Genomic DNA, 60,948 nt, shown 5'->3' with positions numbered 1-60,948 from the left:
TCACCACCTAGCAAGAGACCGGAAATGGGCCTCTACCTAATCTCTTTAAGCTTCATTAGTTTCTAATTCACTTTCTATTTTAATTAAACTTTGGCTCATTAATGAAAATTAAAGTGTTGTTGATTGTTAATTTCCTAATCAACTACAGTAACATAATTGTAGGGAAAAGGTTCCCTTATTCTCTCTCCACCTTCTTTCTCTGAGTGCCATCTTTGTTCCTTGTGAAAACGAAGTGATAAAGCTCCCATGCATTAGGTTAAGAACAAGGTACCAGTTAACATGAGGTCATTACCTGCAAGGTCCTAAGTACAACTACTTCCTTAGCTGAGAAAATAGTTAGTAGAGCAACAGATAGGCCCTAGAGAAAAAGGAGGAGATTAGGAGCAGGAAAACAAACAGACTATGGAAGATAAGGTTTAGCATTTAATCCCTGGTCAATTCAAGAGCCCTGGATTCAATGCCATAAGTATGAAATTCATTACACCCAGTTAAAGTGTTGTAGCAGCAGTAGAAAAAGCACTGGACAGTGGAGTCAGAAGACCTGAGTTTGTCTTTAAATTAGCTCTGTTTTGACTCTGGGAAAGTCAATTTACCTTTCTGAGCCTCAGTTTCTCCATCTGTAAAATGTGCATACTTGGACTCCCTACTTTACAGAGTTGTTGTGGGGAAAGTGCTTTGTAAGCCTTAAAACACTATATAAGTAAGGGCAATTATTAGTTTAACTCTCTTGAAATCTGCACTGCATTCAACTTCTGGTTGAATATAATGAATGCTGGGGTCTTTTCCTCTTTTTTTTTTTTTTGAGTCATCAATCCTCCTGGCAATCTGAAGCCTATAGATCCCTTAGAAATAAGGTTTTTAAATACACAAAATAAAATTCCTACGTGTTTATAAATGTGATTACAAAGCAAAGCAGTTATACTGAAATTTAGTTATCAGATTTTTTTTTTTAAAAGTGCTTGGGCCCTCTCAAAGTTATCTGTAGATCCCAGGTTAACATGTGTCAGCAGACTGCAAGCGCTATCAAACGCTGGGTCATATCTGTTTTGTTACAACATAGTGGCTTTGTTTAAGTATCTGTGCTTCATAAAGGAAAGAACTCCCCTGAAAATCAGTCCAGTGGTCTGTCTCCTTAATCTGTTCTCCTAGCCACTTCTGTGTATTTTTGGTAGACTTTTTAATCGAACATGAGCATGAAGCAATATGAAGGCAAACTGCCAATGAATACAGTTCCTCCTTTTTTGCTCATTAGTGAGAAAAGATATGGAAAGAACAGATAGTGCCCTGATAAAGCCCTTGGTTAGGGGAATATTGATGCAGTGGGCACAGTCCTGGTAGAGGTCTTGACAAGCCAGGTAAAAGAATAACTTGGTTCAGTTCTGCGGTCTTACTGCAAGAACAGTAGCTGAAATGGAAGAAATTGGTTCCCTGGATTTGTATTACTGGTTCCCTGGATTTGTATTACTGGTTCCCTGGAATCTCCTTTTTCCATTGAGCTTGCTCATTTTCAAGGCAGCTAATGCGTGGTAGAAAGGGCATTCACTGGTCTGGTAGTCTGTTTCATTTCACTGTCAAAGCGTCTTTGAGCCTGTTCTCCCGAATATTCTTATCAAAGACTTGGATGAAGGCATATATGTGAGGGTTATCAAATTTACAGACAAACCTATAAAGGTGTAAGGGACAGTTAAAACACCGATGGAAAAAATCTGGAGTAAAAAAAAAAGATTTTAATGGGCTAAAATGTTAGCACAAATCAAGTAAGATAAAATGCAGTATGGATAAATGCAAAGTCCCATACTTGGGATAGAAATAGTAAACTGTGTATGTTTAGAATGGGGGAGACAAGGCTACACAGTTGCTTTTGGGGGAAAAAAAGATCTGAAGGATTTTATTGGATTGTAATCTCATGAGGAAGCTAAAGAATGACAAGGCAGATGAGCAAGCAACCTTGCTCTGACTCTTCATTAAATAGAAGGACTCTAGGTGGATGGCTTCCAAATCTCTTCCTAGACTTCTCTTAATTCACAGATCCACATTTCCAATGGAGAGCTCCACCACTAAAAAACAGCTTCCTGCCTCTTACCTCCCACCCCCAAGAAACAAACATCCACACTGGTCTTTGCTCCTTCTGACTTCACTATTCCTGTCTGCAGCACATGTGGCCCTCTAGGTCCTCAAGTGTGGCCCTTTGATGAAATCCAAACTTCACAGAACAAATCCCCTTCTTAAAAGGATTTGTTCTGTAAAACTTGGACTCAGTCAAAAGGCTGCCTCAACGACCTAGAAGGCCACAGGTGGCCTTGAGGTCACAGGTTCTCCACCTCTGAATACACCATTCATCTAGGCTCCCATATCCAAAACCTTGGGGCTATCTTTGTCTCTCCCTCTCCCCTCACATCCAATTGGTTGGCAAATCTTGTTGAGTCCACCTTTGCCACCCTTCACCCTATTGCAACCCCAACACCACCATCCTAACAGAAGCCCTTATTTCAATGGCATCCTCATTAAAATCTTAATCCTTATTGAGAGCTCAGAGCTGCCCTGAGACAGCTAGGAGGTATCACTGCTGGGTGCTGGGCCTAGAGTTGGGAAGACTTGAGTTGAAATCTGGACTCAGACATTTATTAGTTTGTGACTCTGGGCAAGTCCCTTCACCTTGGTCTGCCTCAGTTTCCTCAACTCTAAAATGGGGATGATAATAATACTTCCCAGGCATGGTGGAAGAATCAAAACAAAAAAAATTGTAAATTGCCCGGCACATAGTAGGTGCTTAATAAATGCCTATTTCCTTCCTTATCTCTTTTTCTCCTGCAATCCAACTCTCATAATACTTCCAGAATTATCTTTTCTACCTATAGATCTGTTTGTGTCATTACTCTATTTAGAAATTTTCAGTCTCATTATTTATCAACTTCAAGTATTTGTTTGTCATTCAAGGCTCTCAACAATTTGGTGCCTTCCAATATTTACAGCTCTATCTCATCATTGTCTTCTCACAATGCCATATGTACTCTTCTGGTCAGAAGAGGCTCTAGAACATACTCTGTACTTTCCCATCTCTACATCTTTGCTCAATGTTCCTTTTGCCTGGAATATCCATCCTTTCCCTCCCTTTGCATGTTGAGTTCTTACTCAGACTTTAAAACCCCAAATGAAATGCCTGTTTCTTCACAAAACCTTCCCTGATCATCACAACCTTCCTGTCTCCACTCCCAAGACCTCACATCGCATTATCCTGGAATGTCCTAATGCTATATATTATGGCTGCTGGTATCTTATGCCTTTACTAAACCATGATGTGATTCCTGATCCTATTGGTAAAGACAGTGTGGCTGGCTGGAGACACCTGGGGTCAGATCCACCTTTGATATACTATACCATCAGTGCTGCTATGGGCAGGTCAGCTGCTTTCCTCCCCTGTAACATTGGGTTAATGACATCCCTAGTACTGTTAAGAGGATTAAATGAGAATATATGTCAAGCACTTTGTATACATGAGGCCACTATATAAAGGTCATCTATTATCTCGTTTGTACCTCCCCAGTGCTCTGCACTGATTAAGTGCTTAATGTTTACTGTATGTATATGTCTTCTATGGACATACATCATCCACCCACTGCCATATGCCCCCATCGGCCACCTTTTTGTTCCTCATTCTCCCGCCTCCTTCCTGATGTGCTCTATCTTACGTCTAATTTTCCTCTGTATCAGAATCAGAGCTAATTTTTAACTTTATCTATTTTGATTAGCTTGGCAGCCAAATTCCAGACCCATTCTTTTCCCTTCAGGCAGTTTTCTAATCAACTTACACGATTTTGTCACTTGCAGATTTTATGGTCCAGCTTCTCCTTTGAAGGCCCTTGATGGTAGCATCATTGTAGATAGGCTTTAGAATACTCTGACACCACATTGTGGCATACATCTGGTGACTGTTGTGGACTCACAAACGGGGATTTCGAGAAGGTGGAGAACATGCTGAGAAGGGTAGACAGGATATAAAGGGAACTTGAATCTGTGCTGTGTGAAGATGGGTTGGAGGATCTGGACACACTTAGCCTGGACAAGAAAAGACTTGGGAGAGAATATCTTGGTCCTCTAATGCTTGAAACACTATCATGTGGAAGAGAGACTTATCCCACCTGGCCCAAACAGTAGAACTAAGACCAGTGGGTGCAAATTACTGGGAGACAGATTTTGCTCAATAGAAGGAAGCTCTAACCATAGGAACTGACCCCAAATGGAATGGACTGAGCTCCCCATAAGTGGAGCTCTTCAAGGGAAGACCAATCAATAGGGATATCGTAGAATGGATCTTATCTAGACGACCTCAGAGGGTCCCTTCCAGCTCTGGGATTCTATAATTCAAATATGTGGTAGAGAATATTGATGGGGTTAGCTATCCTAGAGACCTAATTCAGCTAAAATAGAGTGAATCAAGCATTTTTATAATTTCATTTCAAAAGTCAGGTTGAGAATGCTGTGAAACAAAAGCAGTTCATAATCAATACTGATCACGTGGACTCTGTTGATAAAGTTCTCTCGAGTGCAAAGAAAGCTCCGTTATTTGGCCTTCTTCCACACATAAGCTTTATGATACTCCTTTATAGGCTCAGGTCATCTCTATTCATGACCCTTCCTGAAGTTATTGGAATTCGGATCTATGTGTTACTCAAAACAGTGGGCGGGCAGGCAGGTCTCAAGTCTCTTCATAACTTGAGAGAGATGTAGAATTGTTTTCACTTCCTTTTAACTTGAAGCAAAAGTCTGTGTGCTGTCAGATAATGACTTCCACGGTATTCTCTGAAAATCCTGAGATGAGACCTCTCTCGACTAGGATCTTTTAAATTTGCTTCTTTGCCATGAGAATGATGTATTCTTGCTATGCTGGTACAACAATTATTGATGGCAGCAATGAAGAAAAGAGAAACAGAAGTCAGAGTTTCTGTTGAAAATACTGTGGTTATTTTGTAGTACAAACTGTAGGTTTCTGTTTCTGATTGTGACCAAGAGATGCTCTTACAGTCTATTAATGACAAGAGTCAACGTGGTATAGTGGAAAGAACATTGCCTTTGCAGTCGGAAGGAATCTGGGTTGGAAGCCTGTCTCTGACACTTGGATTAATCAATCAAGGGCTTACTATGTGCCGGGCACTGTGCTACGTGCTGGGAATACAAAAAGAGGCAAATGCTCATTCCTGCCCTCAAGGAGCTTACAATCTAATGGAGGATCATGAACAAGTTCTTCAATATTTCTGAACCTCAGTTTCCTCATCTGTAAAATGGAGAGAGTAACTGTAGTACTGGAAAAGGTTGCTGTGAGGCTCAAGTAAGATTATGTATATCAAGTGCTTTTTAAATTAAAGCAACATATTCATGTTTTACTTGCCTTCTGCATCTCTAGCATCTATCACTCTTTCTTTTTTATTTCATGGCTTACCAAGCCCTACTTAAGAGTCCTACTATATTGTGAGCTTGAGCTCTGCACACAGCAGGCACTCAACGTGTGTGTGTGTGTGTGCGTGTGCGTGTGTAAAAGCTTAAATACAGCAAGCTGAGTCATTGATACAGAGAGGGAAGATGATGGCCAAGGATTTCTCTTCCCCTACACAGGTTTTCTAACAAGTTTAAGATGATGGATGGGAATGGAAGGGATCTAGAGAACTAGACGATGAAGGTCGAGGGGAGAGCTTCCAGAGAAAGACAAAGCCACCCACATCTTTTGTATCTTTCCATTTAATTCATTACAGTGATAAGATGGATCACAGTAGTTAATGCTGTACATAATAGTTATTATTATTATTTTTAAAAGGTCTGGCTTCAAAATCATGAATAATCTGACAGTTTAAATACTTAAATTTTTTTCTAATGATTTCTTTATATAAAATTTCTAGTAATGAGTTCTAGACTTGTGGATGGATATAAACTGATCTAGCTGCATTTTTCTGTATGTGCAATATGAAAAGAACTTGTAGAAAAAACATTCCCACGTTTTAGCTGGATGGTTAGAAAAATGGCAACTGCAAATGACTCTCTTAGTGAAGATACTCTGACCTCTCTGCAGAGGTACCATTATCTATGTTTTCTATATTAAAAGCACAGCATTTTAACAAACTCTTTTGAGGATGAAAACCTATAGGAATAAACGTACTGATGCTCAATGCAGACAGAGGGAATGCAATGTTGAGGACCTGCAGGACACCGTTAGAGTTCATTGTGTTGAAGACCTCTTGAGATCCTAGTAGACAAGTCTTGCAAGTGCTTCTTTACCTAAAGATGGAAAATGTTTTTTACTAGTTGGGCAGGCAATTATGAAGTCAATGGAGTAAGATCAGTGCTAGATATCCTGATAAAAACCAAAATGAAAACATATAAACGTTAGCACTGATCTTGATTTTCAGTCACCCATTTGTCCTGAATTTGCTGTCAATATCACAAAAGCAACTCCACAGGAACTAGAAAACATCGACTGAGTAATAAAAAAAAAAATCAGGAAACAAGTGAGACTGAAAAGGTAAAGCAGAGACTGATGATGTGGTAGGGGAGTAGTCCTAGAGTTAGAAACCTGGAATTCAAGTCCTTGAACTTAGTAGCTGTATGACTGGGGCAGGGAGGGATGGCAAGTGACTTTTCTGAGCCCTACTTTTCTCCTCCATAAAATGGGAAGTAATACCCTCCTTCCTCCTAAGGTCATTATGAGGATGAGCCTTTGCAAATTCCTACATGTTATGGAAATGTGAGGTACAACATTGGATCAGGCCATTTTGCTATTTAAAAAGCCAGAGAATGGAATGAAAATGACAGTGCTTTCCTTACAACTGTGCTGTGTGAGTGAAGTATTCTTACTTTCATTTTACAAAAGGAACAAAGCCTCCAGCCTTGGGACGGGATGTGACCTGCCCTGGGCTTTGGACTCGAGGCCCCTGCTCTTTCCCCAGGCTCTAAGAAGGATTGGAAATAGTTCAGAGACAGTGTCTCTCCTTGTAAATGTAGGGTTTCTTCCATTTAAAAAAAATTCTTATTAAAATATGTAGATTGCTTGTAATGTAGAGATACTATGATGAATATTATTGGAATTTTCAGTTTCCATGCAGACACGTGGAAAAAAGGTTACTTGACTAAGCTGAAGTGTTTGGTTACCTTACTCCTCCCTTTGTATTCCTCTACTAACATTTGTGAAGTTTCATCTTCACAACAGAATTGCTAAACTCAAGGGATAAATAACAGTAACCTTCAGTCTTGTTATTAATAGCACTAAATCTCTTCACAGAATAATACTTTGTAGTAACTACTATTAAATTACAGGCATGTCCTACTATAATCCTTCAAGGGCCTATGATTTAATCAATGTGTACTACTTCTATTAAAGCAACTTGCATTTCCTCTAAACTGTCTTGGTGAATTTCTGTGGCCAAAAACGTCATCACCTGGTGGTCGATGGTGCAAGTCTCCCCTCTTGGCTAAAGTGGTCCTTCAATGACAGACCTATCATCCACTAATGATCATCTGTACTCACAGCCTTTATATCTCAGTGGGAAGGTCCGAGGTTACTTCCATGCCACCATGAGGCACTAGAGGGCTGTGGGGGTGGGGGACACAGACATGCTCTATGCAGGAAAGAGCCACTGCCTGATGCAAGAATGATGTGGGGATACTCTTCTGGTGGCCGCCTGAATCTGAACTTTCCAAGCTGTACTTAGGGAAAGCTGTACTTCCCTAAGTCCTGCCTATTACTATTATACCCATCTCTTTTAAGATCTAGCTCAAAATGTCAAAGACTTCAGTGTCACCTTGTCCATGAAGCCTTCTTTGATCCCCTCAGTTAGAAGTGATCTGTCCTTTATCCACTCTACTAGCATTTCGTATGCCTCTAATTCATTTTTAACCTTTTCAATTAAAAATCAGTTTTTCTCTCCTTCCCACCTCCACCAATGGGAGGTGGGAGGTGGGAAGGAGAGGCCCTTGCAACAAATACACAGTCAAGTAAAATAAATCCCTACACTGGTTGTGTCCAAAAACTCTATCTGATTGTGCCCTGAGTCCACTGCCTCTCTGTTGGCTGGCTTCATCATCAGTCCTCTGGAATCATGACTGGTCATTGCCCTGATCAGAATTCTGAAGGTTTTCAACAAAGTCATTTGTTTTACAGTGCCGTCACTATTGTGGAAATTTTTCTCCTTGTTTTGCTCGCTTCACTCTGTCAATTCATACAAGTTTTCCTAGGTTTCACTGAAACTGTCTCTTGTCATTTTTATGGCAAAACAACCTTCTGTCACATGCAGATACTGTATCTCTTCAGTCACTCCCCAGCCGATGGGTACTGTCTTAGTTACCAGTTCTTTGCTGCTACAAAAAATCAGCCACTCTAAATATTTTTGTACATATGGTTTACTATCTTCTTTCTCTGATCTCTCTCAGAGGTAGCTGGTGGCACAGTGGATAGAGCATTGGACTCTCAATCAGAGTTCAAATCTACTAACAGGGTATCACTGTGCCTACTTCTCCATAGCCCCTTCAATGTTTGTCCATCTGATGGGTATGAGGTAGAACCTCAGAATTTCTTTAAAGTGCATTTCTTTAATTACCAGTGATTTGGAACATTTCTTCATTTGCCTATTGATTGCTTAGTTTTCTCAAAGCGTGATCCAGGGACCCCCTCCTAAGACTCTGAATGCTAATATTCTCACATCGAGCTTTAGATGGACTCCCCACGTAGCCACACAGGAGAGTGATCCAGTTTTCTGTCTTTAGTGGATCAGGCCACCTCTCAGGTATAGGACTACCAAAGTGGGTGGCCAGATCTGCAAATCTCATTTTGGTCTTGTTTTGCCTTGGATTAGTCTACCAAGGGTGGGTTCCCCACCCCTGGCGACTCTAAACACTAGCTGTGTGACCTGGGTAAGTCAGTTAACCTTTTTTGCCTTGGCTTCCTCACCTGTAAAATGGGGATTATAACAGCACCAACCTTGAAGGGTTATTAAGAGGACTGGATATTTGTAACAAGTGCTTAATGCTGTGTCTGGTACATAGTAGGCACCATATAAATGCTTATTCCCGACCTTCCTCTAGTTTGGGATATAGGGCTACTAGTGCTATCCATGGATTAAAGGGTATATGCATAGTATAGTAACTTTGGGGCCATAGTTCCAAATTGCTTTAAAGAACAGTCATGTAAAATCATAGCTCCACTAACAGGGTATCACTGTGCCTACTTCTCCATAGCCCCTTCAGTGTTGTCCATCTGATGGGTATGAGGTAGAGCCTCAGAATTTCTTTAAAGTGCATTTCTTTAATTACCAATGATTTGGAACATTTCTTCATTTGCCTATTGATTGCTTAGTTTTCTCAAAGCGTGATCCAGGGACCCCCCCAAGACTCTTTCAGGGGGTGCACAAAGACAAAATTACTTTCATAATAATACTAGGATGTTTTAATTTCTAATACAGAAAACATTGGGGGGGGGGTGTCCTCATAATTCTTAAAAGCGTAAGGGCTCCTGAGACCAGGAAGTTTGAGAACTACTGGCTTAGATCATTCCTATAACAATAATAATGTGGGAAATGCTGGACTAATTATTTCTAAAGTTCCTTTGAGCTTTAATGTTCTGATTCTGTAATCATCAAATTAATCCACTTTAACCCCAAATAACCTACATTACATGCTACTGTTCCCATAGGTAGAATTTGCCTCCTGAATGCTAATATTCTCACATCGAGCTTTAGATGGACTCCCCATGTAGCCACACAGGAGAGTGATCCAGTTTTCTGTCTTTAGTGGATCTGGCCACCCCTCAGGTATAAGACTACCAAAGTGGGTGGCCAGATCTGCAAATCTCATTTTGGTCTTGTTTTGCCTTGGATTAGTCTACCAAGGGTGGGTTCCCCACCCCTGGCGACTCTAAACATTTTCAGTAACAACAAAAGCTTTTCAGTGTAGGCTCCCATATATGACTGCAGCAATTACCTGAGCACGATGGTGTCCCACAGTTCTTGTGTTAAGCATTAGTTACTCCCCATGGAGAATACTGGGGAGAAGGCCCATGTGCCTGGATGTCTAGGTCTTCTCTTGAAAATGCGGCCTTGGCTTCTTTTAAAGGTGAAGTTTCGGTTTCCATTTAAACCAGATCTACCTATAGTAATTAAATTCTAGGGAAATGGGAACTTACTAGATTCACTCAGTTAACTCCAATACTGGAAACAAACGAGGGGTCGGGGAAGAAATTAAAATGTTCAAGTAGCTCTAAAGTCAGATATGATCAGAATCTTTGTGTGAAGGTTCAAGCCCCAATGATCAATTTATGGCCGCCACCGAAATGTAAGTGCTCATACTGACTCATTTATTCTCATTCAGCAAACATTAGGTGCCTACTATGCGAACCTCACTGTACTGGGAAAGATCAAGTTCAGCTACTGCCCTCAGGTAACCTTCTAGTCTAGCAGAGGGATAAAACACAAACATACATGATTATACTTAGCTTAGCGGTTTCTATTTATTCCTCTGGCTAGATTTTTTTAACAGAATGAAAAAATAAAAAAGCACCACTGCACAATATACCACTTTGATATGTTAACAGCCTTACTGAATGCTAAGATATTAGGAGATGGACAAATGATTGTATTAGCAACAGGAGTGTCAGGTCAGGCACAATCCTAGGAATCCAAATAAAAAGCTTTCACGCTTCATTTATAAGTAACAAAGTGCCAGCCCTGCCTAGTGTCTCCATTTGTGACTCATGCCAAATGCTGATGGTAGGGAGGAGACCTCGACCAGACGCATGGCTTCTGTACTTGGAAGCTGTATGACTGGGGCTAAGTCACTTACTTCCCTTTTTTAAAACTCCTGTTTCTTCTTCAATAGGAGAAACAACATGACTGCGCTTGGGGATCATTCTTACACAATCTAACACATGACCTGTTGTGCTAAAGGGCCTAGTACATGGACTCGGAGTCCGACATGTGCTGCACGTACACTGGCAGCAAGGTGCTAAATTTTCAACCACAGAAAATCACCAACACCATTTACTAAGGCATGGGCTATGATCTGCACTGGGGGAGGGCATACCCACAGGGATAAAATCAGGAATCCCTGAAGTGTTAAGGAACAAACACTAGGTGATCTCCGATGTCCCTTCCAATTCCAGCTGTAATGATCTCATTAAGTGATTAAAAACCTACAGCAAGCAGACACATGAGCAACACAAACCTTGTAGCCCAATTCTTTAGTCTTCTCTTCTAACATGGCATATTTCTCTTTATTCCTGCTCAGGTGCTCTTTATCGCCAGTTCCCTCAATGTGCTTTAGTTTTTGATGAGAAATTTCCAATTGTTTCTGATAATGATGATGCTTTTCAATCTTGGCTTCAAAGTGTTTAAGCTCCTCCTACAACACACAGTTGATAAGAATAAATAACTTCACTCTCTCTATCATGTTCTTGTTGCTAACTTGAGTCCCTGAAAAATGTTCACAATAAACTTTAAAAAATTTTCCTAAGTAACTACATGCAATGGCTTTGGATGTAAGACTTGGATTCTTCAGGGTGAAACCAAACTACTGTTTATGCCTACTGTAGCAGAGGGAAGGTCTTATGTCTTTGAATACTCAAGACCTTGTATCCCACAAAACTGTTACTCTTTATAGAAAAGATGACAGTGGCAGCTTCTCAAATGGCCAAAGAACCTGCCATACTATTTGTGTGACCTGAACAAGCCATTAATCTCTCTGGGCCTCAGTGTCCTCATCTGTAAAATGAGAGAGAATTACACTAGATGAACTTTCAGCTCTAAATTCACATTTTAAAAATAAAGTGATTAAAACTAATCCATTCGCTGTTTTAAACGCAGAGAAGTTCTCACCTGACTTTGCTTGGAGCCCATGAGCACCAAATGCCTAGGCACAGGGAAGGTACTCATTTACACATGTTCAATACCTGTGATTTCACTTTTGTGGGAATTCCCTCTGCCAATGAAGACTACAAGTCTAATCTTTTTCTGATATGGTAAACCCTTGGTTAACCATCACCAGGCAAACAGAGTAAACTCAAAGAAGCAGCACTGGGGAAAATCGGGGAAAGTGAAGGTGGAAATCAGAGTGAGCCACGCTGTAGAGAGGAACCTCAAAGACAAAGTTATAAGAGGTGCCGCTGAGTCACTGACCACAAGTTTTAAAAGACTCAGAGGATGCTGAGAACAGAATGGCTTTCTTGTCCCAGAGACAAGAAGGGTAGAAGAGATAAGGCAGCCTGAGAAAGAGAGAGGTGGCTTTGTTTTCTGATCGTGCTGGTCAACTAAGGTATTATTGTTAGGAATTTAAATCCATTGAGTTTTTTTATCTTAGTAAATTTATCTTCTTAAATCATCAGGTTACCTAATGTTCTTAATTGATATTTTTATTCGGTAGGGACCATGTGTTGGCATGAAAGAATTTATCATGGTAAAGAGGAAAGACCCTGCAATGGGGGTGGGGAAAAACTGGGTGCACATTCCCGCCTGGCCACTAATGAGCTTGTTCAACCTTGAGCAAATCATCTTCCCTCTGTGTGCCTCAGTTCTCTCATTTGTAAAAGGGGAGGGTTGGACTAGAGGGTCCTGAAGGCCTTTTCCCTGACATTCCATGAATCTAGGAAAACAAAAAGGGGCCCCCAGATGTTCCTTCCTCTCCTTTGTCAGATAGAAATGAAGGGAGACAAATGGGTTTTAACTCATGCTTGCTCATATCTTCTTACAGCACAGAATGAAAACAAGCAGGTGAGAAGAATCTGGGATACTTTTGAAAAAAAAAAAGGTAACTTATAATTTTGGAAAGATAAATTATTTTTTAAAAACCCAGGTCAGACCACATCTAGAATACTGTGTCCAGTTTTTGGTGCCTCATTTTAGGCTCAATATGAGGAACTTTCTAATACTTATAGCTGTCCCAGGCTGGAATGGGCAGTCTAAGAAGTAGCAAGTTTTTCCTGTGACTGGAGGTATTCAAGTAGCAACCTGGATGGAAATCTTGTTGGGTGGGGCTTGGACTGGACAGCTGAACTCTGAGAATGGATGATTCCATGGAAGAATTATTTTGGGCCATTCTTACCCGGAATGAATCCAGTTCCTTCTGAGTAAAGTTTGCTGTTTTAGCCATGTCCCACAAATCGATTACTCTTGGTTCTTCAAACTCTAAAAGAAAATAAAAAGGGTAAAAACTATGGCAGGTGCTAACACCTGACTAACATTTTCAAATAAAGACATTTCAGCGTATGATCCAGAATACCTGAACTGACCCTTAAACCATCAAATATCCCTTTGATTTAAATCAGTGATTCTTCTTTCTCCATTGATTTTAATACACGGTTTTTATAAGAAAGCAAGTAGGAACGCATCATTGAAGAGTGCTTCCCCATAACAAACCCATGAAGCAAGGAGTGCAACGATCATTCTTCCCCAGTAACAGAGGCGGTGACTGAGACTTAAATCACTTCCCCTTTAGGGGGTCTGAGTTTTCCCATCTGTAAAATGAGAGGGCTGGGCTAGCCAGTCCCAAAGGCCCCTCCCAGCTCTAACACGTTATGGCTCTAAATCTCACAGGTGGTTTAAATGAATCTCCAAATCTCCATCCAGTATTCATCAAGTGATGCTTATGTGCAACATGCTCTGCTAAACAGTGGCCAAGCTCAGCCCTCCAGAACCTGGCCATCCCAAAGCAGGGCGGTGATCAGTGAGCAGACTCGGCTAAGTGGATGGAAAGCGCTCGGGCCAGGGGGACAGCTTCAGGGAGGAGGCTGCAATGTCGAGCAGGAGCGCACTAGGTACAAAGATGTGAGTGAGGGCATTCTAGGCATGGGAGCAAGAGAAGGCAGGCGCTAGTCCAGTTTGGCCTGAATGCAGAGTGGGTGAAGAGAACAGTATGGAGTAAGGCTGGAAATGGAGACTGGAGACATCCCGTGGAGGGCCTTAAATGCCAAGCAAAGGCATTTGTATTTTATCCTAAATGAGCACAGGAGTGACACGGTCACATATGTGGATCAGAACTACAGTTCTGGCAGTTCTGCACCAGAGAATCTGGGGGAAGGGAGATCACTGGGGCCACTCTTACTCTCATGTAAGACAGAGGCAACTGTCAAAGGACAGAGTGAAAAGAGGAGGGCCAAACTCAGAACCCATGCGGACACTCACAGTTAGGAAGTAAGAGGAGAACCTGGAGAGAGCAATATCACAGAAATGAAAGGAATAGGATATTTTAGGCAAAGGGATATAGAAAACAATGTTAATTGTCAAGAAGGGTGAGAAACGGCCATTAGAGCTGGTATTCTGGAGATCCATGGTGAGGACACTTTTGGTAGAGTCAGAAGATAAAAGGAGTCGGGGAGTGAATGGGTCCTGAGAACGCAGAGGCACCAAGGTTATGCTTCTCGTTTAAAAACTGAAGAAAAAAATGTATATCTGCACAATTTCTTTTCCTTTTCATCCTCTTTTCCACGGATGTTTTTTAAGAACTAACCTGCTTACCCTGCTATCTGTTGTTTCTTGTAGCTTACAATCATTATCTGCTAAATGCTGCAACTTAAATGACATCCAGTAACTGAGGTATCAGAAAATATTTCAGTTGTTCCATAAGAATAATATTCAGAGAAGACGCTCATTCATCCTGCTACTATCTCATCAACTTATTGTCACCTCAAACCTTAAAATGACTCAGATTTAAATATTAGAAAATAATAATTCGAGATGCAGCCAAGATGGCAGCACAGAGGATGCACTTAGCCAAGTTCACCGAATATTCCCCTCCAAACAACTTCAAAATAACACCACAAATCAATTCTGGAGTGGCAGAGACAAAAGATCAGCGTGAGACATTTTTCAGCCCAAGACAACAACCAAGAACAGTCTGTGACCCTAGGGTAAGGGCTGGTCCAGAGCACATATGGCTACAAAACCAGCAGTGGGCCTTGGTGGAGGTGACAGAGGCAGCAGAAGCTTTGGGAACTCTCAGCTAGGAGAAATCATAAGGGACTTATTAAACTTTTCACATTCCTATATGGGAAGATGATACATATAAATTCTAAGAACATTATCATTAGTATGGCAGTTAGAAGAAGTCTACACAGACAGAGGGCAGGGGTGTGAGTTGACTGTGATGGGAAAATCTCAAAAAAAAAAAATCAAGGGATGAACCTAGGAGAAGGTGGAAGGGAGAGGAGGAATGGGAAAATCATCTCACATTAAAGAGGCATGCAAGGAAGATCTTTTAAAGGGGAGGTGAAAATAGGGGTTTCAAATGGGAAACACTTGAACCTCACTCTCATCTGAACTGGTTCAAAGACAGAAGAATATATACGCACTAAGTTTGGTATAGAAATCTATCTTACTAAATGGGAAATAGGAGGGGAAGGGGATAGGGAAGGTAGATTAAGGGAGGCAGTGGTCAGAAGCAAAATAGACTTCTGAGGAGGGACAGGGTAAAAAGAGAGAAGGATAAACAGAAGAAAACAGGATGGAGGGAAATAGTAAGCAAACTGTGAATGCGATGAACTCACCCATAAAACAGAAGTGGATAGCAGAATGGATTAGAAACCAGAAACAGAAAGACACAGTTAAAATAAAGTGCTGGAGGAGAATCTATTATGTTTTAGTTGAAGTAAAATGGGCAGGGGTAACAATCATGATCTCTAACAAAGCCAAAGCAAAAAGACATCTAATTAAAGAAATAATCAGGGAGACTACATTTTGCTAAAAGGTACCATAGACAATGAAATAATATAAACACGTATGCACCAAACGGCATAGCATCCAAATTTTTGAAGGAAAAGTTACATGAGTCACAGGAGGAAATACATAGTATAACTATAATTGTGGAGGACTCCAACTTTCCTCTCTCAGAACTAGATAAATCTAACCATGAAATAAATAAGAAGTTAAGGGGTAAACAGAATCTTAGAAAAGTTAGATGACAGACCTCCAGAGAAACCTGAATGAGAAGACCAAAAAATATACCTTTTTCTCAGCTGTATGTGGCACCTTCACAAAAGCTTGACCATTGTATTAGGACACAAAAACCTCAAAACCAAATGCAGAGAAGCAGAAATATTAAATGTACCCTTTTTGGACAATAATGAAATAAAATGACATTCAATAAGGTGCCATGGAACCACAGATTAAAAATTAATTGGAAACTAAATAATCTAATCCTAAAGAATAAGAGGGTCAAATAAAAAATAACAGAAATAATCAATCTGATTAAAGAGAATGACAATAATGAGACAACATATTAAAATTTGTGGGATGCAGCCAAAGCAGTACTTAGAGGAAAATCTGTATCTCTAATTATGTCCATCAATAAAAGGGAGAAAGAGCAGATCAATTAGGCATGCATCTAAAAAAAATCGGAAAAGAATAAATTAAAATCCCCAATTAAATAACAAAATGGAAATCCTGAAAACCAAAGGAGAAATTAATAAAATTGAAAGTAAAAAAAACAATAAACTAATAAAACTAGGAGCTAGTTTTATGGAGGAAAAGACCCAGTAAAACAGATTAAACCACTGGTTAATTTGATTAAAACAAAGAAGAAAACCAAATTACCAGTATCAAAAATCAAAAGGGTGAATGTACTACCAATGAAGACGAAATTAAATCAATCATCAGGAGCTATTCTGCCCGATTTTGGAGCCAGTAAAACTGAGATATCTAAGTGAAAAGTATTAGTATTTACAAACTATAAGCTGCCCAAATTAACAGAAGAACCAGTATAAATAATCCTATCTTAGAAAAAGAAATTGAATAAGTCCTAAAAGAGCTCCCTAAGAAAAAAAGTCCCTAGGACCAGATGGATTCACAAGTCAATTCTACCAAACATTTAAGAAACAGTTAATTCTAATACTATGTGAATTATTAGAAAAAACAGGTAAGGAAGGAACCCTACGAAATTCTTTTTGACACAAATATGGTTTTGATACCTAAACCAATGAGAGAAAGAAAACTATAGGCCAATTTCCCTAATGAATACTGATGCAAAAATTTTAAATAAAATACTAGCAAGGAGATGACAGCAATTATACCAGGAATGCAGGGCTGGTTCAAAAGGAAGAAAACTATGAGCATAATTGACCATATACAAAACAAAAACAAAAATCACACGATTATATCAACAGATGTAGAAAAAGCTTTTGACAAAATGTAACGCCCATTCCTATGAAAAACACTAGAAAGCTCAGGACTAAATGGAGCTTTTCTTAAAATGCTATGTAGTATCTATCTGAAACAAGAGCAAGCATTATCTTTAATGGAGACACACAAAAGCCTTCCCAATGAGCTCAGCAAAAACATCTATTATCACCACTGTTATTCAATATTTTGTTAAAAATGCTAACTATAGCAATAAAAAACCTACTATGATATGTATATATATGAGATATACGTATCATAAACTAAGATGTAAAATATTCTTTTAGGAATAAGAATAGGCAATGAGGAAACAAAACTACCTCTCTTTGCAGATGATCTGACGGTATACTTTTTGTTGTGTTGCTCAGTTATGTCTGACTCTTCGTGACCCTATTTGGAGTTTCCTTGGCAAAAATACTAGATGGTAAAACCATCTCCTTCTCCAGCTCATTCTATAGATATGGAAAATGAGACAAACAGTTACACTTATAGGTTAAGTGACTTGCCCAGGGTCACACAGCTAGGAAGTGTCTGAGGCCAGATTTGAACTCGGGAAGATAAGTCTTCCTGACCTCAGGCCAGGCACTCTATCCACTGTGCCATGTAGCTGCCCAAAGGTATACTCAGAGAACCCTAGAGAATCAACTGAAAAAACAGCTGAAGCAATTAACAATTTTAGCAAGGTTGCAGATTACAAAATAAATGACATTAATCACTAGCATTTCTACATACTACTAGCAAAACTCAGCAGTAAGAGATAGAAAGAAAAATTCCATTCAAAATAACTGTAGAGAATATAAAATACAGGGAATGTATGAACACAATTTACAAAATAACTTTTTACACAAATAAAGACAGATCTAAGCAACTGGAGAAATATTCATTGCTTTTAGGTAGGTCAGGCCAATATAATAAAAATGACAATTCTACCTAAACTAATTTACTTATTCAGTGCCATACCAATCAGACTACCAAACAATTATTTTATAGAGCTAGAAAAAATAACAAAATTCACTGGAGAGAACAAAAGGTCGAGGATGTCAGGAGAATCAATGAAAAAAATGTGAAGGAAGACAGCCTATCAGTACTAGATTTCAAGCTATATTACAAAATGGTAATCATCCAAAACAATCTTGTACTAAGAAACAGAGTAGTGGATCAGTGGAATATATTAGGAACATAATACACAGTAGTAACTGACCGTAGTAATCCAGCATTTGATAAACCCAAAGATCCAAGCTTTTGGGGCAAAAATCCACCACACGACAAAAACAGGGCCTCTAATGCACCAGCTGTGAATGATCCAACCACTCTGGAGAGCAATTTGGAACTATGCCCAAAGGTCTATAAAACTGTGTATACCCTTTGACCTAGCAATACCACTTCCAGGTCTGTACCCCAAAGAGATCAAAGGGAAGAGGACCTATATGTATAGAGATGTTTAGAGCAGCTTTTTTTTCCCCCCACAGTGGCAAACAACTGGTAATTGAGGGAATGTATATAGTAACAGCAGCACTGTAACCAGGATCACCCATGAAAGACTCGGCTACTCTGTGATGGCGGCTGCTATGTCATATCTGTAGTTGTACCTCTAGCACTCAGCATATAGTGCAGCATTTAATACATTGTTATTGACTAACTGAATGATATTAAAGTGAAGAAGGGTAGGACCCACACTGGCTGAGAGAACCACCACAGTGATAAAATCAAAGACCCTTGACTCATTTCCTTAGTGTCTTATCAGGTATTTGATGTTAATTTTCTATCTAATCTTTAGCATAGTCCTATTTGGTATACTATTAAGGAAACTAAAGGTACAAGAAGTTGACTTGTGGAAGATCACAAAGCTAGTAAATGGCAGAGGCAGAATTCAACCTCAGGTCTCCTAAGTTGTGCTTTCTACTGCACTACACAAAATGCATTCAACCTAAGGCAAAAGTTTTCTTGATCCACAAAGAAAATCTTGTTGCATCAACAATTAATCATTCAAAATTCATCAGGCACCTTCCATAAGCCCACTACTGAACCTGGCACTCTGAGATAAACATAATAAAAGGCATGATCCTTGCTCTGGAGCAGATTAAGATCTAGGCAGAGGGACACAGAGGATATCAAGAAATGGCTCTAAGGTCACTGCAAGACAATTTATTATGAATCTCAGTGATGTGGGAGTCTGAGAAAGCCAAGAGGATGAGAAGGTTATATATAAAATGGAGGAAGAGGAGAGAAGGTACTCTACGGGGGTGTGTGGGGCAACCAACAGAGAACAGGAAGAGGGAAGGAAGGAAATACTCCTGCAGCAAGGGCACAAGGCCACATTAGCTGGAACAGAGAGATCTTGGGAGACGAGACTAGACACACGACAGAGGCCATCAATACCAGGAGGAGAAGAGTGGACTTGTTCCAATACTGGAGAAATGGCCATCAGCTCTAAGTCTCTTGAACCGTGGCCCCTCGCCTGGTGCCCAGCAAACAGCAGGCACCACACAGCGTGTTAGCCGTTGATGATGAAGATGATGACAGTCAAGACTAACCGTACCGCCCATTTTAACCCTGTCTGACTCCACACTTTTACAGACCACCGCAGTCAGTTTCTGAGCTGACATCAACAACGGAAGCTCACCGCTGTCTGCGTTGTAGCCTTGATGACTGACTTTCCGCAGGCGGTCAAACCCTTGGCTGATGCTGCGCAGTTTGTCTCTCAGGTCCGTGTGCTTGCTGTGCAGCACGTCCTCTTTGACGGGGCCCCCCTCCAATGGGCTGATGACATTTTTGTGGCTCTCTGTTGAAAAAACAGTAAGAGAACAAGTGACTTGGCCAGTTCACAAAGCACCTTCCTCACAAGGGCTTTGTGAAGAAAACAGTCGGAGGACCCTGGAAGGAGCCTGAGCTCAGACGGATGTCGAGCCTCTAACAGCCTTTAGCGTCAGAGACAGGAATCAAACTCTGGTGTTCCGGTCTTGAGCTCAATGCTTTACCTGCGATACCACACCAGAAAACAAAACAAAAATGAAACAGAATCTTCTCCCAGACCTCCATTCACTTTACAGAGTGTTTAAAACTGATTTCCCATTCCGCTGTCCGATTCCCCATATGTAATGGGACTTCATACTTACTCTGTAGCTATCCTTTTCTTAACGGCTGAAATTAATATCCTTCATGCAAGAAAGATGGTTTTATTTCTCCTTCAACAGTCTGCAGATAATCTTGTTTTGTTTCATACTCTCCATCTAATGGCTTATGGAGGATAGCCACCTTAAAATAAACTAACAGCAGGAAAACTACACTTTTACAACAACAAACGTCTGCTAACTTTGTACAACTTGATGGTTAACTTTTATTTCAAGGCTGCCCCCAAATTCCTGCTTCATCCCTGCTCATCGAGCTAACCTTCTGTCACTTTGCCAGTGTCTACAATCTGCTCCCCTTGGCAGTTTGTGAGAATGAAAAGACACAGATCTGTCACTTTGGATAGGTCATGAGTCCAATAATAGTCTGGTAACATATAAAATCATGTTAGTCAAAATATCTGAAAAAGCCAGCGATTTTCCACTTTTGTGAAGGAGAGACATGACCTGTTAAGATTACTAACTCTAAAATGTCAAAGAAAATATCTAATCTGATATGCAGTAGAAAGAAAAGTAGACTAGGAGTCAGAAGACCTGGATTCCATTACTAGTTATACTGCTTCAGTTCGACAACACTAAACACTTACTATGTGTGAGGCACTGTATTCAGCATACTACAAGCTGGAAATGACAACAATCCCTGTCCTGAAGGATTTGCAATCTATGAGGGGAATTAGGGCATGTGCACAAAAAAATTACAACATAAAGTAGAATGTGACATAGACAAAGGAAACAAAGAAACACAAAACAATCTGAGAAGGAAGCTGCACTTCTGTGCATGAGGTGGGAGGGTGAACGAAGATTCCATGGAGGAGATCACACCTGTGGAGGGTCTCCAAGGAAGGAAAGGAGTACACTGGAAGCCTTAGGGAGCACAGGAGTTGGCATAAAGAAGTTTTAGGAGATAAGCCTTTGGCTGCAATGTCCGGTGTAAGAAAGGGAGCACGGTGAAGTGAAGCTAGGTTAAATCCAGGGTGCGTAGGCCATCCCACAGGCAATAGGGAAACACCAAAGGCTTTTGGATGGAAGAGTTGTCATGGTCAGACCATACATTAAGAGGATGAATTGGGCAACTAGGTGAAGAGAGGATTAGAGAGGCTGAGATGCTAGAGGCAGGAAGACTGGCTGGGGGGCTATTACAATATTCCAGGCCAGAGGTAATGAAGACCTAGACGGAGGAAGTGGCCTTGTGAATGGAGAGAAGGGGAAGGACAATAATTTAAAGTATTTGTAAAAAATAAAGTATTTATAAAATACTTCAAAGTTTGCAAAGCACTTTACATACATTATCTCATTTAATTCTTAAAACAACCCTGTGCAATGTTATTATCATCTTAATTTTACAGATGAGGAAACTGAGGCACAGAGACATTAAGTAACTTGCCCAGGGTGACACTTCTAAGTGTCACAGGCAGCATTCAAATCCAGGTTTCTTGACTCCAAGTCCATTTCCCTTTCTGCTATACCATATTACCCTCAGTGTTTATGGGAGAGAGAGGATGGAAGAACAACCAATGGGAATACCCAGGAGGATGGGCTGGTCAACAGGGTGAGGTGATAAAGAAAGGCCTAGGACAATGAGAACTGAGATCAGGTCTGGTGGCGATAGGGAGAGATTTCTACGAGCTGGGAGACCAAATGCTGAGGAAGTAAAAACACCAGGTGCAGCACCTTTCCTTGAGGTTTAGAAGTTAAGAGGAAGAGAGACATTGGCTCTAAGCTCCATTCAATTAGAACAGGACTTCGAAGGCTGGGCAGAAATCCAACAGGTCAAGAGAAAGGAGATGCCAGGTACAGGGAAAAGCATGAACAAGACATCAGAGAGGGGCTGCTTGGATGGGGCGCAGAGAGTACATGGGAGCTCATAGCAGACTGCAAATCTGCTTAGTGCCCTGAATGCCAGGCAAAGAGCTTTGATCCTAGTCAGTCGGCAGGGGGAGCCATTAAAGAGTTTGCAGATTTTGTCTCATCTAAACATCTTGTCCCTCCTATCCCTGTGTACACACAGTAGCTGCTTAATGAGTATATGAGGAATGGTGGCTGTGGGTGAATGAACTTTTTTTTTTAAAGGAAAAAGGGGAGATATGAGTATGTTTCTAAGCAGACAGAAAGGAGCAAGGAGGAAGACTGAAGATGAGGAATGTCTAAAGGAGCGAGGCCCCAGAGGAATGGGATTAAGGGTCACCACAGAAGGGGCCAGCCTTGGCAAGCAAGATGGTTATTTTATCCTCGAGGCCAGCAGAACTGAGAGGCAGAGAGGTACATAAAGCAGTGCTGTGATATGGAGGACAGGAAGTCAGGTGAATCCACAGGAGGAAGTCAGGTGAATCCACAGAAGGAAGGTAGAACCTGAGCCTTAAAAAAGTGAAATGATTTGCACAGGCTGAGAGCCACTGTGCCAGTATAGTAGCCTTCTCTCCTCCATTCTCTCACCCCCTTCTCCATCTTTCATGTGGGTACCAGACTGATCTCCCTGCTCAAAGCTCTGTTCATGTCTTCTTCCCCAACATCTTCCCTACCGCCAGGACCCTCGACAGGATGGCACCACCCTACCTTTCCAAACTTATACTAATGCTTCCCACGTACTACTCTCTATATGCCAGCCAAGCCTCCTCCTTTTCCCAATATCTGCAATGTCTTCCTCTTTCTTCACCTGCTGAATTCCAATCCATCATTTAAATACTCCCCTCTCCAAGAAGTCTTCCTGATCCTTCCCCAAGCTCCACATGCCTCATGCACATGGACCATTTTGTTTTGTACCTAATGGACTTCATCATGTATTACAGTTAAATTTTTATAGGTCAAAATCTCATCAGGCCATAAACTCCCTTAATTGACTGCAAACTTGAGTTTAGCACTTAAGTTCCCCATAGTATGGTGTCAGATGACCTTTGTATTTACCTTTCTCCTCTCCATGCTCTCTACATTTCAAGAAAACTGGTCTACTTGCTGTTCCCTCAACCTCAGCCTTCCACGGTGCCCCTCTGTGCCTGGTACGCGTCCTCTCTTCACCTCATACCTCATGTGGTCTTTACCTTAGCTCAGCTTGGGTGCCACCTCCTGATCCCCCTAGTTGTTAGAAGCCACTTCTTTCAACTATTCTGTCCTATCATAGCTATATGCTCAGGTTTGTCTCCCTCAATAAACTGGGAGCTGCCTGAGGGCAGGGCCAGTTTTTGCCTGACTTTGTACCCTCAGCATTTACCATAAGGCCTGGCAGGTAGAAAGCACTTTAAAAAATGCTTGTTGACTGACTGGCCCACAAATGAATGAATGACTGAGGACAAAGACCATGTTTTATCTAAAATGTGGCTCTCTTCTGGTTCCTTCCCTATATACTGTAGGTATTTAAATCAACATTTACTGAAATTTATGATATCCTGGACTCAAGTACATAGAATAATTTTTAAAAAAACACATAGAAACTACCCATCAAAATATGTCCATGGTGGAAACCCCACATAATTATTCATACCATACTTTGTATCTATAGCCAGTAAAAGCTCAGGAATTGAGATGTCAGATTTATAGTATTGCTTAGGAATTTAGCAGAACACTGTTTGGAAAACAAAGATGTGTTTTGTTTATGAATATTTCAACATTATCAGGCGTACCTTCTGTTCTGCTCACAGTCTCTAAAAGGACATTATATTCATGGACTTTTTCTTTATGATGCTTAAATTCCCGCCACAGTTTATCCAGCTCCTCACTGGAAAATTTCCCAGAGGTTTTAGCCTAACAAGAAAAAAAAAAAAGAGAAAAACTCAAATTACAAGGTTACATTCTGTTCACATCAATCATAACAGTTCACATTTATATAGTGCTTTTCTCAGAATTATCTAGTCCTAGGATTTAGAGACAAAAGGAACAATAAAGATCACCTAATTCTAATTAACATAACTTATTGTTAGTGATTTAAAGCATTCTTTCATGTGGCTAGTAGTCTGTATTTCTTCTTGTGAAAACTGTTTGTTTCTATCTTTCGATCGCTAATTTATTGGCGACGGTTCTAAGTATTACATATTTGTGTCAGTTCCCTAGGTATCTTTATCTTCCATATCAGACCTTTATTAGATATATTTGCTGTGAAGATTTTCCATTAATCCACTGTTCTTCCTTCTAGGGGCATTGATTTTGTTCATGCAAAAGCCTTTTCATTTTATGTAACCATGCTTTACTTTATGCCCTGAGCATCTTCTTGCTGTATTTGCTATCTTTTCCAAATATTTCTCTTCAAAAAGTTAACTATTCCTGAGCTTGTTTAAAAAGTAAAAGGAAAGTTGCAAATTGTATACAGTAAACTTCCTGAATTCACAGTATGTACCCACTAGATCACATTTCAAAGATTTAGTGTGGAAAGTAGAAAAGACACTGTATTTGCAAGCACAGGATGTGGGTTCAAATCCTGTCTCTGCTAATTACTAAGCCATGTGACCTTAGGGAAGTGACTTGACCTTTCTGGGCCTCAGTTTCCTCATCTGTAAAACAAGATGTTGCCTAGATGACCTCCCACAGGCAGCGTACTCCTAATTCTTCAACTGAGAGACTTCACTGTGTCAGCATCCTAACCACACATGCCCTGGCTGACCTCGAGGCTTGCTTCCTGGAAACAAAACCCTTGACCTTTATGAAAATGTTGGGAATTGTGTCATAAATCATAAAAATGATGTGTGCCCCCAAATAGAAAGTTTATACTAGCAATTCCAATGACTAAGGATGTAAGTCAGGCCCCCTATCATAACTGTATTCTTATGGTTGTGTGATAATATGAAAGCACCTCCACACATGATTAATCTTGAGAAGAGGAGTCCACAGAGACATGTAAGACAGACGCAGCTCTCCCCCTAACCGGGAAGGGTAAAATGCTCTCTGCCACACCCTCCCCAGGTAGAGAGGGAGCAGAATACTCACCAGCAAATAAATTAATAACCCACTCACTATTCTCATTTAAGAAACATTGAGTTTTCTGTGTTTTTTAAAAATATGCTTTTAGATAGAGGATGGGCTCCTCAATATTACTGTGGGACAACAAGAGAGAAACAAAGTCATGTAAATCTATTATTGTAAACTACAGGTTTTTCCCACACAATAAATCACCTTCCTTAATCTGATGTCCATCACAGTATTCAGAGTTGGAAAGACCCTTAGCAATGACTGTGTCCCGCCCTGCTCATTTTGAACAAGAGGAGAGTGAGGCTCAAAGTGGGCCATGAGTCACTCTGGGTCATACAGCTAACAATGAGTGGAGCCAGGACTCGAACTGAGGTCCCTTCAGCCAGACCTGGTGCTTATTTTCACTGTTTCTCATCCCTTCAATGAGCATCTAAGTACTCACAAACTGTGCAGAATCAGCACTAGTTGGCTACAAAGACAAAAACAATTTCTGCCCTCTAAGGAGCACACATTCTTCCAGATGTAAATAATGTGTGTGCGCATGTACATGTATACACACACGCACACGCACACGCACACACACACACACACACACACACACACACACACACACACACATGATCACGAAGGCTTGTTTTGTGGAAGGGATGGCCCCTGAAACAATCCTCCAGGGATGAAGAGCTCCCTGCAGCCTCTGTGCAGGGAGGACAGATTGAAGAGGGGAGAGCCTGCCAGAAGGGAGATGGAGGAGGACACCACTGTGGCAGTCCAGAGGAGAAGGGACAGAGGCAAGAGCTCTGCCTCCCATGCCAGTGCCTCGTGGCCCATCTGGCCTAACCACCTCATTTTACAGATGAGGAAACTGAGGCCAAGGAGGTTCAGTGACACAGAGCAGGCACTTCACAAATGCTTGGTGATTATGTAACAGCACAAATACACACGTTTAATCAAACAAAACGAAACTTTACCTTATTCCACAATTTTTCTAGTCTTGGATCATCCAGCACGTCATTTTCTGTGCCATCGCTGACGTAATTGGTATTTATCAGCTGAGCATCCTTCTTCCCATCTAGTCCATACTTGGCCAAAATGACTAACGAGAAAGAAGACAGTTTTTATTAATTAAATAACACTTTATATCCACATGCATTTTTCTTTTGAATCTTAAAGAGATTTAAAACTAGCTCAATTCATTCCTAGCAGTCCTGTGGCTTGGCAAACAGTGACAATATCAGCAGGTCCCGTTGCTGTGGTTTACAAAGCATTTTGCTTCTAACAACACTGAGATGTGAGGAGTGGAACAATCATCATCCCAACTGACAGAGGGGAAACTGAGGCTCTGAGAGGGACAGTGACTTGCTCAGGGGCAGACAATGGCATGTCTTATAAACACAAACAAAAGTCTGACAGACTGATGCTCCATCGCTTGCTTAGCCATGGGCACAATATAACCATGGGTAAACAGGAAATCTCGTCTATCTCACAGAGACAGCTGTGCCATACTGGAAAACACTAGATCTGGAGTCAGAGGGGCTGGGCCCAGGCGTCGCCTCTGCTACATACTAGCCACGTATCCCTGACCACTCGCTCTGGCTCTGTGAGCTTGAGTTTCCTCATCTATAAAGTAGGGGTCGCTGGCTCTAGAGACAGGTGATATTAATAACACTAGCTAACATTTATATGGGGCTTTAAGGATTACAAGATGTTCTACATCTACTCTCTTGTGGGATTCGATCCTCATAACTGTGGGACGTAGGTGCTATTATCACCTTTGTTTTACAGATAATGAAATTTAAGTCTGAGAGAGGTTCAATGACTTTGCCAGGGTAATCCAGGTAATAAGAGTCTGAGACTAGAATCAGACTCAGGTTTTCCTGACTCTAGGCCCAGCATTCTGTCCACTGAACCACCTGCTGTCTAACAAGGTTATCTACTCTAACCCCTTCATTCCACAGCTAAAGAAACTGAGTCCCAGAGAGGTGGACAGGTTTGCTCTGTCCAGCACACCACCTCCTTGGGGCTCCTCCAGCGCCAGACTCTTCACATATATTTTCCTGTGTCCCAATCAAAACGGACTCCTTGCTTTTCACTGTAAGTACCACTCTGTCTCTGGCCCTGGTGTTTCCGTACAGGCTGCCCTCCCTGTCTGCAATGAAGGCTCTTCCCCTGTCTCAGCCTTGGCCTCCTTTCAGGCTCAGAGAGAGCATTATCTCCCACCCTACTGGACCAGATCTAGCCGGTCCAGATTCCCCCAGTCATGCGGGTCCTGCCCCCATCAAACCAGGTGATCTCTTTCATAGCTACTCTGTACTGAGAGACAGGGTGAAGAGTCATGGAGAATAAGAAAACAGGCTCTGAAGGCAGGATGCTGAGGCCCACGTAACAGCCGCGTGACCCCAGGCAGTCTGAGCTCTGAGAACGCATCGGCATGTTCTGAAGTGATAGAGGAAACACCCTCCCCTGGGACTTCTATGCTGACATACCAAGTCTGGATCCAAAACAATTGTGTGTGTACTCCCCCTCTTCGTAAGCTTCTTGAGGGCAGGTCTTACTTCCCTTTGTGTTCTGAGCACCCAGTAGGACCTTAATGCCTTCTGTCATTACTCCCAGATCTCTTTCGACTCACATAGGCTAAGTCTAATCCTTTTTCCCACAAGAAGACTTGCCAAGTCACCCACTAAGCGTCTGTTAAGTGCCTCCCGTATTCTGAGTACTGTGTTAGGTTCTGGGGGAGATACAGAAGATAAAGAGTTCACAGAGGAAGCGGCATTTAAGTGTGGGCAGGAAATGATACCTGTTTCTACCTTGCTTGTTTCCAAAATGGATTTATATACCTATAAAATTATAAAGGTCAAAAAAATTAAAAGATGAGATGAACAGTTTCACTTGGCACCTGGAAGAGTTGATTACTGCAGGTGGGAACTGACTACAGCTGAGCTTCCTGAGGGCTCAGGGAAGCACGTCGAGTTAGTCAGTTCTCATTTGCCTCACAAAAGGAAGCTCCTAGCCATTGAGGCGGATGAGCTTTCACAGGACATGCTGAACTCCAGGAGACATGCATTACACAGACCTTTACGTTAGCCACATCCCTGCCTACTTCAATCCATCTCTTCCTTCAAGGCCCACCTTGGGTGCAGTGCCTACGTTCCCAGTTCTCAGCTAGAAGTGACTCCTCCTTCCCCAACCTGCATCCTTCTCTGCTTGTCACATTCCAGCCTGAATCCTCACTCTGCCTCATCTCTCCCAGAAGATGGGAGAGTTCCTGAGGACAGGGGCTTCACAGGCCTAACACAAAAGCACCACACGAGTAGCAGGTGCACAATCAAAGCTGCTTCAATTGAACTGAACACAAGATGTTGGTTAACACAATGAATGGTTTTGCAAAAGACACAGAAACATTTGTCAGACAAGCATTTTAAAATGTTGAACCTCTCCCTAAAAGCTGAGGGCACCGCCTCAAAGCTTAACGCCGCGACAACAGTGAAGAATTCAGCGAGGATGTGGTATGTTCAGATGATCCAATTTAACAGAGAACACAGAGGAATGAATGCACAACTAATGTGTCCATTAGGCTACTCCCCAAATCCCAGTATCCCAGTGAGCTTTTGACAAGGGCTGGATTGTAGCCAATTAATGGCCGAATTAGCTGAGGAGTGCCCAAAGAGTTGGCATTGTGTTGCTGATTAAAGAGGAGTCCACGTGCTTCAGCTGCCAGCCATGTGGGAGGGTGGACTGACATCCTATGGTGAACATTTAGGACCCTGACTCGTACCCTTGCACAGATGATGGCTGGGGTGGGTACTGGACTGCATGTGAATAAGAAATACTTCTGTATAAAAGAACCCAAGTTTCACAAATTTATTGTACCTACTGTTATTTCTGCATTAAACTAAGCAGTATTTAAAAAATCCGATGAAGGTAGAAGGCATAGGCGAGGACACGCCTAAGAATAAATGGGAATTTGTCCACAACAAGTGCATTACATGGCTAGCCACTGGTGCTCTTCAGTAGGCAGGTGCCCAGTAAATGTTCTGAGTCAAAATGAATTGACTTGACTGGCCCCTGAGGGAAAGCAAGGGTAGAGAGGTCTGGGGGAAGGCTGTACTATGGAAAGAACAGCAGGTGCTAGTGATCACAGGAGTTTAAAGGAATCAAAAAGTGGAAAGAGAAAAGGAGCAAATACCAGCAGAAGGTTGAAAAGAAAGTGGTGTGTGTAGGTTGTCTTGCTCTTGTAAAATGGCCTCAAATATCTTAATTTCTTAAGATTAAAAGTTAAGCAGAAACCTGGTGATAGTTTTCCATACTAGTGCTGCTACTACTCCCTTTATAAAGACATTGATAGGTTTCTTCTCTCACAAAAAACTTTTCTTCTAATCACTTTGATACCAACTTATTGATGTAAACCATGTGATCTTGGCCTTGTTAATTCAGTCTTCTGACTTCCCAGACATTTCAATGTTATCCTGACCAATAACTATGGTTTCCACACTTCCCTTTAAACTTGTCAGTTCATTCTCTAGCCCTAAATGGCTTCAGTAATTTCATTTTCTCCACACCTACTTAAGCCATATAACACAGATGAAGAAAGTTACGAGTAGAGTTGACCTGGACTATGAGAAATTCTTGCTACCTCACCTCAGTAGCATTTGGCAATCCTTTTATTTACTGCTTGTTGATTCCCTGAAACACATGCTGCTGTAACTGCTATTATAAATGACCACTCTTCCAGAGATCTCGATTCTGCCCTCCTTCATACACATCCATACACATGACTTTGCCTTTTACTTCACTGGACAGACTGAAATTAGCAAGTAAGAGCTTTCCTTTTCTCCATGTTAGAAGGACAACAGGAGCTGGTCACTTTCAAATAATTCAAGGGCTGTCACGAGGAAAAAAAGTTTACATTTGTTCTCTTTGGCCCTGGAGGACAGAAGCAGAGCCAAAGGGTAACCTCCTTGTAAGGGAGATGGATTTCAGCTTAGTATAAGGAAAAACTCCCTAGCAATCTAGACTGTCCAAAAACGGGATATAATTCCTTGGGAGAGGATTCTGATGGTATGAAAATATTTTACGTGCATCCTTTTTCTTCCTTCTTTCTTGAGTCAGAAGAGGAGTCCTTCGTATCTCAATCCTGTTCACTCCTATATCCTCTCAGACTTGAGAGGCAATATGTTGTACTGGAAAGAGCACTTGCTTTTCAGTCACAGGGCCTGGATTCAGATCTTGGCTCTGGAATTCACTTGTAACACTGAGCAAGTCCCTAAACTTCTCAGTGCCTCATTCCTCTTCTATAAAATCTGGGGATTAGATTAAGACCTCCAAGGTTCCTTCTAGTTCTAAATATATGTTCCTATGACTAATCAACCCCTCACCAGCATCTTTAGTTTCTGTCTCCCTTAATCTATTAAAGTATCCTTATATTAGCTCCCTTGCTTCAGCTCTAACCAGGTGTGTTCCCATTTACCTTCATCTGCTTTGGTTCCTGTCCTTCTAAGTAACACAGAAAAGCTCCAGGATGGAGGCAGAGAGATGCCTATAGATTGATGTCTTTTTTGTTCCTGCTGCTCAGAATCTTTGTCTGAGTCTTTCTGCCTCAGGTTCCTTTCCCAACATGCTACAGAAGCTAAGGTAACAGCTAGTCTTAAAGGAAGCCCAGGGAGTTAAAGGGCATGGCAGATAGCCAGGGCAAAGGTCCTGAGATGGGGAGGAAAGAAGAGCACAGCAATGCGGTCACTGGAGCCAGATTGTAACCTGAAAGGAGGACACTGGAAAAGCTGGAAGGAGCCAGGATGTAAATGTCAGTAAGTGCCAAGTGGAGGACTTCATACCTGATCCTGAAAGTAACAGGGAGCCCCTGACACTTACTGAGGAGGGAGCCTGACACTGTCAGGCATGCATTTTAGAAAAATTACTTTGGCAGCTAAGTGGAGGACACACTGGAATGGATTGAAAACTGAAGACAGCTGGACAGAAGGTTACTGCAATAGCCTAGGTAACAGGTGAGAGGGGATCAGGAGATATCATAGGAGACACTGTGAAGGCAGAGATGACATGATTTGGCAAGAGGCTGGAGACGTGGGGTGTGGGAGAAGTTGAGGATTGTACTGAGGTTGCCAGCCTGAGTATGGAAAGCAGGGAAGACCAGAAGCTTTAGGGGAAAGATGAGTTCTGTTTCGGAAAATATCTGCTACGAACATCTGGAGGATGTCACCATCCATACAGCTTATTTGTTGCTAATACCCTATAACAAAGATTCCAAGAATCAATGTGGCAACAAGCATCTATTAAGCACCAACTATATGCCAGGCACTCTACTAGGGATACCAAAAATAGACTGGGCCCTATGGGTATTATTATTCCCATTTTTTAGAGAAGAGAAAGTTGAGGCTCAGAGATGTGATATTCATACCAGTCATAAGAGTTAAAGTATATTTGGGATCCAGGTTCCTTCTGACTTCATAGCTAGCACTCTTTCTACTACAATGCATCAGAAAGCAATAAACACTTACTGTCCTTACTTTCTTTTGCTTCAGTAAATCAGAAAAGGTTTGAATGATACCTTCCAACCAACATGGTTTCTTTTTCCCCTAAAGTATCCTCTTGCAAGGTAAGTCTCAGGTTACAATATTATCTAATACATTTGGGAGACTTTTAATACTACAGCATCAAAGGACTTAAAATTGTAGGGGAGCTCAGAGACGGCCTGGTCTTTGCTCCTCCTTTCCATAGCCTTTCTATGGATGTAGAAGCTGAGGCGTGGCCAGTGCCACACCACCACAGCCAGTAAGTGGCAAACCTAGGGTTCAATGCCAGGGCTTCCAACACCAATAATGTCCACAATATGACGCTGTCTTGAATCACTCTCAATAGCCTCCTCATCTCTTGTTCCTTCTCTAGACTGACCCCAGAGAAAGCTTGGACCTGAAGTCCTCACTGACAGCCAGGTGTGAGTGGTGGCTAAGCCCTCGGCCAAGCTCCCGCCTCCCTTTGTGTAGCGCTACACCAGGACGTGCAGATTTCCTGATGGGTAAAGGAGAAGCTGACCAGCTATTTCCTGCCCCTTTGATGGGTCCACTGGAAACATCCTGCTTTGGTTATAATCAGAGTGAACGGGTTTCAGTTTTGTTCATTTATTCTGTCGGTTGCCCTGTTGTTGCTTCTACGCGGCTGCTTTGTGGGCCTCCTTTATTGAGTCATTAAGCATGGTGGAAAACATGTTCGATAAAACTGAATCTATTTCAAAACTACAGACAATAGGGAGTGTGACAGACAATACACGTAATTAGGCATTTAATCAAAGTGAAATTGAGATTTTAATACCAGTAGGCAAATATAGCTTTAGAGCCATTAGGTAGCCATTACCAAAGCCATTAGCTAGGCTGGATAGCATTTGTGGCTAAAAATGGAGTGTTAGAAGGCTCTACCTTGTATCCTCTAGAATAGATCTGACAGGAGAGGCATCCAAGGAGCACTGTTCACAACCACCACCTTACATGACTCCATTATATATGTTTTCTAAGTTCCACCCAAACTGGACTGTCACTGGAACACACTCTTACAGAACAGGAGAATGAGAAGACATGTACACAAATACTTATGATCTAGATGGAGGATTAAGGAGGCAAAGGGGAGGGCAAGACAGTGTTCTATGACAAATGTGAATAATGAGTGAAGTTTCCTTTGGGAGGCACAGGTGGTCTGGAAAGTTTTCATTTGGTCTTGGCCCTAACCCAGCCCTTGCTCTGTACATCTCTAATGTACTTATTATGTATTATTGTGTATTTTGCTTATCTATCTGTTATGCTCCACCAGACTGTCAGCCTTACAGAGCTCAACACATAGCAGACTCTTAACAGACGTTTGCTGAATTGAATTTGCTGAACTGTATCAAAATAAACTCCTTTGAGAAGCCACAACTTCTTAGAAGGCCAGTGTATAGAACCCTGTAAAGTACCAGGATACTGTTAATGAAGGAGATGAATACAGAACAAACTTGTTTCCTATTCAAAGAAAATGTCATTTTTAACGTCTATACTTGGGAAATTAACCTAAAGAAAATGTCATTTTTAATGTATATACTTGGGAAATTAACCTGAGACCTTTTGATGATGGTATTTTCAATCTTTTAAATGAAAGTTAAGGACTTTTTGGAAGACAAAGGGCAGGAAAAAACATTGGATATGTAAATGATGTCAAAGAATAAGCTGTTATTTTTGTTGAAAATGGCTTAACCCCAACGATGAGCTCTTGACCGGGGGGAGAGAGGATACTTCACAAAGATTAGGAAGAAAAAGGGTGGCTAGAGATTTGACCAAGGGGCAGCTAGGTGGTGCAGTGGATAGAGCACTGGCCCTGAAGTCAGGAGAACCTGAGTTCAAATCCAGCCTCAGACCAAACACTTGACACTTACTTAGCTGTGTGACCCTGGGCAAGTCACTAAACCCCAACTGCCAAAAAAAGAAAAAAAAAAGAGAGATTTGATCAAGATGAGTTTAAATTGGAAATGGAGGGCAAAGGAGAAAAATGCCCAGAAAAGATTAAGTATAATGTAGAAAACATAGGTATATGTCCAATAATTCTCAGCATAAAAGGACTTTGAAGAGTGTCAGAAATAATACTTTATAGTCACATGGCAAGACATAGGACCTAGGTATTATACAAAATGAACCTGAAATTTTAATATAATAGGCAAATATGATCTCAAGGGTCTTATCAGAATTTGGTAGGAGGATCTTGTGGCAATGGAAAGGTATGCTATATACCATGGGTTCCTAATCTTTTTTTACGTCACAGACAACTCCTCCTCCTCCTCCTCTTCTGACAGTCTGGTGAAGTCTATGAAAATATTATCCTTAGAATATTTTAAAAATATATTAAAAAAGTTCCAGCCCCACATTATGAACCTTTGCTATAGACAAAAGGGTTTCCCAAAGGCACTTAGTATCTTTACATTGTATCCTTGTGTATGAGACATGTAAGCTGGATGGTGGTAGAGGGAAGCCAGGTTAGTGGAAAACACAATGGATCTGGAGGTAGCAGACCTTGGTATGAATCCTAATTCTGATACTTTGGAGCTGTTTAAACATGGACAAGCATTTTACCTTTGAACATCAGTTTTCTTGTTTACCAGATGAAGATTAAACTTGTACTATCTTCCTCATAGGCTGTTGAAAGGAAACTGGTTTACAAACCATAAAGTATTGTTATAAATGTCAGTAATCATCGCTACAGTGGAATGGATTCATAACTGGCTGTGTGACTACACCCCCCCAAAGTGCTGATGATATTTGGCATTAATCTGGAAGGGAGTCTCCGGTGGCATGCCACAAGGCTCTCGTTGGCCCTGTTCTGTTCAATACTTTGACAACCTGAAGTCGTAGATAACACGCTTATCAACTATAACAAAACCAACAAGCTAAATGATGGATTAGGATCCCACAGGATCTTCACAGCTTTGAATGGATATTCAATATAGCTGCATATAACAATCAAATTTTATAATGATAAATGTAAAGTCCTGTACTCATTAAAAAAAATCGAATGCATAGTATAAGATGGGAAGGATGTATAGCCTAACATTCTCTGATTCATATGAATAAATTTTGAGGTTTTATAAAGTGCTTTGCACACATTACTTCATTGTTTCTTCACAACATTCCTGAGGCAGGCACTGCAGGCATTATCCCCACTTTACAGATAAAGAAACTGAGTCCAAAGGAAAGCTGTAGATGGATGTGCCCCTAAAGGGGAGAGGAGCTGTCTTTCTTTTGGCTCTGCTCCCTTTACAGCCTACTAGAAGGGCAGAGCTTGCTCTACAAGAGTGTTTCCTATGAGCTCAAAAAGCCAGTCCTCTGTCATGAATCACAGAGGCCAATAAGGAGATGCTGGAGGTGTTATCTCACAAAATACAACACATGCCCTCGGGCAAGGGGCCAGACTGCACAACTAGCTTCAGGGAAAGCAGTCCAGAAAATCAGGGGCTCCCTGTATTGCCCCAGTGACTTTTAATATAAATTTCATCTAGAATATAGAGCACACTAAGTATAATATTCACAAAATAAACAAAACCTGCTTATTACATCTATGCACCAACTCCAAAACATGTCAATCTGCAAAAGGCTCAACAAAAATGGCTGCTGTATTTAAAGGGAAACTGCCTTTATGAATCTCCCAACCTCCCAAAGCATGATCAGTGTAAATGCTCGGTGCCACGATCCCTCACAATGAAGTTGCTGTACTTAACTGCAAGCAAAAAATGTTCAAGAACCACTGACCTAGCTCAACCCCTTCAGAATTTCCTTACAATGAGAGGTATAAAAAAATGGGAGACCTGTGCAAGTAATGAGCTCCTCATCACTACATCTTCTCAGCAGAAGCCACGTTACTAGCTCTAGGCAGAGGCGACTTCCATCAATAAATCTCATAGAATCAATTAACTTAGGTGGGAACAAAAATTACACCTTTATATCAATATGCTTAATTTCCTTTATGATCCAGTATTTTATTTTAAGCACTTAAAAGCATTATTCTGAGAAGGAAGGAAACAAGCATTTATTAAGCACCTACTCTGTGCCAGGTATTATACTAAGTACTTTTATGACTATCTCACTTGGTCCCCATGACAACGCTGGGAAGCAGGTACTATTTTTACACCCATTTTACACATGAAGAAACTAAGGCAGAAGTTGGGTAACTTGCCCAGGATCACACAACTAGTAAGTGTCTGGGGCCTGAATCTGAACTTAGGTCTTCCTGACTCCAGGCCCAGCGCTCTACCCATTTCACCACCTAACTGCCTTTGGGGTCCACAGGCTTTTCCAGACTGCCAAAGAGACCCATGACACCAAGAACACTGGCTCTAAGGGAAGTTACAAGAAACTCCTGTTTTTGTGATGATTTCTAAATTCTCTTCCAAATCTAAAAAACCATGACTTTTCTACAAACTCAAATTAAAATATTCAAATACTTATTAAGTGCTTACTATATGTAAGGCATTTGACCTCCAATATCACTGTCTACAACTATCTGATTTTATAACACTAGGCTTTATAGTGCTTTTCTCACAAACCCTCTATAGGAGAGGTAGAGTAAGTATTAATATCAGATTTTATAAATAGGAAACTGAGGCCCAGAGAGGCCAAAGTGGCCATTCTTAGAACCAGGACTCGGAACTTGAGTCCAAGTTCTAAGTCCTCTTGCCAGAGTTTACTTTTTTTCTTCCTACCAAAAAGCCCCTTGATATGTGAAGTCTGTCTCCTCTGCAGGACCTCCTCCTTTGTGCCCCCTATCCCACTTCTAACCAAGAAATGCTCCATCTGGGACTCAATGACGCTGCTCTCAAAACGATGATCTTGCTTTTCAGAGACACACAGATGTGTCAGCGCTAACATTCTCTCATGACGTAATCTGAGGCTGCTTCTGGCTTAAAGCGTGCCCACCTTCTGTTGGCCAGCAAGCGAAGAATCAAACAAAACCCTGAACACTTCTGAGAAGAGTGGCCAGTAGGTGCTAACAGTCCGTTGCTTGACTTGTGGTTTATAAAGCTAAGCTTCCTCCCTGGAGGACAGTATAGGCAGCACAATGTGGCCAAGAAGGGGGTGGCAATGTGTGGATTTACCTTGTGGCCCACGCAAATCACTGAGCTCTAAGACAATTGTTTACCTCTTTAACCACATCTGAAGAAAGTAAAGACAATTACAGAAGCTTAGTTTAGGAATGGATGTCTGAGGTTATCTCCTGCTCCACACAGGGATCCTCTCTACAGTACCCCTTACAGCCAGCCAGCTAGAATGACTGCCATGACAGGAATTTCACTACCTGATAAGCCAACCCATTCTACTGATGAACAAATCCAGATGTCAGAAGTTAACTACATAGTCCAAGAGATACTTTTTTCTTATAAATGAACCGAAACCTGACCCACTTGAACTTTTACAAATTGGGCCCTAATTAGCCAAGGGTATGCCAAGGGTGTGCTAGTAAAGCCTTAACAAAAGGCTCTCTCTAAAAAAAAAAAAATTTAAAAAAAGGACCTCCACCATTTTTAAGTTTAATCAGCATTACTAACATTTTTAAATCTGGACCATCAACAGACAATAAATAAAACTCCAATTTGTAACTGTTTGCTGATTTCTAGGGTATAAGTACTTGCACTGAAAATCAGCTCTTATAGAGAGGTTCAAGTTGGCTCGGCCCATGTTTCCAAATTCAAATATTTGAAGATGGCTAATCCTTCTCTTCTCTAAATTAACCATCTCAAGTGCCTTAAATTGTTCCCCTAATGACAAGATTCCCAGAACCCTGACTACGCTGTTCATCCTCTTTGAGCACAGATTGTCAATATTCTTCTGACACTGCGGTGCCCAGAAGTAAACACAACAGGGACGATGTGTTCTGACTAGGATGGAGGACAGGGAGAATATTACTTCCTGTGGTCTGGCCACTCTCCTTCTGTGAAGGCAGCCCAAGATGCTATCAGTGGCATTTTCTGAATTATAAATAACAGGCCAGCAAGATATTCCTCATAAGAAAGCCCTTTATACCATTGAAATTGCGGATAAGTTTTGCTTCTTTTTCTCCATCATCATCTAATCCTTCAGCCTTCATTTTTTTCCAGTTGAGTTCATCCTTTTCTTGCATCTTCAGATCAACATTGAGCTCTGACATTTTTACAGGAGAAAAATGAAGCTGTGAAATGAAAACACAGAAAGATTTGATAACCAGCTGTAGTTTAACCAGGCACGCAATATGTTTGGCACTGCTGCTAAACTATGCTAGCTTGGGAGAAAATTGATAGTGGATGAAATTTTATAACAGATATTGAAAGATTAGAAGAAAAATATGAATTTACTGTCACAGGCAATACATTTCAAAAGCACCTAGACACTGCAGTGATTGAAGCAAAACAAATATATAACAGAAAATAAAATCAGGATACTGGAAAGGGTGCAATCTGCGCAACTCTCTTCACATCCTAAACTAACAATGTCAGATAAGCTTACCCCAGGGAAGATCTTGAGGCCCACCCCAAAGTGATGGCTATGTGGCTGTATTCACAAGTACGGGTTTCAGATGGACAGTTTTTCTCCTAACATTTTCAAGGAGAATTTTTGGTATGGTATAGTTCTGTTGACTTGCAGAAGGGAATTTAGCTGTTAATTTTCTAGGTGACTACTAACTATTCACATATATGCTGATATGGTTACTGTATCAGATAAATGTAGGAAGCAGGCTCTTTCTTGAATTTGATTCTAGAAATGAAGAAAAGGGGACATATAGTGACAGTTCCTGATCAGTCAGTTAACTGGCATTTATTAAGCTCCTACTATGGACACAGTCCTACTGTGCTAAGCACTGCGGATGAAGAGAAAGGTAAAAGACAGTCCCCGCTCTCAGGAGCAACAACATGCAAACAGTTATGTCTGAACAGGAGATCACCTCAGAGGAATGGCTCTCTGATGAAGGAAGCCTGGGAAAGCCTCCCGGGAAGGCGTCCTTCAAAGGGAGGGTGCACACTCCCTGTTCTAGGGCAAGCCTAGGATACAGCTCCCCTTTACACACTTTCCTGGCTCTTCTCAGATAAGGATGAATTCCAGCTCTCCTCCACTGCTGATGAGGCAAATTCCCACCCAGCAGGAAGCTGACACCTTGGAGGAGACAAGAAGGCCACTGGGCACATCCCTGTCTTCCTGCTGCTGCTTAGTACAGTGCCATCTCGAAGGTGTTTTCAGACACTCACAGAATGACAGCATGCAGGTGTTGTTTGGATGAGATGCACCGAAATGGGACAAAATTCATTTCTTCTCTAAAGGGACTACTGGCTTTGTATGTCCACGGTGATCACAAGCATTTACTCAATGAATGAATGGAGCCTTGCCTTAGATTCTTCCTTGGAGATAAATCCAGAAGAGCACAGGCCCTGGAACCAGAGGATCTGCATTTGAATCCTGGCTTTGCTGCCTACTACCCCTGAGACCTTGGCCAAGTCACCGAGATTCCAGAAGGTCTCAGTCTCTCCATCTGTAAGATGAGGGTCTTGGACCGCATGGCCTCTGAGATACCTTCTAGTTCTAAATCTACGATCCTACGATAGTTCTTTTCACTTTGGGGAGACTTCTTACTCCCTCTCCTCAGGAAGTTAACAATCCAGTCTTCTATGCTTCACATGCCATTCTGGTCACTGTACTGACATAGTAAAAACATACACCCTTTTGTGTTGTGCTCTGCTGTTCTCTCAAGTCAGTCAAAGGTCAGTATCTCTAACTGAAACACAACAAAACCAAAATCAGGGGCAAGCTACAGGGAAAAGAGCTACCAACCCTCTGCTGGGCAAGCAAATCCTTCTCTGCTTTTCCACTATCACAAATGATCAAGGTGAAAATTGGGGCACTGAGAGGCGCTGTACAGGGCACACAATGTAGTGTAAAAAGTGCTGGACTGGAGGTGAAGATGACCTGGGTTCAAATCTTAGATCTGCCTCTTATTTCTACGTGACCCTCAGCAAGGCCTCTGTTTCCTTATCTGTAAAGAAAGGGAGGATGGAAAGCATGGACTTCCAGGTCCCTTTCATATCTAAATCTATGATTCTACAATCTTCCTGGGCCTCAGTTTCTGAAAAAAAAAAGAAAACCAAGCAGTTGAGATCAATGATCTTTCAGTTTTAAATCCCACGAGTCTATGAGAGTAGCAAATTAAAGAAATGCTACATTTCATTCATAAATCCATCAAATACTAAAATATTAGCTTATCAGTGTGGGTTGTATTTATTTTAATGACACAGAGTTTGCAGGAGATCACCTGGCTGGTAGCTTTCAGGGATCCTCTCCATTGCTGGAGACCACGGAACCTTCTCATCCAAAGGCTGCATGAAGAACAATAAGGCGTCTACAGCAAAGGCAGTCACTGTCTCCCTCTACTTGGACAGACTACCTCTAGAATACTGGGCACTGTCCTGGTGAGCTCCTTGGGCCTTGGAAGAGGGTCATTTAGCACAGCCACTGGCCAGTCTGCCTCTGAGCTCTTTTCTTGAGAAAGGAATGGCTCTTGTATCAAGGCAAATGCTCTAGTTCCTGGTGTAGCAATTTTTGCGAATGCTGAGTGGCACAGCTATATATAAAGCTCATGATAACAATGTGACATTATGTGCCCATGAATACATTTTGGTGATTGTCAATTTAATCCTAAATCTGTGTTCTAAATAAACCAAAGCAGATAGAGAAAACATTTTTGTTTTGTTTTTAATCAAGAATTGAGATTTATCCTGGTTCCCTTTTGTCTGGAACAACCAACACTTCCTGTCTCTACTAAGAATTTTCCCTGAATTTGCCCACTTCGATCTTCCACATGCTGCTCCATCTGCAGAGGGACGTCTGCTAACGCCTCTGCAGAAGCAGGGAAAGCTGATACCTGACTGAATCAATGCATAAATATTTATTGAGCATCTACAATGCAGAAAGCACAGCTATGCATTCTGAGGAATAAAAAGTGGCATAAGATACAATTCCCTACTCTTACGGTGTTTCAAATCTAGCTGGAGAGAGAAAATATATAGAGCTGAAAAACACTAACACCACAAGGCAGTAAATGAAAATAAGGATGCACTTCCTGCTGCTAAAAGCAACCATGTCAGGCATCCTTTCCAATGCTGATGACAGGATTTCACTGCTTGACTGGAAGCTACCTTAAGAAAGCCAACAGATCTCTTGGCCAGTTACTGTGAACAGCACTTGGCCCACCCAACCTTGGTCAGCACTCACCAACACTTAAATAGTCAAGCTGAAATGATCCCAGTTAAAACACCAATTCATTCAGCTAGCCATAGACATGTTTTAGTGCTCTCCTCTCTTCCTGAGAGGGCTGTCAGGATTCAGTTCTCCTTAAACTCACATGTTCCAGAGGGGCTACACTTAAGCTCTTCTAGAAAGGAAGGAGCTGGTGAATAAAACTGGCTCTTACCTTTTCTTACTAACTTACTCACCTCCTCTGACATACTTTGAGGCCTCACACAAGTTACAAAAATGTTTTAAAGTTCAACTCCAATGTCAGTCCTTTCACATACTTTTTCCCTGCTCACTTGTAAATTCCCAGTGTGTGCTGTGTATTTCTCTAGTGCACTGGCCACGCATTATGGGGCACAAGGCAAGGCTGCCTGTGCATTTGCCTTTTTTTTTTGGCTAGGCAGTGGGGTTTAGTGACTTGCCCGGGGTCACACAGCTAGTAAGTGTTACGTGTCTGAGGCTGCGTTTGAACTCAGGTCCTCCTGACTCCAGGGCCGGTGCTCTATCCACTATGCCACCTAGCTGCCCCTGCATTTGCATTAGCCTTCTATACACCTGAGGCTTGCTCTCTGACCACAAGGACCACTTCTTTAAATAAATCTTCTATCCTCCCTCTTACTGCACCTAGTGCTGCTTTGTAGGTGTTGAATAAAGGGTTGTTGTTGACTTTTAAAAAATCTACTTATGTTTACATGGCTTTTCAGGATTATGGAGCACTTTCACATTCATTGTTTCATTTAATACTCACAGGAACCCTATGACGGAGGCAGGGCAGGTATTATTATCTCTATTTTGTGAATAGGAAAACTGAGGCTGAGGTGAAGTGACTCACTAAAGGTCACCGAGCTAATTTAAGTGGTGATGCCAGGATGTAAACATCTGCCTCCAAATCTCGTTGTATTAAATTGTACTGCACTGCTATTTCATGAGAAGTGCTAGATGAGTGCTCAAAGGCAGATAGGGGAAAGAGATCACCTGCAGATGGGATCTTCAGGAATGGTTTTGCTAGAAGGGGAAGAACCTGGGCTAGGCCTTAGAAGAGCAGGGTTTGTACAGCAGAGGGGCATCCAAGGCAGGAAAATGCAACACAGGCTTGGGCCAAGCAGAATTCGACATAGCTGCCAAGTATGAAACCCTTCTGGTCTATCGATTTATACTATATAACAATTTTAAAATCTGATTTTAACTGATTTTCATTCTGGTTTGCAAAAGCCTCCAGATCGTGTTCCCTGACTGATAAGCAGACTTGCGATAATGAAGCCCAATTTATTTCAATTTCCTGTTCTCATCCTAATTCCCCATATACTGGAAAAATACTGCTTTTATTATTATTATCATTATTATTAGGGTCTCTGTAATTAAATAACATCTTACCTGATGCCCTACATAAACAATTTAGTTTTGTGAATCACGGAGATGGGAAGCGAAGCCTGCAGTCCATCGTCCAGAATGTGAAGTACATAGTGGGCAGCAGCCACGAAGCTTGCACACATTTACAAGAGCCATGCCCTAAGCTGGGGAGTGAGCAAGCCTTTAATATTACCAACTATCTCTCAAAGCATCAAAAGTTCGTTGTAGGAGCTACACAGGACACACCTGAACTCTGTCTGAGCTTTTTCCTGATAGGGTAATTGATGTCAGGGAACCATAAAGGGAAAAGGGGAGGACTTCCCTCTTCCTTTGGAACATCATGATCTTCCTTTTGAACATTTGGAGTTGGAAGAGACCTTGGCTGCTATTAATCCGACCCAAACCCCACAGAATGCCTTCCATACACATCTGACAAATGGTCATGTGGATTCAATGAGGGGGAACTTTCTGCCTCCAGGGACTGTCTATTTCACTCTTGGACAGCAGCTCTAAACGTTGGAAAGTCCTTCCTTACATCAAGCCTAAATTTGCCTCTTTGATAACTGTGGCTCCGTTTGGCCCCAAGGAGTCAAAAAGAACAAGTCTGATCTCTTTTCCATATTACTTTCAAATCTGTGAAGACAACAATCAAAGCATCTCTAAGTCTTCTTCAGAACCAATCTTCTCCAGACTTACCTCAGTTTCTGTCTAGATCTTTGTCTCCCTTTCAACCAATTACTCTGCTCCGGGGGTAGAATTATAGGTGCAAGTCTCAATATGGAGATTCACTATCAGTTAAATGAAATGCTCCCTAACAGCTTAAGTACTCAGGCTGATTCCAGCCTTCACCCAAGCAGAAGCACAGTGAGACTTCCTGGAACACTCCACCTACTCCTTCTCAACCTGATATTTCAGCTGCACTGCTTTCCCTGCTGGGCTAACAACCTCTACTTTTTCAACCTTATTTCATGCTGCTACTTCTGGCACTCTGTATTACAGTCATACTGTATGGCTCATCTTTCCTTGACTTGCTGCATTTGCACATATTATTTGCCATGTGTAAAATGGACTCACCCACAACGCCACTCTGATTTCTTCTGAACACTTTCTGTCAGCTATAAGACCCATATACAAATCCCATCTCAACTATTTACTAGTGGTAGAATCACAAGCAAGCCACTGATCTCTCAGAGCCTTGGTTTCCTCATATAAAACAGGGATAACAACACTTGCACTACCTACCTCACAAAAAGGATATAAGGAAAGTGCATTACAAGCCTTGAAGTTCTATGGGAATGAGTTATTCTTATTATTCAACCAATCTCCTATGACAACTTCTAGGCAGCAGCCTGGTTACCCTCCTCTAGACATGCTCCGGTCCTTCCATGTTCCTACTAAGCTGTGACACTTAGATCATGAAACACATCAAACAGATTGGTCTGAGCAACACAAAGGACAGTGGCACTATCATTTCCTGTATCCTAGAGGCTAGATTTCTTTCTAATGTGGCATCACTTATAGAAATCAAAGAATTTTAGAGCTTTACACGATTCTAGCCCAATCTTTTCATTTTATATATCAAGAGTCTCAACAGGTCAAGTGATTTGCCCAAGGTCATATCATTAGTGGTGAAGCTGGGAATGGAACTTCTGGTTTCCAGCACCTAGAACAGTATTTTTTTTTCCATTATAGCATACTACCACTCATTTCTTAGATTAAAAAAAAAAAAAGTAAACTTAACATTGCTCTTAAAATCCCACTCTTGTGTAACTCTCAGAAACTGATTGTTAAAGATGTTAAAGATTGTTAAAGGTCAAAAGTGACAAATATAGTTATCCTGCTTGGCAAAGACATTACAAGAACTGCATTTTGTAACTAAGAGCACATTGGTAATATGAAAAAAGGATAAAGTTCCCAAATAGTTAAAATTTAACTGCATAGCACTCATCCATTTTTTTTACCTCTTGTTAATTAAGTTAAAATATGTTAAAAGTTAAAAGAACTAGTTACTATAAACTAGTTAAGTAAAAAGATTCTGTCAAACATTAAATACGAAGTAAAATAGCTGTTAACTACTGGATAAAGTAGTAAGAGAAAAAAAATAATGAACCCTTTCTTTCCCCCAAAATGACTGTCAATAACTCTCTTCCCCTCTCTGGGTCTCAGTTTCAATCATCAAATTCAATCGCGGTATCTTTCTAATGTCTCTTTAAACTCCAGATGTTATAATACTATCAGTGCATAAGTATAGTCCCATAAGAGCTTCAAAACCCAATTTAATTCCATGGGGGGAGAGGAACAGCCTTCCTATGGATTTATAATTCTGGATGTAATACATATTTTCTTTACTATGGAATGATTATGATGATGATAATATCTAGGATTTATACAGCACTTTAAGGTTTGCAAAGTGCCTTATAAATATTATCTCATTTGATCCTCAAAACAATCACAGGAGGTAAGTGCTATTATCCCCATTTTATGGATGAGGAAACTGAGGTAGAGCTACATTAAATGATTTGCCCTCAGGTACATAGCTAGTAAGCATCTGAGGTAGGATATGAACTCATCTTCCTATTCCCAGATCCAGTGCTCTATGCACTGTGCCACCCAGCTTGATACAGTTCAGATGTTACACTGAGCATGGTCTAAGCACCCACTTTACACTCTTCTCTCTTGTCCACTACTCCTTCTAGAGTGGGAAAGGCGTCTGAAATGGCATCTATTCTTCAAATAGAAGAGCCACGCTGAGTACAAGTGACGTGCATTGTCACTATTTGGGAGGTGAGTGGACAGGCACAGCACTTGGGGTTAGAAACTTAGGTTCTGGTCCTAGTTCCATCTTCACATTGCTGTGTGACCCGAGGCAAGCCACTGAACCTCTCTGGATCTCATGTATCACATGTGGAGAATCAGCAGTTTGAGGACTGGATGACCTTTCAGTTTTTTCCAGCTCTAACATTTTACAATTCTATAATTATAAATTAAAAATTAAAATTACAAGAATGGAAAAAGGCCTTTCCCTTGGGCAACCCAAGAGGTGCTTACAGTTCATCAAAAAAAGATGTCTCGCGCTTTTGACCTTGGCTTCTCACAAAGGCTCTACAACTCCTTCTAGTTCTGAAGCTGATGAAAAATGCTACAAGATGCCACCTCTTCCATGAAGCCTTCCTGGATTCTCAGGTCAGTACCTGTCCCTTTCTAACCTCATACTGTATTCTGCTGGCACTTTTCTAATGCCCTTATCCAGGGCAGGTAAGCCAAAGTAGGTGAAGGTGCAAGACACCCTGGGGGAGAAAAGAGGAGACAGCATGTGCTAAGCCAGGCAAATGACCTCTCCTCACACCCAAGTGGAGACAGTCCACGAACCTGATCCCCCAGAGCCCTGGGAGCAGCAGTGGAGAGGTGTTTTCACAGCTGCTTCGGCAGGGGCTGCAGCCTGATTCCTCAGTAGCCACAGAGTAAAAGGAAAGTCTCCCACCAGTCCTTGTGATTATCAAATGGTCCAAAATCAGAAATGGGTATGATTTACCAGTGGAAATGAAATAAAAGAGGATGGATTCCCATGTACCTTGCTGCTGCATCCTAAGGACTCTGGAAACTTTCCATCTAACCCGCAGCTCAAAATTCCCATCCATGTTCTTTCCCCCCATCAAAATGGGAGCTCCCTGAGAGCAGGGGCTGACTCTGCTTTTCCGTCTGAATCCAGTGTTTAGCACATAGCAAGTGCTTAACAAATGCTTTCTCATCTATTTAGAACACAGCAAATTACAGTTACCTGTGTTTGTGTCTTGTCCCTTTACGAGGCCATAAACTTGCAGCTAGGAATTTCATCTCACAAACTGTTGTATCTTCCCTTTTACCAAGCCCAGCATAGGAACGAAGGCTAATAAAGACTGCTGAAGGCTGCATCAGACCCTCTGAGGGTCTTCTTAATGACCTTCTTAATCTGAGTAAATGGTCATAGCTGCCTGTGCATCAGTCTTCAAATTTAATACCGAAGTTTTGTCTCTAATTTTCTGACTCAGGCTTACTTTTACTATTTGACCATTTAGTTTAGATTTTTTAACTGTGAAATGGGAATATAATGACACCCCACACAAAAGAAGTGAATCAACATATATCTGAGTCAACAAATTATGATTCCAGAAACGCTTAATAAACAGCATTCAGAGGGCAATCTCAACTGCTCTGGGGAGCTTTATGCTCAGCAAAAGAAAAGCTATACTCTCCACATTTTTACGTCATGTTGTCCTTTAACATTTTTTAATTAGCTCCATGAGAAATCAGAAGCTATCAATGAGCCTTTGTGCTTCCCGGGCCCCACGTCCTGCCAACAAGGGTAAGATCCAGGGCACTTCTTAGCAGGTCTTGTGGCATTGCTGCTCTTACCTTAGGCTGCCAGGTGTTACTGCAAAATCTATTTTAAGTCACTTAAGGAAAACAAATAAATCTTAAAGGCAAAACTACAAATACATGAACAGAATCTAAGCAGAGTCCACTTCACCAGGTTTTCTGCGGAAAGGGCTTTGTAAGCCATAAAGCACTACAGAAATATGACAAATCATCATGACTGTTCTTCCCTACACTGCTGAATCACCAGCTCTAAAGCCCAATGATGATGAGGCTTGCAACACATATTCCTGAGCAAAAGCCACTAATTTAAGTTATATGAAATCCTTTTCGTAAATCAGGAACTTTCCCTTCCCCCAAATGCTGCAAAGAATTATTTGTGAAAACATGATTTACAAACCCATGATGGCATCCTGTAGTAGTGCCAATTAAAACCTCAAATAATTCCTGGCCTAGTCCCATAAAATGAAAAGTCATTTTAAATGCATCTGTATTGCATTCATCCTTCTGGTACTTAAGTACCAGGACAAGAATCGAATTCTCAAAATTCTACGAAGGTAGCAGAAAGGAAGGAAAGATCTAAATTGCAAGTCCATTAGTCCTATCATGCCCCCAAGACTTAAAACTATGTGTATTATTACTGTACGATGCAGATACTTGTAAAATTTTATTATTTTTTACATGTGATTATCCTGATTTCATAAGTAGTTTCTTCAACCAGACTGTAAACTCAAGATGAACATGTCATCTTCTTATACACCCACCCACGATGCTAAGTAGAGGGCTAGGTACACAAATCTGTTTTGTTGTTGTTCAGTCGTTCAGCTGCGTCTGAATCTTTGTGACCCTATGGACCACAGCACACCAAGCCCTTCTATCTTCCACTATCTCCCAAAGTCTGGACAAATTCACATTTGCCGTTTACATGACACTATCTATCCATCTCATCCTTTGCCCTCCCCTTTTCCTTCTACCTTCAATCTTTCCCAACCTCAGGATCTTTTCTAATGAATCTCATTTTCTCATTCGCAGCCAAAGTATTTGGCATTTAATCAACATTTGTTTAATGAATAATACCTGTATATAACAGGCATTCAGTACATGTGGCTGGTTGCTGTTCATTCAATTCAACTCCTCTGGAAGTAGGGACCTCAGCTCCATAGTGCAATGTGTTTTGTAAATGTGTTATGATAAACCCAAAGGCCTTCCCACAAAGTCATAATATAGAAAGGGCTTAACAAATTGTTGCTGAATGAATGCAAGAATGAACCAAGGAATACTGGCCCTGAATACTATGAATTATTACTGTTAATACTTTCAATGGGTCCAAGACTAAGCTAGGTGCTGTGATGTCTCAGTGTGGGTACTCCTTCTACCCCTACAGATTGCGGCACCTCAAGTACCCCCCTCTCCTGAAGCCTTGCAGCTGTCAGTGTCCTCCTCTCAAGTTACCTTGTCTGGAGCTATTTTATATTTCTTTGTATGTGTTCTCTTTAAATTGATCCTGTGTGCCTTTATGTGCCTCCTTGTCTCCCTCTGGAATCTGAACTCCTCCATATATTGAAGGTATTAGAATTCCCAGGGCTTATATCACAGTGCGTGGCATACAGCAGGCCCTCAGTAGATACTTGTGGACTGACAGATGGATTTAGAAGCATCTGTGGCTAAAATATTTCCTCTCCTGAATCTTCTGATGACGAGCTTTTTCTGAACTTTGAAGAAGCTGTTCCCAAGAAGACAGACACAGTGTTGACCATCAGCCATAAAGCCAAAGGTTTTTCAGCATGGTAGGCCTGCGCTTGAGAACCCTGATACTAATATTTCAGTCTGCTCTGCCCAGCACTATTTAGGGCGTGTGACAGATAGAAAAGCAGAATAAAGTATAGCTGCTGGCCTCAAGTGCTTTATAATCTCATCTAAGTCAAAGGACACAAGCAGTCATGGCATGGGAAACTGCCAACGTAGTTAAGAAAGTGAGACATCAACGTAGTCTTAGTTGGCTTCACGTAAGAGGTGGTGTTTAAATGGGCCTGAAGAAGAGAGAAGCTGCATAAATGAATAACAGCCAGAACTGGAGCTGATATAGTGCTGTAAAGTTTGCAAAGTGCTTTGACTCATTTTGGCTCATTTGAGCCTCAAAACCATCCCAGTAAGAATATGGGGAGGCATTACAGGGATGGCAACGAAAAGCTCACCGGCCTAGGAATCAGGAAAGGTGTGTAGCTGTCACTTGGTCTGTTTTTCTCAGCTAGAAATGAGGGGATTAGAATGGTGGATGTCTAAGGTCCCTTCCAGCTCTTACATTCTATGATTCCTTCCCTTCTTTTGTCTGGGGAGCATGAGGTAAGAGATGACTGTAGAGCCTTGAATCTTTGACTGAAGAGCTGGGATTTGAGGTAATCATTACCTCAAATAATCATTACCTCCACACGAGTGAGAGAGGTCACCTTACTGTGCCCCAAATCTGTCTTGTTTATTCATAGTTGACAAGTAAAATAAGTGCAGCCCAGAGGGGCCAGGTGTGTTGAGTACAAGGTCCCAAAAGCAGGATTCCACCTTAATTCTCAAGGTTTCCCTCCATCTGGCACAGCCTTCCCACTTAGCTCTGCCTATTACACGTCCTATCTACCTTTCAAGGACCAACTAGAATCCACCCCTGCAGCTCACACTCCCTCCTCCGAATTCCTACAGCCCAAACACAGAACCTCATACAGTGTGACTATGAACTCTTATATTTTTCTCTAACTCTATTTATGCGGTTCTCCCTCCCCCATCTCCCCGGAACGCTTGGCACATTGCTGTACCCATGATAAGGCCAGGAGAAAGAGCATTCAGTCTGGGGTCAGGGGCCCTGGGTTACCGCCAGCCCCAATTCTGCGCTTCTGTGCCAGCTGTTCGTGACCTTCAGAAATCACGTCTGTTGGTCCCTTTCCTCTCTACAAAAGAGTGGCAATACCTGCTCACTAACCTAAAGGGGGATATAGATATGAGCTCATCATTACTAATTTAACTGCTTTCATACCTCTGACTGCATTTGATCCTAAGGTTTCTTTATAGTTAAGATTCTTCTCCTGACCTCAAAACACAATATTTTTGACCTCTCTGAGCCTTACTTTTCTCACTGGTAAAAGAGAAATAATAACCTTTGCAATGCCAGCCTCCCAAGAGAGCTTGTGACAAGCAGCAAGGTCTAGAACAACAGAGAGCTGCTATTGTTTGAATGGCATGGGGGCCCCTGGGAGGGTCCTCCTCCCTTTTACTAGACTCTAGTAACTACAGGCTTTCAAGAGGAAGCTCATGAAGACCTGCTGGGCCGTGTGACTGCAGAAGGGGTCCTTAGCCAGGTAAAGAGTGTACCAGAGAGCCTCTGGAGTCCCTTTCACTCTGAGATCCTGTGGTTTTCTACATTTAATTAACTGTTATCTTGGTCCCACACAAATACAAGCTCAAATTTTCAATCTTTACCCTCTCCTATTTACAATAAAGTCCGTTACTTATAAACACCACAAACTGGGCTCTTTGCTGTTCTTCTTCAAAGCATCCAGGGCTCTTTCAGTGAGAAGCCCTAAATTTGTGACCAGCTCTGCCAGCAACAGGCTGTATGACCTTAGGCAAGTTACTTGTCCCCTAACAGCCTCAGTTGGCAACATCTCTAAAGTAAGGCAGCTGGGCTAGCTAGTGTCTAGAGCCCTACCAGTTCTGACATTCTGGAATTCTTTTGTATCTAGGTGAGGGGTGGTCCTGGATGGCACCTACAGAAAGCCACAACACATGATGAGTACACAAGAGAGGGACAAAACAAGGACTAGAGCACCAGAAGGTCAAGGAAGGGAGTGGGAAGGCTTTCTGGAGGAAGGAGTGGTATACTACAGTAGCAGCTGTGGCAACAGAGGAAGGGGCCAGTTTGATCACAGGGATGCGATCAATAAAATTTAACTGTAGACGGGACGTGAAAGAGAGGAAGGAGTCAAAGACAGTTCCAAAGTTTCGACATGGGAAACCAGATAAAATGGTGGTTTGAGAGAGAGAGAACAGTAAAGTCCGAATTGAGGAGCAGCTTTAAAGGAAAAGGTAAGAAGTTTGGTTTGGGACGTGCTGAATTTGAGGGCCTGGTGGAACATTCGGGTAGAGGTATCTTTCCTGGGGGCAGATGAATATGCAGTTTAGGGGCTCAGACAGATTCCAGACTAAAGACAGATCTGAGAGGGATTAACATTGTCAGGAGACAAAGAACAGAGTACAGATAAGAGTGCCTAAGGCAGACCTTCAGGAAACATGGACATTAACTGACTGGGAGGAGAACAGGAGCCATCAATGGATGGAAGAAGTAGCCAATGAAGAGGCAGGGGGAAAACTTGATGAATGTGATGTTTCTGAAGTGAAGATCAGAAAGGGGTCAACTAGTTGCAAAAGCTGAAATGAGACTGAGGACATGGAATGAAAAAAGGGCCCCCTGCATTTGATGGGTTTATGTCCTGGAGTTAAGATGGGGAAGAAACTGAGAGAGAGAGAGGCCAAATAATTCAGGTGAAGATAGTCACAGAAATACTTGGTTAGCTGGTGATAAGTGTTTAATTCCTGGCTCTTCTGAGGCTCCTGCTTCACACTAGCACTCAGCACAGTGCCTGGCACACGGTAGGTGCTTAATAAATGTTTAGTGGCTCACTGACTGACACCTACAGTATAAAGACTTGAGGGTCACAAGACCTGGGGTTCTGCTGCCCCTTGTTGTGAGACGTTTGGATTCAATCAAAGGGCTGCACCTGAGGACCTAGAGGGCCACACCTGTGGCTTCGAGGTCGCAGGTTCCCCACCCCGACCCAGGCTAAAGTCCTGGGTAAAAGCCCTGCCTTTGTCAACCACCAGCTGTGTGGCCTCCCGCAAAGTCACTTCCCTTCTCGGAGACAATTTCTACTTCTACAAAATGAGGGAGTTGGGCTGCATGACCTTTAAGGTGCCCTCCAGCCCCAAATACTTTTGAGCCTTGGACTAAGGTTTGAGTCCTGTCTTTGCTGTTGCCTGTGTGACCTTGGGCAACTAATTTTCCCTCTCCGAGTCTCAGTTTCCTACTCTGTAAAATGAGGTCCTGCTCCGGCGCTAAATCTTATGAGCCCTGAACTGGGTTCAATTGAGGCTCTGCTACTGCGTGGGATACCCTGGGCAAGTCACGCCCCTCCACCCTGGAGCCTCAGTTTCTCTGTAAAATGAAGGAATAGAGAATCTCTAAGGGCTCCTCCAGCTCCGGATCCTATGAGCCCCGGCCAGGGTTCAAGCGCGGGCTCTGCTCCCCGCTGTGTGACCCCGGACTGGTCCCTTGCCCTCTTTATGCCCTGGGATGTTGCGGAGGCGGTCATCTTAGGCCCCAGTGCCCGGGCCGCTTCGGACGGCGCCAGGCACACAGCGGGCGCTTAATAAATGCTCACAGACAGGCCGACTCACCCGCTTCGCCTTCTCCCAGAGCTGGTTCAGCTTCTCCATCCGGAACTCGGTCCCGGGCTCGCGTTTCGGGGGAGCCCCGGGCTCATTCTTCTCCCTCGAGTACTTGCCCCCGTGCGCCCAGCTCCTCGAGGGCGCCCACAGCAAGCCCAGCCCCAGGACCAGCAGCAGCCTCAGGGGCAACTTCCCACCCAAGGCCGGTCCCCTGCACCTCCGCGCCGCCGCCATCTTCCTTCCCCCCAAGTCCACGCTCCGCTCCAGGAACCGCCCAGGCATGACCGCGGGGCGCCCGTGCGCGCGAAGCCCTCTGGGACTGGTAGTCCAATTAACGTCACCAAGAGAAAGGAAGGCCACCTGGGAACTACAGAACCCAAGATGCCGAGCGGAATAGCGTCCTCCTCTCCCTCGAGCGTGGTTGGTTGCCTAGGCGACTGAAGCATCTGCTGGCGAGGGGCGGGACACCAAGGCTGCAGTAGCTATGGTAACCACTGTGGGGGTGGAGCTACAAATAGGTGCTTGACCATTCATTGTCTGAAGAAGTTTGTGGTTATTTTTTGTTGTTTTATATGAGAATCTGTGGATGAACACGCCTCCATCCCATTCTTCAGAGCTCTCACTTCATATTACTGGTAAAAGTGACCTGTAGGGGGCATATTGATCATGCCCTTCTGTGTGGGCAGAAGGGAAATTTAAAAACTTCTTATGTCTTTAGTTCTAAAGTTCTCAAAGTACTTTCCTCTCAATAATTTTGTGAGGTTGCAATAATATGAGTAGCTGTCCTTTAACGAAGGGCAGTCCCCCTTGTTCCTTACCTAAGCTTATGTGCAAGTTTATGCATTGAGCAGGAAAGGAGATGGACCTGGTCCTATGTGACCTTGGGCAAGTACTTTTCCCTCTCCGAGCCTCAGTTTCTTTCTCAGTAAAATGAAGGACTACAGAGAATCTCTGAGGGATCCTTCAGAGCCCTGGCCAGGGTTCAAGTGCGGGTCGGAGGAAGGGATGTCACATGGTCAGTATCCTTGAGATACTAAAAAAAACAGGAAAGGAGTCCTCCATTATGTTGAGTGCGTACTTTATGGAGAATTTATAAATGGCAAAATGAGAGGCAATTAGAGGCCATGCGTGTATTGTAATCTATAATGGACAATAGATTCACCAAAGGCTATTGGTTTACCTGTTTTCATCTGTACAGATATTATCTCATTTGATCCTCATATAAGTCTATGAGGTATAGTTACCATCAGCCTTGTTTTACAGGTGAGGCAACTGTGACAATAAGAAGTGGAACTGATGAGGTTTGGGGTAGAGGTCAGGGGTGCTGGGATCCCTAGAATGACAAGGCATGATTGCCTGGAAGGAATTCACACACTCAAGCCATCTTTCAGTCAAGAGGCAGTTTATTTAAATGCCACTAGGAGCAGGCGAAGTTCCTTTTTGAGGAACTTGTACCCTAATGGAAGTGAATCTAGAACTTATATAGAAAAGGGGTGGGGAAATCCAATGCCAGGGATGCTAATTAGGTAATCTAAGGGTCCAGGTGTCTTTGGCAGCTATGGATGGGAAAGTGTAGGGAGTATACCAGACATTGAGGGAATTGTCAGAGGCATGGACCTTGGGGAATCTGGTGGGAGGAAGAGGTATTGGGCCAGCCAGGGACAAAAATCCTTTGGCCAGATACCCCTCTGTCTGTTCTGATAAGGGAATTACAGAGTTAGGCCTGCAGCAAGGGAAAATTTTCTCACTGGGAAGGTGGGGCTGGGCTGTATTACTTTCAGAGACATGATTTTAGGGCTTTTTGAAGTCCAGGTCCCACCACCCCATCAAAATGACTGTTACAAATAGTAAGACATAAAAAACACATCCATTAATATCACTACTGATCTCATCAAAAAGTCATGAAGTACTGGGAAGCAGTTAAGCTCACAGTGGTGATTATAAGTTTTCTAAAATTCCAATTTTCACTTGAAAAATCAAATTTTATAATTGGCATTTGTTTTCCTTGAAGTAACAGGCTTACTTCTTTCATTTCTAAGAAAATGTCTGCCAGATACTTGTCTGAATATCCACAGGTTGTCCGTTGTTCTTTCAAGTTTTCCTTGAGATAATCATCATATTATAGTATGTAGTGGAAGTGGTTTATGGGTACTTCTGATTTTGTCACAAATATTAAAAAGATAGGTTCTCAAGGTTGAAATTTAATAAAGGTAATATTTTTTAGAATTGCTTCATCAAGGAAATTCTTAAGTTTAAACTAGAATTTTAAAATTTATTTGCTTTTTTCTTCCTTTTTCTTCTCTCTTTCTCCTTCCTTCCTTCCCTCCTTCCTTCCTTCCCTCCCTCCTTCCCTCCCTCCTTCCCTCTTTCCCTCCTTCCCTCCTTCCTTCCTTCCCTCCTTCCCTCCTTCCTTCCTTCCCTCCCTCCCTCCCTCCTTCCCTCTTTCCCTCCTTCCCTCCTTCCCTCCTTCCCTCCTTCCCTCCTTCCCTCCCTCCCTCCCTCCCTCCCTCCCTCCTTCCCTCCCTCCTTCCCTCCCTCCTTCCCTCCCTCCTTCCCTCCTTCCCTCCTTCCTCTCCTCCCCCTCCCTCCCTCCTTCCCTCCTTCCCTCCTTCCCTCCTTCCCTCCTTCCCTCCTCCTTCCCTCCCTCCTCCCTCCTTCCCTCCTTCCCTCCCTCCCTCCCCCTCCTTCCCTCCTTCCCTCCTTCCCTCCTTCCCTCCTTCCTCCTTCCCTCCCTCCTTCCTTCCCCCCTCCTTCCCTCCTTCCCTCCTTCCCCCCTCCCTCCCTCCCTCCCTCCCTCCCTCCTTCCCTCCTTCCCTCCTCCTCTTCCTTCCTTCCTTCCTTCCTTCCTTTCTTCCTTCCTTCCTTCCTTCCTTCCCTCTTTCCTTCCTTCCCTCCTTCCCTCCTTCCCTCCTTCCCTCCTTCCCTCCTCCCTCCCTTCCTTCCTTCCTTCCTTCCTTCCTTCCTTCCTTCCTTCCTTCCTCCCTTCCTTCCTTCCTTCCCTCCCTCCCTCCTTCCCTCTTTCCTTTGTTCCTTCCTTCCATCATTCCTTCTTTCCTTCCTTCCTTCCTTCCTTCCTTCCTTCCTTCCATCTTTCCTTCCTTCCTTCCTTCCTTCCTTCCTTCCTTCCTTCCTTCCTTCCTTCCTTCCTTCCTTCCTTCCTTCCTTCCTTCCTTCCTTCCTTCCTTCCTTCCTTCCCTTTGTGGCGGTGAAGAATATGATGACTACTGGTACAGTTTAGTGTTACTGCCGTGATTCATGCTAAGGTGCCAGCAGTTTGAACCACCATGCCTTTTGTACCGTCAGTGTTAACAGGGTTATTTCAGACAAATCAGAAGATTCAAAAGTTATCCAATACTTTGAATATTTCAGCACCACTTGTGTTTGTTACCAGACATTTACATAAAAATTCTTCTTTGATGATGAGTTAGTGCTGATACCTGAGGAATACAAGCTAAACAAGTCTAGCCACACCTTCAGATCCATCCATTTGTAAAACAAAAATACAGTTATTCCGCAGATGATATATTAACTATGCTTTGTGTTTGCAGCTAAATCTTTCATTTAAGATCACATAACCTTTAAAAAACTTCACTTTTATGTTCATGTGAACAAGAATGAAAAAGGCAAATAATGTTTTAGTATTATTAGGAAAATAAGTTTGGCTTTGCAGACCCACTGAAAGGGTCTCCCTGGGTGTCCTCAGACTATAAGAACTGCTATTCTAGGCTGTCAAGATTGTTTTGAGTCCTAATTTTATTATCTAATTTGTTAGCTATCCCTCTCAACTTTTTGCCATCTGAAGATTTAATAATGGTGTCAACTGTGTCTTTATCTGAATTACTAATCAAAATGTTAAAAGTACCTCACTAGAGTCCTGTTTCCACATTGACCTTGAACCATTAATGACTACCCTTTGGGTGTGACGATTCCACCAGTTCTGAAGGTATCTATTGCAATCTGAGCCTTATCTTTCAGTCTTATATACAAGACTAGCACGGGAGATTTTGTCACATGCTTTACTGAAACCTAGGTAAACCATATGTATAGCATTACCTTGATCTAGTAATCTAGTTAACCTGTCAGAAGAGGAAATGAAGTTAGTCTAGCATAATCTGTTTTTGATGAAGCCACGATGGTTCTGTGTATATGTTCACTAACCATCTTTTAAGTGAATAAATTCTATAGTTTTCCCCCCCAGGATTTGAAGTCAAATTCCCTGGTGTATAATTTGCAGGACCTGGGGAAATTTTTTTAGGTTAGAGATGACCTGAGCATGGTTTAATCTGAGTCGAAGCAACCATTGAAAAGGGAAATGTTTAAGATATGAGAGAGAGAGGAAGAAAGAGAGAGAGAGAGAGAGAGAGAGAGAGAGAGAGAGAGAGAGAGAGAGAGAGAGAGAGAGAGAGAGAGAGAAAAGAGAGATGACTGATAGAACAAGTGAAGAGAGGAGACAGGAAGAGATGGGATAAAGGGCATAAATAGTATTATTTAGCTTTAGTTAAGGAGGAAAGTTACCTCTTCATTTAAAACTGGAGAATAAGGTAAGAAGATGGATTTTTAGGTGTGAAGATGAAGGGACGCACTGCTATATGGCTTCATTCAACTCAAGAAAGAGGCAAGGTTATCTATTGGGAGCTAGGGAGGAGGGGTTGGAGTTGGAGGCTTAGAGGAGATTTGGAACAGACATTGTAGGGAATGTGGGAGAATAAATAAGAGATGAGTAAAAGAAGAATTGTTATGTAGCAACAAGGACCTAAGTGAATTTAGGTAGCATAATTTTTTTTATTGGATACAGTCATCATATTTTCAGGGTTTCCTCCAGCAACATTCTGTAGCTCGGGAGTTGGTAGAGAGGTTTGGAAGATAAATGCTAGGAATTACTGAGAGTTGAGAGTTATCTGGTTTGAACACAAGAGACACCACAGAGGCAAAGGATCCATGGGTGGAGAAGAGGGAATTATGAATGTTCAAAGTTTTAAACACAAGCAATCAAACACTAGTGATGGATGGGCATGGGTTTTTTGAATATGGTGCTTTCCTGGCCTGTGAGTTCATATTACATAAGTATTCATTGAAGCAAAGCAATCAGACATTGTTAAAGCTAGAAAAGACCTTAGCTACCTGGCCTAGTTGAGGTCAAGATATTTCCCTAAGGTTCTGCCACCATGAATTAGTTATAGAGTTGGGACCAGCCCCCAGGTGTCCTGATTCTGAGGGTACTGATCATTCATTCCACTATACGTGGTAGTTGCTTCTGCTTTTTATAAAGCCAATTGTAACATGGAAGACTAACTTGGCCTCCTCTATTGTTTTATTGAGACCTAACCTTGTGGAGACTCTATTGTCCCAAAGTCCAACAGTCCATAAAGATAGTATAGTTCATATCTAAAAGAGACTAGACCTGTTTCTCTTTGCCTTTTGGTGCATAACAAGAATCAATGGGCGGATGTTACAAGGGGGCAAATTTTGGACTCCTCTTTCAATAGACTGCCTCAATAGTGAGTGAGCTTCTTAGCATTAGAAGAAATCAAGGAGAGGTATTGAGCCTCCTGTCAGGGATACTGAAGAGAGGAGTCCTACATGGAGTAGAAATTTAGAGTAGCTGTCCTCCGAGGTCCCTTCCAGCTCAGAATTTCTATGAACTTAGGAATTCTAGCATCAATTACAATAGTCATCCATGACAAAAATTTGTAGGACTAGAGACACCATCTGATCATAGAATAATGGACTTGTAAGGGATAGAATCAGAAGGGACCTCGATAAAAAGATAGTCATAACTATGCAGGACTTTAAAATATAGATTATTAGAATTGAGAAAAACTTTAGTATATGGAATGTTAAAACTGAAGCATACCTTTGGACACAGAAAATAGAATCAGACAGCTGAAATAGGTCCTTAGTTAACAAGTCAAGGGTAGAGGTATGTTCCAGGGTGTGAAAACCTCAGGGGAAGAGTTTTTTTCTTAGCTCACATATACGTCAAAACATGTCAGAAGTGAAAGAGGACTTTAGAATAGAGAACATAGAGTATCAGAGCTGAAAGTCACCTTAGAACATAGAATGTGGAATGTCAGAGATGAAAGGAAACTTAGAATTCATTTTTACTTAATCATTTCACATATGGGGAAACTGAGGACCAAAGAATGGAAGTGAATTGTCCAAGGTCATATGGTTAGTAGCTGGAAGGGATGGGACCAAAAATTTTTTTCTAGGTTCCTTTCTTTGGATTTAATTTTTTCTAATCCAGCTAATTAGAGAATCAGAGTCAATAAAAATTTATTAAGTGTTTACTATGTGCTAGACACTGTGCTAAGCACTGGGGCTACAAAGAAAGACTTGCCAGTCCTTGCCTTCAAGGAGCTTACAATTTAATGGGAGACATCAACATATAAAAAGGCACTGACAAAGGATGAGGGAAAGGAGATGGTGCCCAGCTTGGAGGCATGAAGTTCCGCAGCCAAGGTGGGAAATGATCTGACTCCAGGGTTCCTATTTTATTGACTCAAAACTTTAATTCAATATCACAAATATCAATTGACAGCTTACTGTTTGCAGAGCACTGTGCTTGACAGTAAGTGATCCAGAAAGATCTACACAGTCCTTTATTTAGGTTCAAAGAATCAACTTCACAGAATGGGGATAATAGCAGTTCATCTGGAAGAAATTTGGGGTTTTAGGGGACTGCAAATTAAATACGAGGCAACATTGTGACCTGGCAGCTTCCAAAGCTAATGTAATTAAGAGAGGCTGCTTTGGGGCAGCTAGGTGGCTCAGTGGATAGAGCACTGGCCCTGAAGTCAGGAGGACCTGAGTTCAAATCTGGCCTCAGACCAAACACTTGGCACTTACTACCTGTGTGACCCTGGGCAGGTCACTTAACCCCAATTGTCTAACAGAGAGGGGGGGGGGGGAGGGAGGCCGCATTAAGAGAAGCCTAGTGTTTAAAATGAGAACTGTAATGGTCTTTCCTACATTCTGACCTGATCAGATCACATGTGAAATATCATATTCAGCTCTGAGTGCTACATTTTAGCTGGCATTGATAAGCTAGAGCAGAGGTGGGGAACCTGCGGCCTCGAGTGGATGCAGTCAGAGGGCTAGAGTGCATGTGAAAGATGCCAGATTCAGCTTGACGTCATGGAAAGCTTCCTAACCATTGGAGCTGTCCAAAAAGTTAATATCCTGCCTCTAGGGGTGGTAGGAGTCCTCTTCTTGGAGGTCTTTAACCAGAGCCTGGATGATCACTTGTTGGCATGATTTAATAGAGATTCATTTCATGTAGAGTTTCTACCAAATGGTCAACTGAGGTACCATCTAGCTTTAGAATTCTATGATTATGTATCTAGAGTGGAGTTACTAGGATGTTAAGAGGACTGGAGATGATTAAGGATAGGGTCAAGGAACTGGGAATAAATATCTTAGAGAAGATATGAGTTTGGGAGGGGCATGATAGTTGTCTTCAAGTATTTCACAAGCTTTCAATATGTAAGAGGGATATAGATGTATTTTTAGCATAGCTTAGCACAGTGTCCAACATTGTTGTAGTTATCTAGTTGTTTCAGTCATTTCTGACTCTTCCTGAAACCATTTGGGATTTTCTTGGCCAAGATACTGGAGTGGTTTGCCATTTCCTTCTCCAGCTCATTTTGAAGATGAAGAAACTAACCTTCTCCAGCTCACTTTACAGATGAGGGAACTGAGGCAAATACGGTTAAGTGACTTAAGTCATACAGTTAGTAAGTGTCTGAGGCCATATTCAAACTCAGGTTTTCCTGGCTCCAGGCCTGCTGCTCTATCCACTGGGCCACCCAGCTGCCCATAGATGTATTTTACTTGGCTTCAGAGGGCAGAACTAGGACCAGTGAGGAAGAAAGGGATAAGAATAAACATTTATATAGTGCCTACCATGTACCATGTTCTGTGCTTAGACATGTTCTCAGTCTTCATGAAACTTACAGCTTAGGAGGGAGCTTTGATACATCAAATAATTATAATGCAAAATAAGGCATGATAAATACATTAGAGAGTATTTTGCCGGCTGGGGCTTAAATTGCCTGGAAAACCTGGGGTGAGTGGGTAGATGTATGCAATAACTGATCCAAGAATGCTACAGAGTACCAAATAGCCTTGAGATTTATATTATTTTGTTGAGCATTGGCTGAGGAAGAGAGACCACCTTGGACTAGTGGTCCACACCTTTCTTCCCTAAGGAAAAAATAAACAAATAAACAAATTTTTGTCTCAGTTACTTCTGGCCTTGAATGACTTACTTATTAAATGGGGAGATTCAACCTTCTGTCTCCAATTGAACTATTCAAGTGATGGTTCTGTGGAGGAGATCAAGAGTTATAATGGCAGCAGTAGAGATCTGATGGGAGAACCACAGTAGAGGAGCTATGAGAAACAAGAAATGAGTAACAGAAAGGATTTTCTTTGGGTGTGACTGGGAAGAGTCTAGTGGTCAAAATCTCTGGCATCTGTGGAATGCTTGGGTTGGAGGAGTCTGCCCCCACATATTCTCCAATTTGATCCATCCCATACTAATACAATGTTTTCAAAGCTGCATCTCTACTACTCTGCTTATCTTCAAGGTGGTTTCAAGTTGCAAGTGTAGGCAGCAGCTATAATGAAAAAGTAGAAAACTAAGTACTTTGTGAAGCCCAAGTTAATGACAAATGTAATGACAGCAGCAACTTTCATTTATTTATGTCTGAGGAAGGGGAGGATTTTCATGCTCAGGACTTAATTGGTCTGAAAAATTTCATTCCTCTCCTGCTCCCCTTCCCTTTTCAGTTAAAAGCACTTCAGAGAGCAAGTTTATAAAACAAACTCTAGCCTTGTCAGTCTGACCCCAGAAGAAAAATGAGCGTCTTATTGTTG

At 42.0% G+C, this 60,948-nt stretch overlaps 1 protein-coding gene across 1 annotated transcript; it reads right to left on the bottom strand.

The window, feature by feature from the left end:
• Window positions 1–5,715: 5,715 nt before the first annotated feature.
• Window positions 5,716–52,365, bottom strand: LRPAP1 (LDL receptor related protein associated protein 1). Its single transcript, XM_020992149.1, has 8 exons — window positions 52,078–52,365; window positions 37,702–37,846; window positions 26,128–26,252; window positions 23,881–24,001; window positions 19,762–19,920; window positions 13,072–13,154; window positions 11,200–11,376; window positions 5,716–6,267 (listed from the first exon to the last, which is right to left on the bottom strand). Exons 1-8 carry the CDS (start codon window positions 52,348–52,350, stop codon window positions 6,202–6,204), a joined length of 1,149 nt encoding a protein of 382 aa, XP_020847808.1. The 5' UTR covers window positions 52,351–52,365; the 3' UTR covers window positions 5,716–6,201.
• Window positions 52,366–60,948: the final 8,583 nt, after the last annotated feature.

Source organism: Phascolarctos cinereus, unplaced genomic scaffold (assembly GCF_003287225.1).
Source record: "Phascolarctos cinereus isolate Bilbo 61053 unplaced genomic scaffold, phaCin_HiC Scaffold_9;HRSCAF=440, whole genome shotgun sequence".
Taxonomy (NCBI): Eukaryota; Metazoa; Chordata; class Mammalia; order Diprotodontia; family Phascolarctidae; genus Phascolarctos; species Phascolarctos cinereus.
This window is presented reverse-complemented; position numbering and strand designations above follow the sequence as displayed.

Bases quoted from the DNA above. Each gene is read 5' to 3' on its own strand.
- LRPAP1 (XM_020992149.1), bottom strand. From the start codon at position 52,350: ATGCCTGGGCGGTTCCTGGAGCGGAGCGTGGACTTGGGGGGAAGGAAG. The intron at 19,921-23,880 runs GTACGCCTGATA...TTTTTTCAACAG, and splicing joins GACTGTGAGCAGAACAGAAG to AGAGCCACAAAAATGTCATC. The intron at 11,377-13,071 runs GTAAGAATGGCC...TGTGTGTTGTAG, and splicing joins AGGAACTGGATTCATTCCGG to GAGGAGCTTAAACACTTTGA.